A 70992-nucleotide genomic window follows, 5' to 3' on the forward strand; every position below is an offset into this window, starting at 1 on the left:
AGCAATCAAGCATCGAATGATTATTTGAACAATAAATACTATTAATATTACAAAAAGTGCTCAATGCAAAGCAAAAAGTCAAGCAGAACGAATTAAATCAACTGTAGTTATTACTCTCTAAACCCTTGACAGCCTGTTTCACCCTAAAAGGTGGATCATCAGAAGGTCCTTATTCAAATAGAAATTGGGTTTAGAGAGTAATAACTATATTTGATGGAATGGTTATTTTATATTTTCTCAGGTTTTTCTTTGTAGCAATCAAAATATTGTGCAATAAAACTGTTATTAATCAACAAGCTATTAAATCACAATGGGTGGCGGTCATTCGACCTATGTTGCAAATGCGTACAGTGAAGACATTGAAGCTAAAGTGGATGACCTCAAAGAAAATCAAACTTGCCGACAATGTGCAAAAGACGTGGAAGTTAAAATTCCTCATTTAGGTGAAACAGTAACTTTAGGCTCAAACGGTTTTTGTTGTCTTGTTAAATTTAGTGGATTTGCAAAGTTATAAGTACAGTAAAGAACGATTCCTTACTCAGTTATTGAGCTTTAGGGTATGAGAAGATACTGTTCTCATCACACTAGGTCTTCGGCACTAACGAAAGGAGGGTGGCCGGTTTCTTCTTTGCGGTTGCCTTTCCTTCAGCAACTATGCCCACCCCATTTATTACTCCAGACTTAAATGGTGTTTATCAACCACCAGCTTAAGCCGGTTGTTGAACCAGGTTCGCATTATTGGAAAGCCAGCGCCTTATCCGCCGTGTCTTTCCCCACCCAATAGTAACGTAAGTAAAGTAAAATACTTTTCAAACCGTCTTAATGCCAATCAGAAGATAATTCTTCCCTTTTCTTGATTTAATAAAAAGGAAAACGTTGTTAAAATTAAAGGGGTGTGGGGATTTGTAAAGTCATTAAGACTCCGGTCGAACAAAAATGAAAGACATCATATGCGAGTTTCACTCTTATTTAGAATCATCAGTGATGCGTATCCATGTGTCTTAAACGGGAGCGAGAAAGTTGGAAGTTCGATTTCCGCTCAAGACCCATGGATATGCATCACTGATGATCCCAAACAAAGATGAAACTAGAGCATGGCGTCTTCCATTTTTATTCGATCGGATCTTGATGTTTTTACAATTTTTTGTTTCAATGTAGGTTTAAAAGAAGATGCTAGCGAGAATGACGTATATATAGTGGAACGAAAAGAGGGATACACCACAATAAAACCTGGAGATTATCTTTTGTTTGATGTTTCTGGCTCCAATGGACGCGTTTACGTTTCAATAAAGTCAGGAAGAAAGAAGATTGCTAATGGTTATCCTTTGCGGAATGATCATAGCGTCATAGTGGATGCGGATGGATATGTACAACGTACCGAGTTCAAGAAAATCTGGGTCGATGAAAAAGGAACAACACATTTCGCGCGATAGATTGTGATGTAATGGACAAAAATGGCAGCAAGACCAAACTTCACTTCTGAAAACCTTCATTTACACGACTAGTTTTTTGGTTATACGTTGCATTATACTTTGCGTAAATTTGTGGAGCATTTCTACCAAAAATTATGGCCAATCTACTAATTCAAACTACTGTACACTTTCCTCCAGTAACAAATGTCCAGATGCGTTATTGACATTAGCCTATAAGTCGCCATATAATAATAATGTGTGCTGTTGTATAGCGTTCCCAAACCGAAAACCAGTCGCTTTTTACACTGATTCAACGTCTGCAGATGCAGTGTAAAAAACGGCTGATTTGCTGTCTGGGTTGTAGCCGTCGCAGATGTGCGTATAGCTTCTCAGCGCTTGACTAACCAAACAGACGATGTCAATGTCACCGCATAGAGGCTCAGCCGAGTACATTATTATTAATCTATTTCTTTTGTTCAGTAGGCCTGCCAATTAAAAATAAGATTCAGTGCTATTAAGAAAAGATTTGGTATGACCTGGCAAGGCATCGAACCCATGCCTATCGATTCAGAGGCGGACACAATATAACCACGAAGCCATCAAGACGGTATAATGCAGATTATGATATTAATGTAAATGTGTTTTTCATGAATGTACTTTGTGTTTTTTCCCCATGTCATCAATAAAATCTTTTACAGTATAAACTATTATTAAACTATTATTATGAACCGTGTTGAGAACCACTACAGCGTGCTGTAGTGCTTCTCAACCAGTGGGCCTCGGATTACCATAAAGGATCATGAAGCTTTGGAAAGAGAACCGCAAAACATTATTAAATATTCGTCATAGCACATGACTAGGGAACCGTGTTCCGAAAGCTAGAGTGCAAACCGCTATTACCACAGCGAACTCGCAGCATCAGGCTAAAACACGTCGTTAAAATCTTCATTGTGAAGTAAGCAACGATCATGTTGCTAAAAGCGAAACTTGATCTTACTGAAATATCTGAAACTAAATTGGATCCTTCCCTTACTGTTATCTTCATTTTTTGCTTTCTACTAATTTCGGCCCGATTAGTGGTAGATATGTTTCATTTGTGAGCTTCGCTGAACGGAAGTAAAGCGGAAGGCACAAGCGGGTGTCGTAATTCCAAACAACAGGACTGCTTGTTTGAAGAAAATTACACTTTAGACTAGAGTGAAAGATATATTTGACTTTATTGCTTGTGTAGCAAGAGACAGAGTAGAGATTTAAAAATAAGCCTGGTATGACGTGGATTCATTGAAGGATGAGGAAAATAAAACTTACTGTGGTTGTAAAAAAAACATTTTTATCTTAGACTTTTAAAGTGAATGTGTAAGCTTATTACTACAGTATTATCATGCTAGTTAATCAAAGGGAATGACTATTGGCCATATGGAGAAGGTTATCAATTTCAGTTCAAAACGAAAAAACAACAAAAAATGAAGCTGACTCGGTCGAACCGCACCTAAAGCTTTTTTTTAAATAGAAGCTGACTGAAGCTTTCTAAAAAAAAGTAGACATCCAGAAAACTGGCTACGCTGCTCAACTGATTTTTATAGTTACGTGATGCAAACGACAGACGTGTTTGCTGGAGACTAACTTTGTCCAGAGTGAAACTTTCGAGCTTTTTGTAACCAACTTATCGGTTGAGGAACTTGAAGTCGGTAAAATGAAATCATCCTTTTGTATGTTCACACAATTATTTTGTAACAATCAAACAACTATACTCTACTAACTATACAACAAACTATTACTTCACAATGGGTGGCAAACATTCGACTCAAGTTGCAAATGCGTACAGTGAAGACATTGAAGCCAGAGTGGATGACGTCAAAGAAAACCAAACCCTCAGTGGAAGTGACGAAAGTATTGCAATTAAAAGTGCTTATTTAGGTGAAACAACAAGTACAGGCTACAGTTTTCTGTTCATTCAGATTAATGTGTCTTTTTGAATCCACAACATTTGCAATGATGTAATAATAAGCATATTTCCATTAAAAAGAGTAAAAACTTAACTCGTATTCTTTAAATACAGTGCATTTACATTTAATCTATTTTATATTTGGAGAAAGCTTTTTTGGTGTATTGATTTGGAAGTCAGAGTTTTTATTGATACCAGGCCGAAATTATGCGCTCAACGGCCCCGCCTGCCAGAAGATACTTCTTCCTTTCTTGATTTCAAAAAGTGTAAACGTTTCTACATTTCACATTTCATTGCAGGTGTGGAAGGAAATGTTAGCGAGAAAGACTCATACCTAATGCGGATAAAGGAAGGATACACCACAATAAAACCTGGAGATTATCTTACATTTGATGTTTCTGGCTCCAATGGACGCGTCTACGTTTCAATAAAGTCAGGAAGAAAAAGGATTGCTAATGATTATCTTTGCGGAATGATCATAGTGTCATAGTGGATGCCGATGGATATGTACAGCGTACCGAATACAAGAAAATCTGGGTCGATGAAAAAGGAACAACGCATTTCGAGCCATGATGCATTGTGGTGTACAAGTGACGGAACTGGCAAAAGCGGCAACGAAACTGAACTGCACTCCTGAATAGCTTAATTTACAAAACGAGTTTCTTTTTACTTACACTTTGCTTAAAATTTCAAAACATTTTTACACATTTATCCAAATCTACAACTTTTCGTTTGTCAGGAGCGTCGTTATGCCACGAATATAACTTGTTGGTATATTGCAAGTATAGGGGCAATGTACTGGGGCAATGTAGTGGGGCAATGATGTGAGATTATTTCTCATGTATTTACTTAGTGCATGGCCACCTAAAGATACGGCCTGATTTGTCACATTTGGCAGAAATTTCCAGGTTTTTCTAACTTTGGGTGAACGTTTAAATAAATTTTTCTAAAAATTAGATTTTTACGCTTTCTTTACTCTTTTCCCCAGATGACACAATAGGTTTTAACATCCTCACATGTTGAAAAACAAAGAAAATTTGATTTCGAAGATTTTAGTCAGACTGTTAATTTTTTAATAACAGTCTGATTTAGCGTTTTTCAACTTACTTTTTCTCATTTGCTACTGCTTCTCCAAGGCAACAAAAAAGTTTTATGTCATTAGGAAACCGCAAAAAATAAAAACATCTCAAAAAATGTCAGTCAATCACTAGCAGTAGCTGTAATCAAAATCTGCAAAATGTGACAAATCAGGCCGCATCTCCAAGTGGCCATGCTTAGTGTTGTTTACTTTCTACCAGAAATTATGACAAGTGTACAACTTCAGAATACACTTTTCTCCTGTGACCAGTGTCTAGTCACAATATTGAGGTTACGTGTTGCTCATTGCAGATAAGTTATGATATTGATGTGAATTTGTTATCCATGAATTTACTACGTTTTGTGTGTTTCGTTTTTTAATAAAATCAACAAACAGCACTGCGCTACGTTTTAAACAGGGGCTGCTAGCACTCCTTATAGGTGCTGGAATCAACCGGTGCCCGCCTTGTCTCAAAACTACTGATAGCCTCGATAGCTCAACTGGTTAGTGCGTGACTTCACGAACGAAGAAGCTTTAAGACCAAGCGGCGCTGGTTCGACTCTCGGGGTGTGCGCTTGAGCAACGCATTTTAAGGACTGCTCTCCATTCAGCGTCACCTAATGGATGAAATAATTCCCAGGCAACAGCACTACAACAACTACGGAAACTTCACTTTGTCAAACTTGGTAACCGGCCTTGTGTCAAAAGCCTCTACAAGTATGCGAAACTCCAGGTGGCCATGATCAAGGCTTTGTCAGTCCAAGGATAAAGATTCATAAATCAAACCATCCAACCAAAAAATTTTTCCGGAACAGTTCTATCCATTCATCCCGGCATTTGACTGTATTAAAAATTGTTCTGGTTGTACCATGAAGATGATTTTTGAGGCTGTTGAGAAAAGTGAGGCGCTGTTTTTCACGTGCTTGTTTTTGTATGATCTTTCCACAAAAAGCGGTGTGCTTTAACTTTTCCTTCCATATGACATTGCTAAAAAAGCTGCTGTTGTTTAATTACGTATATTCTTCAAGCAAACATGCTTTCTTTTGCAACAATTGAAGAGTTTTTGTGAGTCTCCGACACAAGGTATAGTTGAGTTCAAGAAAAAATTTTCAGCTGAAAATATCAAAACGTTTTATATACCGGATGATACACATTAAAAAAAATATATTTTTGTAGCTACATCAAATATAGTTACAACAATCTAAAACCTTTACAGCCTGTTTCACTGTAACAGGGGATCATCAGAAGATCCTTATTCAAATTGATTTTTGTAGTTATACTAATGTACCTCTTTTCGGGAAAAGATTCAATAAGATTTCCAAATATGTAACTAAACTTATGACAAGAAATTTTGGGAAGCGTTCATCCGGTAACATCCATTTAAGTTCCTTCCTCTCGTCGAGGGTTGGAAGCAATGAAGCGCCAAGTTTCTCTGTTGTGAGATTTTTCTATTGTAGTTTTGCAGAATTGCAACTTTAAGATTGTCTTGTCCCCAACATCAACTTTGGTTTTGTTTGAGTGCATGGTTTTGAGGTAATCAACATATGGCAACACTGCTTCAGGTAACATGGTAACACCACACTACACATGGTAAAATGGCAACAACCTTTGTTGTTTTTCAGTGTCAGTGGCTAAACTCTTTTTATTTACTGAAGTAGTGTGCCTGCCTCTGCACATCCTGTGTGTATGAATATGTTAGCTATATTTATTGTTATAGGGTGGTGGCTGACTTATGGTGTTTTGCTACCATCCTGATTGTACCATAATCTAACCAGCAGTTGTAACTTATCGCTAGAAACAATAACTGTCCTGGTAAACACCAAACTTTTCAGTATTCAGCTGTAACTTACAATGCATTGTTTTTAGTTTTCTTTCACTCGGCTTGTTTGTTTATATGTGGCGCTATTGAAACAAAATGAATTGACTTGGCTTCTTTTGCTAAAAAGTTTACATGGACGTTACGAACCACGTGGTTGCATGGAGAGAACGCCTGTACGAAGCTCGAAAAGTCGCCGATTCGATATCGCGCCAGAGCATACGGCTACGTTTTGGCTAGACACTTTGTAATGTGTGAGAATTTGTGGGACTCCCTCGTTCTATGATCAAATGTTCCTTGGCTGCTTAAGCAGTGTTTTATAATGTAATTAGCAGTGTACAATATCACAATGGGCTTCAATTAAAGCCATTGTCGATTAATGTTAAGGGCTTTTGAAGAATGACAGTTTTTAAAAGATTGAAAAAAAACTCAAGAAGAAAAAAGTCCCTGCTATGCTGCATGAATAAGCCGGAAACTACAATGCTTCTGGTAAAAATTTATAACTTGGTCATGTACGGATTTCCGCGTGCTTTCTGATGGAAAATTATTCTGCAGCTAAGTGATCTTCTCCCAGTTTTACTGTATATGGCCGGTTATATAAATTTTGTAGCGAATGAAAGTAAAATCAAAATGTTTTCTTAGACACGTTTTGTTGGGTAGCCCTTTGTTTTATGCAAACCATCGTGCTCGGGTGCCTCTTTGCTGCCAGCTAATAATGAAGTGAGATAGAGTATGAACGGTGTTTATGTTGCTAAACGCAATCAGCACCGTTGACAGGGGTCCAGGGAATACTTTTGAACCCGGGATCGGGATGATATTGGGGGCCCTTAACTCTTTTCTAGGGGCCAGGAACTTTAAGAAACCACCGCGTATGCTTTGTATATACAATAAGACATTTTTCTTTGAAGCGTCTTGATTTGGGGCCCAAGTATCATTGTTACAGGGCCTAAGTCACCCTCTCAACGGCCCTGAACACGACCCATTGAGTAACAAAATTGCATGATCTTTGCAGTTTAGTAATTTACAGTGATGTACGCGCATACAAAAAATATTGACGCCGTCAGCGCAAACGCAAACGTTCGAAAAACTATACGCCGCATGCGTCAACGCAACTTGTAAAAAAAGTTGGCGGCGTCAGCGTTAGCGCATACTCATTTTGTTTGCTAGGTGCCAAACATTCACACGGTATAAACCACTCGAAACAACACACTTTTCAAGCCACTTCGCGATTTCTCGTTACAAGAAATTATCTTTTTGGCCGGAAGGCACATCTGGCATTGAAAATATAAGTTTTTGCCTTTCGAAGAAGAGCTTAAAATACTTTTCCATGTAGGGCCATGGATTTGTATTATCATGCTCCATTTCACTTGGAGATTAGTATTACCGTAAGTTATTCCCTGAATACAATAGTGTAGTGTAAGAAACTGTAGCATATGCCCATCAAGAAAATTCTAGTATTATACTAACTGTCGCTCCTAGTAATATGCTAACTGTCGCTCCTTAAAAATCCATTATAAAAAACACTCTTTTTAAAATAATTCCGTTTGAATAAGACTAATATTGCTTTTAATGCCATAATTCTCTCAGTAAGCTCTATGCTTTTTTCTGATAAGATTTTTAAAAGGTGGGTTAATGGAAGACAAAACTGCCAGACACAAGCAAGTTTAGATTCTGAACTGCACAACTCTTTGTTATTAGCATTCAGAGATAGTTAGCATTACTAGTATTATTAGCAGTAGGCTACTCAAAAGCCTCTCACAATTGGCCCCTGGATGCATGTTTTGCTAAACTGCTCATCAAGTTACAAAACATATATAATTACATACTTACGCAACAGAATGTATAAATTGTCAAGTAAAAATTACCTTAGCTTGATAGCCTACTGTATGTAGGCCTACACATTACTACGCAGTCTACGCTACATAGCCTAGCCTACAACAAGAATAATCGGCAAAGTAATGTACTACATATAACATACAGAGTACAACATCATGCAAGCAATCACGGTCGGAGACCAAATATTTGAGTTTGTTTAGATACATAGGCTGCACTGCTCATTGCCTGAGAAGTTTCTGATTTGCCCCAAAATGCAAGACTTAACTAATATAAATTAAAGTGCTCACAATTGCTTACAAACGCCTTCAACACTGCTTGCCTAAATAACTTCACACTACGAAGCCAAGTCATTGTTTACATTTTACATGGAGCGACATTACCAACCTACCTACTTGCTTGCTTACATTACATTCCTGTTTTGACCCGTAATTTCTCAGTAGGCCTAAGTTGTTTTAACTAATTCTTTCTTTTTTTCTGCAAGACTTCAGTCTCCACGTGGGACTCTAGCGTCAAAGGCAGTAGTGCGATATACAAACAAACTCCAGCTGACTGAACAATAGATGACACTGTGACACAACACTAGAACAATGGGCAATTGCAAGACGTTAACATTTTGCAGTTTGACAAAAAAAAATTGCAAACAACAACTAAGACATTAAAAAGTATGCGTTGACGCTATGCGCTAAAAAACCGCGAAAACTTTACGGCGCATCCTCAAGCGCAAACTATCCAAAAAAATGTGGCCGCATGTATGCGGCGTAGAATTTGCGGCGCATACGTACATCTCTGGTAATTTATGAGTGCACCGTGAATCAGTCATATTGCACCACTGCTGATGTAAATCTTGTAGGCTACTGATACTGTCTTTGTTTCGCTGCCGAGCACATCCTAATATTCGCGTTTCTTGTCGCTTCTACTTTTTTCCAGACATTGAAATGTTATAGCAAGTACTATTGTTGCTTTGATAATAATTAATCAAAATCAAACTGAGCTGAAAAACTGCCCATACTTACGTTTTGATAAAGATTACAAAATTTTAGGAATAAAAAGAATAAATTAAAACGCCATAATGAACATGGAAAGCATATGGAATGCAAAGTTATTATTAAAGATAAATTTTGAAATGTTTTTATAACAATTTGCCGCGACTACTCTGAATCTGCTAAAAGTGAAGAGTGACGTACAATATACAGAGTGAGGTACAATACACATAGTGACGTACAATACACAGAGTGACGTACAATAATTAGACGAAAAATTTCTTTCCGTCAGCCAATCAGCTTACTACGTATGCTGTACCTTACCAGAATATTACGCAAGCGATGTTACCAGGTAGTTTATTCAAGATATAAAGATTACAATTTAGCCGAATAAGATTTATTCAAGCATTTTTTTAGTACAGAAATAAAAACAATCGTGCTACGTTATCAAGTCATTTATTGATTAGTTTAATAAAACATTTGCTTTCATGGAAAACCTCTCGTAATTTGGCCCAATCATTGTCTTCTATATTGTATTGTAATTAGTTCATTGCGAATATTTTACTTTACTGTAAAATATGTTGCTAATTAAAACATTTAACAAGGGAATCATTCCATATCAAGGTTACATTACATCAAAAATATATACAGCAGCTACATGGAGAATCAATGGTGGAATTGAGGGTTTGTACAAAAGGGAGTCTATCAATAAATACTAATGATTTCATTGGGTTACATTATCTTCATACAGGTCACTGGTTATCTTTTTGGTACGAGAAAACGCACTCTTAGGCAAATTAATCAAAGGGGGGGAGTTAATTTTTACATTTCGCTTTCTCGTTCCTACTCCTCATTCTTTATGAGCAGGGCCGGATTTACCAATAGGCTAGGCAGGCTGAAGCCTAGGGCCTCAACGTCCAGGGGCCTCGAAATTCGGCTTCGAAGTTTGTAATTCTTTCAATTCTTTTAAAAACTTGACAAGTTTAAACCCTACCTAAAGTATATATATATCAAGCTTTTCAGAGTAGAAAATACTTTACACAACTGGTTGCAACCACGTAGTAAACAATCATTATTACGTCGTTTGCATCGATCATAATAAAGGCAATTATTACGCGCATTCTGCTGGAAGCTTCTATGTTAAAGTACTGTAGTCTTCTCTGCAAAAAAACAGTAGCCTATCGGTAGTTGACATCAGGGCTGCCACTCCTAGTCAGTGGACTAGCCAGGAATTTTGAAAGGGGGGGCTTTGACGGCGATTTCTCCGAAGACGACACCCAGCGGTGGGGAGTCTGGGGGGCCTCCCTCAGAAATTTTTGAAAAATTAATTTGAATTTGGTGCATTCTGAGAGCATTTTCAATAAAAATGTGGGTATAAATATTCCTGCAAAATGGTGCTATCCGGTCGCCCAGCAAAAGGATAAGATTATGTTTTCTTCTGCATTTTTCGGAAGTAAAGCTCAGTTTCTATGTTTTCTTGTTGCTAATTCCTGGCTGTGATATTTGAATATTAGGTATTGGCAAAAGTCGCTCTTTTAATGCAGTTTCATTTGAATTTAGGCAACCTTTGTTTTAGAAATATAAAGAGACTGAAAGCATCATTCTCAATATCGTGACGTCACACGCGTGCTAAAGTGGGGGGGTTAAAACCCCCCCTTTGGCCATGCCATTGCTCCTAGTGGTTTTCCACTAGATCTAGTGGTTTTTGAAATAATCTAGTAGTCTAGTGGTTTTCTTGGAGAATCTAGTGTTTATTTTTTTAATTTTGAGAGCGGTAGCATCAACTTTTCTTCTGTTGTTGTTAATGATTTGCAAGAAGAACAGAGAGCATTGCACGCTTGATACAAAGCTCCCTGCACACTCGATGTAAAGAACTTGTGCCGAATTGTACAAGTTCACTTGTAGACTTTCAAGCAAAATTAGAGATGAGTTTGACGAGCTTGATCAGCAAGCAAAAGCAACCTTGCCGAATATTAACTACAGAGCTGTCACTATAGGAGACAAAGAAATGCACCTGACGCTTTAAGTGAACTCTCTTCAAAGGAAAGGTGTAAAATAAATTCCTTTATCCTTATGCTCGACGCACTTGAAGCCAATTTAAGAAGAAGAGCTAATGTGTACAGTGACATTGCAGAAATGTTCCTCTTTCTTGCTAATCTGAAGGCAACTATTGTAGGCTACGAGGCGTAGAACTTTTAAAGGAAGCGTATCCAGAAGATGTTGACCCGAAACTTAACCCGAAACTAACTGAAACTAACTGATGAACTTCTGCATTTTCATTTGTACGTGAGACAAACACAAAACCAAGGGCTTACCGGTACAGAAAAACAATCTATTTTCTTGTCTCATGGAGACCTTTATGAAATTATGTGCAAGAAAAAAATTAACACTGCCTTTCCTAGTGTGGAAGCAATATTAAGACTGTTTCTAAGCTTAATGGTCACTAACTGCTCAGGAGAAAGATCTTTCTCAAGGCTCAAAAGCACCAAAAATAAACTGAGATTGACAATGTGTCAAGAAAGGTTGTCCGCACTGAGCATTCTGTGCATTGAGAGTGACAAACTTAAACAGATAAATTTTGATGAACCTTTGCATGATTTAGCTTTGACAAAAGCTAGAAAAAAAAATTGGTAACCTAGTCTTACTTTATTTAATGACTGTAACTATTTCTTATGTCCTCGTAAATAAACTTTACAATTATTGTAACGGTTGTTTGATCAAAGAAATTAAAATTAAAAGCAAAACTGCCTTAACTAAATTTTTATTCTTTTAATTAAAAATTTGCACCCATGAATGTGGAAAATGAAAAGAACGAAGAGTTTAATGCACTTATATTTTTAACATTAAGCAATGACATGTGATGTTGTTTAGAGAGAAATTCTGAGCTCAAAAATTGGGAGGGGCCTCACAAATGGATTAGCCTAAGGCCTCTCATGGTCTAAATCCGGCCCTGTTTATGAGTCACCTCTTTTACTGATAAGCAGAGATTGCATAGTAAGAATGGTCTATACCATTCTCATCCATCCAAATCTTTCCGTATTTCGCAATCCGTACATATCCATTCCTATCCACAATGAGGCTATACTTATTGCACAGAGGAAAATCATTGGCAAGTATCTTGTTCCTGGACCTCACAGAGACATAAACGTGCCCGCGATCACCCGTGACATCGAAACGAAGATAACCACCAGGCCTTATTGCGGTGAAGCCTTCGTTTTGCGTCATCACGTACGTATCATTCTCATGGAGTCTGGCATTGAAGTCTGTAATAAAACAAAGAATTATGCGCATTTTTTCCTTTTTAAATTAAGGAGTTTCATCTAATCATCATCATTATCATTACTAAAAGGCACGGCACTGTAAGGCCTGGGGTGATTTTTGGACCTGGAAACCTTTTTAGGAACGCCAGGAAGTTGAAAATAAAGACACTGCAAATTCTTTCGCTATATAGGACCTTTGCCCTTTCCTCATGGAAACTTTCCTTATATACCACATGTATTATCTTTGCTTGAGATAGATTTTACTTTTTTTTAAACGGTAGCTTGTTTCTTTACAGCTGTTTTGTTTTGGTTTTACTGGGCCAGGAGGTCTCATTAGTACAAGACCCAAATTATTGTCTGAGCGGCCCTGATATCAAAAACAATTAAAGTGGAACATTACCAAGATTTCTGCTAAAATTCCTCCCATTCTTTCCACCTACACCAGCAGCAACTTGATCGATCATTTGAAATTCTCTACCACGTTCATGCCCTATCTGGTTTTGTTTGATACGATCCACTCTGACTTCAATGTCTTCCTTGTAAGCGTTGGCAACATGGGTGGTCGAGACACCACCCATGGTTGATGTAAATTAACAGCTGTTATGAAATATCTTGATTGATGCAAGACACGATCTGAAAATAATAAAAGATGAAAATGTTTACAGACAAGTAAGTTATTTGTTTTGGGGTCATTTTCTTTGCGTGACCATATTATTAATTTTTTTAAATAAACAAACTTAAAAAAAACTTGAAAATTCCAAAACCTATACAACAAGTATGAGGGCTGGGGAAAGACAATAGTTCTGATTAATAATAGTCGGGCAGCAATTCTTATCAACATAACAGGAAGTAGGCTCGTTTCTAGCACTATAGTCGCAACGTTCGTCTGATGAAAGTGAAAGTAAAAGCAACGATAAACAGGTTGATTTATTGTTTCACTGACGTTTTGCGCACTATGACAATGCGCATCCTCAGAGCGAATAGCATACAAAAATAAAATTTACAAAGTTATATACTGCATTATCTTATTTATTGGCCTACAGTCTGATAGTTATGTATAATATTTGATCTTTTCTATGATTTGTTTGCACAGTATTACCTACTTTGAAATATTAAACACTGTCATTAAATTTTGTAATCATCTCGATAGTACTGCATTCTTTTTAATTGTTGCAGACTATACAGTAGCATACTGAAAAAGCCACACTTGCGTGGCAAAAGCTCTATATATTAATAAATTGATTTTTCTGATTTGGTGTGATATTGTTTAAATGTTTACTTCATTTATATACTGCAGTGTGGTTAAAAGCAAGAAAAAATGAGACACACTTTATTTTAAAGGTTGGCCAAAGATGTGCGAGCGGTTACTTTCCACGCTAAATTACGTCACACATCTTTCATCCAACTCTTAAAATCATGTGTCTCACTTTTGCTGGCCTTCAACCGTGTTGAAGAAGTGATGTTTTGTTTGAACAACTGATGAACAATCGGAATTGACAAGATATGATCAAATTAAAAAAGTGAGGATTGTTGTGATTTTGCTGATGGGATGTCAATCAATCAAGTTTATTTCGACATAGCTCCACATTCATTTTCAATGTACACATCAGGAGATACAACAAATAGCTTTTTTTGATATGGAAACTACACCATGGAGGCACCGAAAAAACCATGCGGTTATCTAAAGAACAAGTATTGTCATAATGAATAATAATTTATTGCAGAAAAATGAGAAGTCTATAAGCCAAAGAAACACCCTAACAACAGCAGAAAGGGATTTGCGTTGTGCCCTCTCTTACTCTTTTGCGCGTCGCGTTTTTTTCACAGTTTGATCAAAAAAAACGAGCAGCTTTGCTGGGCTTCTCAGCAGGGCTCGATTTCTGATCTAATTTCTTACAACCGAAATTTTTTTGTAATTCTAAACTTTTGTCTCCAACGGCCTTGATATTTCCTATCCGGAGACATGCACTTTGAAAAGGTTAGCGTGACTTCGTGAACGAAGAACTTCAAGATCACGCAGTGCCAATTCAGCTCTCGGAGTGTGCGCTTAAGCAATGCATTGTGGGACTGCTCTCCATTCAGCGGCACTTAGTGGATGGAATAATTCGCTGGCAACAACATTTCAACAATCGGAAAACTTCACTCTGCCAGTCTTGGTAAGCGGCCCTGCGTCAAAAGCGTCAAAATGCGAAACTACCAGGAATAACCAATCAAGGCTTTGTCAGTCCGAGGATAAAGATTCAAAAACTAACCAACCAATGACTTTATAAAGTTTTGTTACAAAACAAAGCTTTATAATAATAATCGTGTTTTTATTTGCGCCCATTGCGATAACATACAGTACACTGCGATCACAGATGCGATACAACAGACGACAGGAAGTAGCAAAGTGACATACAGGGTAGGCACTTTTACGTATTACACTGCCCGAAGAGGCAACCGCAACTATGCGTATCGTATATGACATTACTGGTGTTTTAGTCACAACTTTTCTCATAAACTCCATTGTTTGCAGTCACTACGATTCTTCTTGCACTCAGTTCAGTTGAAGAAGAAAAAATAGTATTAGCAGAGGGTGGGAATCGAACCCATGCAATCGAAATTATTACTCCTCTGCCCTAACCATTAGGCAACGTTGGTTGTGGCGATGCATGCAGTTAAATTTCTTTGTATCAAAATCTTTCGATAAAGACGACCAGTTAATCACGTGTTGAGTCATGTCACGCATGATAGCGCTACCAACGTCAGCGATGTCGTATGTCACGCATGGTTGCGGTTACCTTTTCGGGCAGTGCAATACGTAAAAGTGTCTACCGACATACAGTATAGTCTTCGAGTCAGCTTCCCCCCTTATTTTGGCTTGCCATTAAGTGTCTTTGCCGAGACAGCCGCGTGCTCTGGAGCGGTGTCGAACCCACGCCCTTTCGAACGTCGCGCAGACGTTCTCACCACTCGGCTACTCAGCCGAACATATGTGATGCAAGAACGAGCATCAACAATGCTGTGCGTGAAAGAGCGAATACCATTTAAAATTTCGAACAGCTGCTTGTCAACAATAGACGGATTCAACAGTCTGGAAGCAGATCTCCAACGGTACACGACAACTGGGCGAGTTGCTTCCAATGCTTCGTGAAACTCAGCGTGAGAACTCTCATTGCCTCCCTTCCACAAATCAATCATTGTATTTTAAAGTAAAAATTAAAAGTCATATTTTTTTTCCGAACGGCTAAACTTTCGCTTCCGTCGCCCACTTTGGCCGTCGCCCACTTGGCTCGTCGCCCACTTGGTCCGTCGCCCACTTGGTCCGTCGCCCACTTGTCTCGTCGCCCACCTGGTCTCGCCCAAGTGGGTATCGCCCACTTTGTCTCGCCCAGTTGTCGTGTACCGGATGTCCAAAGTAGTTGTAGAAGTAGCAGATACAGGAGGTCGATGAGCGAAACTGCCTCCATATGCTCTCAACTGTTAACATTGATTATTATTTTAAAATGCTAAAGTTTTGTCTTCGATAGCACTTCACTCGGTGACGTGGTCACATGGTTAAAACTGCGCAAAATTCATTCAAGCTAAACTCAGTGCCGTATCATTAAAAAGTAACCGGAACTTCATTGACGCATACTTGGCTGAATTTTCTACTTTTTACTTCACTGCATCCACAAACCTAAATGCTGAATCCTTCCCTGTCTGGTGAAGCTTTGCACTTGTGGATATATAAATTTTGTGTTTTTTAAATTGGTTTTGGCATTTAAGAGTCCAAAAATATTAAACATTTGCTTGAGAAATCTTGCACCACAAGAAAGATACGGTGAGTAGTACATGGCTGGAACCAGTGGCGCCGGCAGAGGGGGGGCAGGCGGGGCAGCTGCCCCCCCAATGTTTTGGGTACCATCTTTTTAATTTTTTTATATTATTACATATTGTTATTTTTTTAAATATTTGGATCCCAACCTAAAGTAAACTCAAGTCGCAAGGGGGGGGGGGGGGGGGGGGGGGGGGGTGGTAAATGCTATCTCTTTTATTTTAAACTTGCTCTTCTTGCTGCTGTTATTATTACGATTTTGTGATTCTATTCACGTACTTCGCCTGCTGCCTGTCACGCATTGTTACCGGCTGTTCAGTGTTCAGCAGATTGGCTCTTGCTTGGTTCTTGAGTGGTGGCAGTGCATACAGCAGTGGGTCATTCAATGTTTCAAGGATATAATATACATTTAACTCAACGAAGTCTACTAAAGTAATATAGTAGCCTAAGTAACCAGTGGTTTGATGACTATCTCTGGCTGGAGTATTCAGAAGCTAAGGATGCCACATTTTGCTTTCCCTGTCGAGTTTTCAACAACTTGGTGTGTTATAGCCCTGTTAATATTAGTTAAAGTTTATTCTATTAAACTGCAATTATGCTCCACCGGTGTTAAATGATTTTTTATTCTTAATGTTTCTTTATCCTATCCACGAAGATTTCATGCGTAATATAAGGACGATAAAGTTTAAAACACAAAATGAGCGAACAATTACATTGTATACCTATTAAGATGCAAAAAATGCAGTATGACGAAATAATGAAACTAAAGTCAACATGTTCCTACGTTTATTAGACGTTAAAATACGTTTTACTTGCAGTAAAATTCTTTTCTCATTCTTTTATTTCTGAAGATATTGCGTTGCTTATTGCCTTTAAATTGGAACACTTGCATCCCCACGAGCAAGATTGTGCATTTTTTACATCGATTCAACGCCCTACAACGTTGAATCGATGTAAAATCAGCAGATTTAGCTGGCTGGGGTTGGCGTTTTAATTGATTATTTTTACTTTCAGTGAAGCTTGTTTTTACGTCTAATAAATGTAGAAGCATGTTGACTTTAATTGTATTGTTCAGTCATACTGCATTTTTGGCATTTTAATAAGAAATGTAAAGATTGTTCTCTAATGCTGTATTTTAAACTTATCATTTGATATTGTGCATTTTCCTGATGAAATCTTCGTGGATAGGAAGAAGAAATATTAAGAATAAAAAATCATTTAACACCGGCTGAGTATTTATTGCAGTTGAACTATACGCCCGGTGGCCGTCACAGTAGCCTATATTTATTCCATTAACTTTTATTAGCCTCAATTCTCACAATGTCATTGGCCCCGCATGTGTGCACCTCTGCGTTTGATATATCTATACTATGTTTTGTCATCTGTATTTTCCAAGCATGGAAAAACGTTTTCACAGCGTTTCAGTGCAGTATTTGATAATTTCTCTGGCAACTAACAGACTAGTCAAAATCATGAGGCATATTTAACTAACAGACTGTTGGATATCAGAAAGTGCATTTGTAAAAAATGGTTTTTCAATCTGGAAAAAGCTACGCAGAATTTCGCTAGCCATGGCAGTTGCAAGTCCCATACGGAATCAAACTGTCATTTATTTTTAATTTTATTTTGTTTCATCAGATCAGACATGTCAAAAATGTGGGACTTTTGGTACGCTATATTGTAGTAGACAATAGCAAAAGAGAACAAAATAAATTAAATAATATATCACTGTCTTGCACCAGTGGCGTAGCCAATGGAGGGGGGGGTTTCAACTTTTCAAATTGAATTCAAGGATGTTAATACATTGTCTCCAAGAAAAGCTTTAGCCTATGATGTAATTTCACGTCAAACTGTGCAAGGATGCAAGCCATCTGTAACTGCTGAGATCGCTTGTTCGATCTAGTTTAACGTCTAAACAGCTATTCGTTATACAAAACTTGAATATATAAGAAATAAAGTAACTTCATTGTCTCAAAGCTTTTTGTTTGACACTCATCAAGATGTATGACGTCTATGACGTTACATTTTCTAAACTTTGGGTTGACTTTAAAGCATAAAAGTTAGTGACTTACCGGAATAAGATCGCTTTTTGGATCAACCAAGGAGAAAATTGATAAATACTAAAACTATAATAATCTCGCAAAAAAAAGCAATCAACCTAGGCTATGTCTCTAAAACAAAGTTTGCCTAATTTTAAACGAAACTGCATTAAAAGAGCGAGTTTTGCCAATACCAAACATTCAAATATCTCAGCCAAGAATTAGCAACAAGAAAACATAGAGACTCAGCTTTATTTCCGAAAAATGCCGAAGAAAACATGATCTTATCCTTTTGCTATGCCACCGAACAGCACCATTTTACAGGAATATTCATACCCACAATTTTGTTGAAAATGCTCTCAGAATGCACCAAACTAAAAGTAATTTTTTAAAATTTTCTGGGGGAGGTTTTCTTGTTTCATTAATACAGTAATACTGTACTCAACACCCACACCCCCTTTCAAAATTCCAAACTACGTTACTGTCTTGGTGTCTTGCACTGTCAATATTTTGCCCCCCCAATGTTGAAGGTCTGGCGGCGCCACTGGCTGGAACTCCACTTACTTTAATAGAAATCGAAAATGACATGTAGTTGCAAATAAAACAGCGTAGCCTATTTAATATCCCTTAGTTCAAAAGCTTTGGCTTCTCCCACTTCGTCCAGCAGTTCATCTTAGTCCATAACTTCTGCTTGTCATTGATGCTTTGTAATATTATATCAGAGATTAAGTACATTTTGGACTCTTTATTTTTTTATCAGATTAATCAGGGGCTCCAACCATTTTGTTCCGAAGTACTACTGTAAAGTAAGTTGTTTCCGTAAAAACTTTTACTTCAACCCTGCCGAAAGGGAAGAACTACGTCACCTAATCTATTAATTAACTAATTCAACAAAATTTTACAGCAATAACGCCTAACAACACAGAAACTCAATAGCCAGCAGCCTCAAGCCAAACAAAAGAGCCGCATTAAAGAACGACACACTGATTTCAACACCATTCGTCATAGCACATGACTAGAGTAATATGATCCGAAAGCTAGTGCAAACCGCTACCACAGCGAACTCTCAGCATCAGGCTAAAACAAGTCGTTGAAATTTACATTGTGAAGTAGTAAAGTAAGCTGTTCCCACAAAACTTTTACTCAGGCCTATTACTTTTAAACTTTCTGTTAGCTGTTGAAGTTTGAACTAACTGGAAATTTCAGCTTGAAATACTGAAATAAGTGAGATTTTAATGTTTTCTGTGTAAAGTGGATGATCTGTTTTCAGGACCACAAGTTTTTCAAAAAGGCTTTACATGCATAAACTATGACTATGTCGATAGTGGAAATGCTTTGTTAACCTTATTTTCGAATTCGGAGGCTAAAAGTAATTGTAGGCCCGTTATCAGCTTCGTGGTAGCAAGTAGACTAGGACTACTATATTTGATGACACACAACCTCTGACAATTTCGTCTCCGTCGCGCTGACAAATGTTTTGCGTGCCAAACACGTTTATTATCGTACAAATTCAGAATAGTACCAAAACACATTCCCGCCATCGATTCTTGTGAAAAGAAGAAAAATAAGAACCAATACAAAAGCCAAAAGAGTCGTTTTATTTTACTACACCAAATGTTAGTTGTCAGCTAAACAATAACATTTATGAAAAGAAAAAATACCACAAAATTACTTTGTCACACGCTCCAACGAAACTGTTCAGTTTATAAACAATAAGCATAATCTCTCTCTACGTATATTTTTTCGAAGATCTGATGTTATAACGAGATGTTCTTTGACTTCAAAAACACATCAACGATTTTAAGCGAAGAAGCAAAACAATTTGTGGTTAACAAACTGTAAACTATTGTATTGGTCTGCATCTTAATCATTCTTTACAAGAGGGAGAGAGTGTATTCTTCTCTAGACTAAATAGACCGAGTTGAAATGTTTATTCGCTTCTGTAATCAAACGTTGTAAGAAGAAAGCAATTGTCAAAAAGGTTCAGCAAAAAACTGATGCTCGGCGGAAATGCATTAAAATGAATACTTGAAATGCGTCAATTGACGCGCTTGGTAGTTCGAGTGTCAAAATTCCGGACATTTAAGCAAGTTTTAACACCTCTCCTTGACGCATATTTAAACACTAAATTCCCTGACATGTCAGAGAAAGTCCTGACGTATGGCAACCCTGAAGTAGACCTACGACAATGATGACTTATAAACAGCCACCAGTTTCATAAAACGTTGCTTATAGGTCGGGCAATATGTGAGTTTGCCTTTATCACTTTAACCAAAAACCTCATTTATGAGGCTTTCTATTCCCTACTTTTCTCTATCACTCACAGTTTTCTAACCTCTGCTTTCGATATAAGCTTTTACTCTGTTTGGATATACGACGGCTTTTCGTTTTGCTATACTCACGGTTTCATACTTCGTTGAAGAACAATAACATTTCAATAACGTGGCGCAACAATGTGATGTGACAATTCGTTGATCGCAACATTTTTTCTTAGTGTGGGTAAAAACATCATCACATGATCTTCTTTGCCGATCAGATTACGTTGCGTCGAACTAGGACAATTCAACAAACTTATCGCATGACCAATTTTCAACTACTAGAAACAAAGACCGTTGTTTGGATATTGCAAAATCTTTTCTTGATGTGTTAATTGGTATATCGATATAAATTTTTAATTGATGTATTTTACAGTAGCAGGAGTGTAACTACAGGACGTTTGCCAGGGGTACAAGGTCGTAACCAAAGAAGGGAAATTGCCCACTCTTGCCCCCTACCAAAAATACAGCTAATGAGGCGTTAATTAGGATTAGAGTGAACTGTTTTCGATTAGAATTCCGTATCTCATAGTGCAGTACAGCAACTCACCTAATTTAACCAGATTTGGGTCTGTTTTCTTTGCTCCAGCTGTAAACAATACGTCAAAATTGATTCATTCAACTTCAAATATGTTTCAAGGGGCCAGTCTTGACCTCCGGAGGGCAGCTGACATGGTTGAAGTTTTAAAACACGATCTGAAGGAATAGCCAAGAAAAACAATCCCGCCCCGTTAGCTCAGTGGTTACGCGCCCGGCTCAAGATCACGCGGCGCTGGTACGACTCTCGGGGTGTGCGCTTGAGCAACGCATTTCAGGACTGCTCTCTATTCAGCGGCACCTACACTCCTACAGTGAATGGAATAATTCCGCCTTCAAGACTTCAACAATCAGAAAAACTTCACTTTGTCAATCTCCGTAACCGGCCCTGCGTCAAGAGCCTCTACAAGTATGCGAAACTACCAAGAATAACTAATCAAGGCTTTGTCAGTCCGAGGATAAAGATTCAAAATCAACCAACAATCAGATCCACTGCGGCAGGCTATTGACCTATCTGAATGCTGCAACATTGAACTTTTTTAAAAAGCAGCAGTGATTACCAGCAAACGAAGATCTCAAGCATCCTACAAATTGTAAGATTGTACCAACATTGGAAAGAGTACAGCACTGTAGACAAAGCACAAAAGATGCATTTAAAGTGGACTTTTTCTACCCTATGTTGGATAAGATTAACGCAGAATTACAAAAAAGTTTGCTGGCCCCGAGCGCACACCCCGAGAGTCGAACCAGCGTCGCGTGATCTTGAGCCGGGCGTGGACAATAACGGGATGAATTTGGTGGCCCGAAAACTTGAGAAATTACCGCGTATTCTTTGGATATTATGCGTTTTTCTTAGAAGTGTCTTGATGTTGGGGCCCGAAGATCTTATCGGTACCGGCCCAAAATATCCTCTTAACGGCCCTGAGCACATGCTAATGTTTGTTGCTTTTACTTTTTCTAGACTTTGCAATGTTATAAACAGACATAACTCAGCAACAACACTACATTTAACATTATAAAAACAAAAAACGAATTCTGAACAATTAATTAATTTTTACTTCTCAAATACTTGACCCGTTGTGCTGTGCAATTTTCAGTTATCATTTTGAATGAGCGAGGCAGTTTCTCAAATGTTTAGATTTGACCATATTTTTGCTGTGATACTATATGATTCTTTAGAATTTCTTTTAATATGTATTTTTCTTATAGGCTTGAAAAGGGCTGTATAACTTGCCGAAAACGTTCGCTTTTTGTTTTTACTAATGTTAAATGTAGTGTTATTGCTGAGTCATGTCTGTTTATGGTTAAAAAGAGTTACCTCTCTACCCAAATTGTATTGTAATGTTATAGCAAGTAAACTGTTTCGTTTTGTTTTAATGGTCAGAATCAAAATCAGACTAAAAGGAATTAAAAGACTACCGGTAGGCCTACTGATATTTACGTTTTTTTTTCAAATTTCAAGATTTAAAAAAATAAGTAAAGATCCTATAGGCTGCATGGAAAACATGTGGATTGTAAAGTCATAACCAAAATTGAAATTTGAAAAGTGTTGTTATAATTTCACGCGACACTTCTTTATTTTGTAAATTTCTCTGACGTATAATTAGATACACTACCTCTTTTCGTCAGCCAATCAGATTACTGAGTAGACCTACCCTGTACCTCACAATAGCCTAATACCAAACAAGCGCTGTTAACAAGTAATTTATTCACAATTTAATGATGATAGTTTGACTTAATGTGATTTATTAAAACATTCTTTCAGTAAAGAAATAAAAACCATCGTGTGTTCAGCTCAATAAAACATTTTTTGTTCTTCTTGAAAACCTCGAGGGTTTAACCCAAACATGGTGTATTCTTCTGTGTTTAAATTACTTCATTGTGAACATTTTGTTCATTAAAACAACATTTAACAAACAAATAATTTCATATCAATGTCACATTAAGTTACATCAATAGTACATACAATAGCGCGCTACATGGAGAATCAATGGTATATAACAAAATGTTTATGCAAATAAGAGGGAAGGTTATAATGAAAAACTAATAATTTCATTTGGTTACATTATCTTTATACACAGATCACTGATTAATTATCTTTTAGGTAAAAGAAGCCGAACTCTTTGGTAAATTAAACAAAAAGAGAGTCAATTTTTTATTGAGTTTGCCAAAGGAACATGTGTGTTTTCCTATACCTCTCATTTCTTGTCAGTTAATTACGCTTCTTCCACCCATGTAGAATACTGGGATTGAAGGAATGCTTGTTCCCATTCTTATCAATCCAAATGCGATCCTTTCGTGTCATCTGCATGTATCCACATTCATCCACAAGAATGTTATGATTATTACGGAGAGGATAGTCATTAGCAATCCACTTGGTTTTGGTTTTTATTGAGACATAGACGAGCCCTTGGTCACCGATAACACCGAAAGAAAGATAATCACCAGACCTTATTGTGGTGAAGCCTTCGTTGCGTTCCATTACGAATTTATCTATTTTGGCTGTTTTATCTATTTCGGAATCTGTAATAAAATAATGGTTTATGCAGTTTTGCTTTCAAATTAAAAAGTTGCAACTAAACATTTCAACAAATATACAACCCTGTTCCTGTTGCCCAAAAGTCCAGGAGCACCTTTGGGCCCGGAATAATTTTCGATCCTCTAAACTTTTCCAAAAACGCTACAAACTTGAAAACAGGAACATGGTGTATTTTTTCGTTATAATGCTTTTGCATTTTTTCTCAGGGATTCATAGAATAAGAACTTCTATGAATCTTTACTTTTTCTACCATGACTTTGCTAATGTGTGTGTACATTGCGTATCCTTGTGGTAGTTTTTACTGTTTTAAAAGGGATCTTTGTCTTGAATGCCTTGTTTTGTGTTTTTTAGGCAGCACATGGCCATTCTCTTAGAGGTCCTATTTTCAAAAACAATTAAAATATTACCTTTTTTCACTTTGCCTTTTGCCCCATCAACACCACCAGAAATCCCAATACCACCTGACGCTTTGATGAGACGTTCATAATCTAGCTGGTTTTCTTTGATATTGTCCACTCTGACTTTAATGTCTTCATGGTACGCGTTGGCAACATGAGCCGTCGGAAAATTTCCCATCGTTGATGCAGATTAACTACAACTGTTATGAAATATTTTAATTGATGTAAGAAACAATCTGAGAACAACAAAAGATGAAGGTGTTAATGACGAATGTGCTCTATATTTTGTATCGTTTTTATTACGTGATTATGTCATTCACTTATCCACACTGCTTTCACAAAAATGAATTATTGTCAAAATTTGAGAAATTTTAAAAACAATGAGAAAAAATTAACACTGGAAAAATATGGTAGTTCTGCTTGAACAGGGTCAAACAACAAGCCTCCCCAACAACACAGGAAGTATTGGCTAACAAAAGATTTTTTGGATATCGTTTTGAAGTTAGCGGATAAATACCGTCAATAATCGTCAGAAATATTGTTTATAGACATGTTTCATTGAGTTAACTGCTGGAATAATTCATCGGATAATATAAAACTTTCAAGCAGTTTTTGGAAAACTTACTTGTCTTGCTTGGAAACTAGAAATGGTAGAAGTAGGGGATTGCTCACTCAAAAAGAAGGTGGACAACTGGAGGGTCATAGTGTTATGACAAAATTTGGTGTAACTACAGCTTGAGGTCTACCACCATATGTCATAGGTCTACCGCCATAAAGGCATACCCAGGTGCAACGTGTTTGACCTGTCTACGAGTGTACAAAGTGTGTATTGCCAAAATAAATGTATGAAAATATGTGATATCATGCTTATGTAATGCTTTACTAGTCATAATAATGCAGCAATAGATTTCACGCTACAGTGGTAACAGTAGCACTGCACACTGCTGTAGCAAGGTTCCGTCGATGTTCTAGCATTCTAAACCTCGCGTAAAATAATAGTATTTCATTTGTTAAAAATAAATTTGCGTAAAAGCAAACAAAACTTTTTGCAGTTCTGCCAATTTTTAAATTTTGCAGTGACCCTCCAGCTGTCCTTATCGCAAGAAAAATCAATAAAGCGAGTCGTCCCGTTTTTCTACTGTCCCTATTGGAAACATTATTCGATGTGACCCATTCTTGAGTCAAACCAAAGTCTAAAAAAGCCTTACAGGAAAGTTGCAATCATTATAGTTCCATCTTACTGTATCATTAACTAGTTTATATATTTCAGTATGATTGTGCATCGCTTGTTGCTTATAGCAACTCCAAGAACACAATCTTAACAAATTGCGTACAGTGTCTCTAGCGGACTCAAATCTTGTTTTGTGTAACATAGCCTACCAGTGGCGGCTCGTGGTCTCAAAACATGGGGGGGGGGGCTGCATCAACCAGTAGGCTAACCTAATATAAATAATTATAAACCTGTACCGGACTGAGTTATAAATGCACTGTTAGGGTTAGTAACACAGTAACATGTTCTTTTAATTGGCTGTCGTTTAATGTTTTTATCATTTAAAGTAAACTTTTGATAATTGCTTGAATTTGGTCAAGTTTAGGTGGTCACCAGATGGAGCTAGTACTATTTTGGGACTTGGTATTAACATAGTTGGTTAGATTTATGCTTATGATTTCCATTTTCCAACGATAGCAAATTTGTTGAAATTGAATAACAAATGAATAAATGGGAGACAATTTCCTTCAGGTGTTTTTCAGTGCATTTCCACCCCGTACTTCCTCCTTTATAATATTCCATTCCAACCGGTGTGACTTTTCATTACGTCATCATCCCAAAAGGACGAATTGTGAAAGAGCACCAATAATTATAGTAATTGGCTTTACTTCACATCAAAACTAGTCTGTCTCAGTGACTTCTCAAAATACAGATCAAGTAAAGTAACCTACGATCCCTTCACCTAATCACCGATAGCTTCCACACGCTTACCCTAAAGATTTACGAGAACCAAAGTTGGAATCCCTGACCAGGGTCTGTTCTATTTGCAGTCCCTACAGCGCTTGTTCACTGTTCAGTGACGCTAGAAAACTTTTTTCTGAAAAACTTACGTCATAAAAAAAAGAACAAGCAACACCTGACCTGCAAAATTTGCAGACCCAGAGTTGCCAATTAATTTTTGTAACACAAATTTTTTTTTATTACAAAAAAAAAATAATGTTAAGAGTTTTTTTAATTCTTCAAGCGAAATAAATTAAAAAGACATGGCAGAACTATCTATATGTAATATAATTCACATATGCACAAAAATGTTGGGGGGCTGCAGTCCCACAGTCCCTTATGACGAGCCGCCACTGTAACATACAAACCACAGTAACAAGATTCCAACTGTGTCTTGTCACATTTCACTAACCACCATTGTGCCTGTTGCTAATATAATCAGAACATTGATTTAAACTTTAAATTCATGTTAAATACAACTAAATAAAAACAAGCATGACTATGTGTTTCTAGCTTTTTTTCTTAAATGATTGAGAAATACAAAAAATCGTGAAATTTTTGTGTTAATTAATGATATTCTTGTTGCTTTGACTCATGATCTTTTATGAGTCAAAGCGTAAAAATGATAGTATGGCATGTTTCTCCCACTTAATCCATTTCATATTTGTCAACAACTTCTGTTTGTGATTTGTGTTCACCATTATTACGTAACAGATGTAAACTTGTTGAATATTTAAAACAAATCAAGGCCACAAAAACTTTTACACATTTATACATTGTTGTTTTAATCTGGCTCTTAGTTATCCGACTTCAATTTAATTACACATGTCGGCTTGGAAACACGGAAAGAGATGAAGTTCAGCGTTTACCAGAAATGAACATGCAGGACCGTTGAGAAGAAAATTTAGGCTCGGCACCAGTGAGCTTCTCGGGCCTTACATCAATAAATTCTTTAAGAAAAACTCACTATATCTGTTAATTTTATAATCGCCTTGAATATCATGCCAAGTATCAGACGACCAAGCGATGCTTGTTGTTTCAAGAAAACCTCTAAAGTGCCAACCGTGTCTTTGTGTTAATAGATTATTACGTTACTTTACAGATATAAAACTTGCGTTTACTTGAATTCATATCCCTCTTTCGAGGTCCATCGGATTGTACATAAACAATTGCATTTCAGCAATCCTTTATTCCTTCCAAAAAAAAAGGTTTAATAATGAATTGTTGTCAGTTTTTAGACTAGAACTGGGTCTGCAAAGGAATAACTCATAAAAGGACGCCAGGAATCTGTGTTTTCTTGGCTTCAGAAACGTTATTTTTAACTTTTACCCCTTTAAAAAACAATTTTATGTCATCCTGTGGGCTGAAAATTAATCGGCGTCCTTCATCATCCATTTAAAGGTTGGCATAGCATGGCCAACGTTAATTCGGTGGCCGGTCGATTGGTCGAAAGACATTTGGTCGACCGTCAATTGGTCGACAGACATTTGGTCGACAGGACGTTTGGTCGACAGACAATTGGTCGACAGACATTTGGTCGACAAGACATTTGGTCGACAAGACATTTGGTCGACAGACATTTGGTCGACAAAACATTTGGTCGACAGACATTTGGTCGACAAGACATTCGGTCGACAGGACATTTGAGTTAGAGTTAGGGTTAGGTTAGGGTTAGGGTTAAGGTTAGGGTTAGGGTTAGAGTTAGGTTAGGGTTAGGGTTAGGGTTAGGTTAGGTTAGGGTTAGGGTTAGGGTTAGGGTTAGGGTTAGGTTAGGGTTAGGTTAGGGTTAGGGTTTGGTTAGAGTTAGTTAACCCTAAAATGAATCGTTCTGTCGACCAAATGTCTGTCGACCAAATGTCTGTCGACCAAATGTCCTGTCGACCAAATGTCTGTCGACCAAATGTCTGTCGACCAAATGTCCTGTCGACCAAATGTCTGTCGACCAAACGTCCTGTCGACCAAATGTCTGTCGACCAAATGTCCTGTCGACCAAATGTCTTGTCGACCAAATGTCTGTCGACCAAATATCTGTCGACCAAACGTCCTGTCGACCAAATGTCTGTCGACCAAATGACTGTCGACCAAATGTCTTTCGACCAATTGACCGGGTACCGTTAATTCAACGTCTAAATGACATTTGTCTGTATGTGACTGTAAATACTGACCTAGCACTTTATCTCTTCGAAGCCTTTGCCGCATCTTGAAAGATGCAGCATTTACGTTAGCGAACAATTGTTATTCGCTTGCTTGCTTCGATGAAAGCATATTATTTGAAGTTATTTTTTCTTCACTTTGTCTTTAAATAACGCACCTTCTCTGTGCTTGCCACATCAGCACAATAGTTCAGCGAAGTGAACATTTATTTACTCATAAAAGTATAGACGAGATTCACTTGAGTTAAATTAACTGCATTTTGTAAGTGAGCTGTTCAATGTTAATCCTTAAGCATAAATTGAGAAACGTTATGTTAAATATTTCTTGACCATTTGCTAATTGTAAATTTTGTATTCTATTTGAATAAGATGCATTAGTAGAATCATTTGCTGTATGACTGTTACGAATTTATTCATTTGGATTATTGTTAGTATTGATTTATCACTTCAAGCCCTGCTGACTTTGGTGAGTCGACTGAACTGTCTACACCAGGGCTTCCCGATTCGTTTATCTCCCCACAGTCACACCCCATGGGATTAATGAAGCCAATCTCGCAGCCCCTGTTTTGAAGCGGAGTGTTCTGAGAAAATTGTTCTGAGAAAAAAATCAAAATACGTACGAAAACGCAGAAAAGCAGCTCACCGGCCTTTATATGGCTAACGAATAGGAAAAAGGGCGCAGCTTTCAACAACGCAATCACACAAAATGCAAAAGCGAAGAAATAAAGAAATAACCCAAACTGAGGACATAATGGCGTTAATCAAGATCTATGACTTTTCTCCTGCCTCTTCTTTGCAATTATCTGTTCGAAACGTGGAAGCTTGTGGGATTATGCAATGCGCAGATCATTTTCGGGTCCAGGACGTTGCGGTATTTATTCTTCATGTAAAGTAGAGATGAAAATCCCGATTCACACAGCCAAGTGGTAGCAAATGGAATCAAAACTTGCAATGCTTTCTTAGCCGTAGTTGGATACCCAGTTTGAACGCTGCACTAGAAAGTTTCGAGTGAGCTGGACTCATAAAGCAGCTTTGTCGATTGGCATATTTGCATATCTATCAGATCTTCCTTATCTTCATCCTTATCTCCCATCTTCTCTAATTTGAAGGCAAAGAGGTTGATGATCCAAGTTTCCGGTTCTTCCAGATCTCCTGGAGAGAAATATCCGTCTAATGACTCTCTCAGGTTTTCCAAGTGCTAACTGATTTCTGCCTTGACATATTGCATTGTCCCGCCACCAATCACGTGACGTTCGGACCACAGCCTTTTTGTTACCACCAACTTGTCGGGTGGTATTTTCTTGTTGTTGTGCATTGTGCTGTATAGGCCAACATAGAATGCTCTGAGAGATAATCACCACTTCCCTCGTTAAGCAAAATCCATCTCTATATACGGTATAGCTCTTCTTCCTCGGTAGATTCTCGCACCACCAGCAACAGCTATTCGCACCCCCAGGGGGTGCGAGCACCCCCAATTGGGAAGCCCTGGTCTAAATTTGTTAAACAAATTTGTGACCTCGTGGCCAGACCTTATAAACTTGAGACATTGTGACCTTGTGACCTTGTGACCTTCTGACCTTGTGACTTTCTGACCTTGTGACCTTCGGACCTCGTGATCTTGCAATCTTTCTGTCACAATAAACTAACAGAACTCAAGACCGTTTTTAGTTTAATCTACTTGGCTTGTGTCTCTGTCTTAATTGTTGGAGGTCTCAAAACCGTATAACTAAGCGACGCATACAATAATCCGATCCACTGTTTGGGCGCCAGTGAGAAAGATATTTTATCTACGGTAGAATTTGCACCAAAATTCTACAATATCTAAGGAATATACGGTAAACTGTTCGAACTCTCGAGCCTCTTGGATAGGTTTCAAGCCCTTAAAATCATCTCGGGCCCGGATCCAAAAGTACTCTCTGGACCCCCCTGTCAACGCCACTGCAAACATAGATATGGATTTAAATCCTTCCGGATTTGATGACCGATACCAGATTGGGATTTAAGCTATGTTAACATTCAAGTTTGAATTAGGATTTTTGCTAACTCGGATTGTACTTTATTATATTATCTTATATACTTTATTAATAATTATCTTTCTAAAAACTATCAAAAAATGTTTGTTATTCATTTTGTATTTACGTATAAACTCGTTATACTAAAAACCTCAGATACACGTCAAGTAAAATTACACCAGAAAAGTTAAAGCTTATCTAACGTGATATCAATATTTTTGTTATTCGCAATCAATTAATCTGCATGGTTGATCAACCTTTTAAAGGTCGGGGAAACCCAAATTAACTTTTTGCGAGTTATTTGTTTCAGCGTGATGTCATTGTGTACAACATGCGTTTTAGCAAAAAAAATCCAAATTTTGTTCCTCTCGTCTCGCTAAGGCCGCTTTTGTTTGATACCCGTTTGCGAGGTCTCGCGCGCATCCAGCCGTGACGCTGTACGCTGTGACGTCACAAGGTGCATACAGCCGTAGCCAAAAGTTTAAGACCAAACTTGATTTATGACGACTTTTGCATTACTTCAAAATACTGCATCAGATATTGTTTCAGTTGCATCATCTTATATCTGATGCAGTATTTTGAAGTAATGCAAAAATCGTCATAAATCAAGTCTGGTCTTAAACTTTTAGCCACGACTATATTATGTACCTTGTGGCGTCAAAGCGTACAGCGTCACGGCTAGATGAGCGCGAGACCTCGCAAACGCGTATCAAACAAAAGCGGCCTTAGCGAGACGAGGGCAACAAAATTTCGATTTTTTTTTTTGCTAAAACGCATGTTGTACACAATGACATCACGCTGAAACAAAAAACTCGAAACGAGTAAATTATACGACGGGAAACAGATTGCATAAGGTGTAAAGTACAGGCATGTACAGGCATGTGACAAACAATTAGAACACACACAAAAAGAACGATGAGCCACAAGCGAATAACTGCCACATGCCTGTACTTTACAGTACACTTCATGTGATCTGTTTCCCGCGGTATAATTTACTCGTAATCATTCTTGTATCACTTGTTCAGTTTGTGCTTTTCAGTCTGGAATGTGGTTACATCTTATAATTATCAGTTTATGTATATTGCAAATTTAAGTAATTCCTGATGAGGACACACGTACTTGTCGAAAACGTTTGAGTTGATTTGTTTGATTATGTTATATCACTTTGTAATAAAACATGTTAACCCGCTAAAGTTACTTTGTTTTGTTTGTCTACTCTACTATAAGTTCAATAAACTTGTTACTCTCAAACTAATGCATACTTTTTCAGAACCAATCCACACAGGCCAGTGGTTCCCAAACTTTTTCTATTCGCGTACCATTTAACAGTTTCATATAGTGCTCGCGTACCACCTACGTTACCACCAGAAAATCTCAAAAGTATACAATAAAAGGCAAGAAAGTTTAACGCATTTTAGCACAGCGCTTCCAGACAAAAATATTTTTTGAATAAGGACCTTCTGATGATCCTCCTTAGGTGAAACAGGCTGTCAAGGGTTTAGATAGGAATAACTATATTTGATTTAATCCGCTCTGCTTTGCTTTTTGCTTGGCATTGAGCACTTTTTGTAGTATTAATAGTTTTCATTGTTATACTACTTATACCCTGACATATGCATGAGAATTCATTATTGCGAAACTGTAGCATTTGCTTATGGTTTAACGATCACATAGCTAGCGCATTTCTAAATTGGCTTCCTGAAAGTTTGCGCAAATTGTAGTATTTTATTTTAACTACTGTCAACCATGGACGTCCACGTGTCAACTGAAGTAAGTTTCTGGCGTACCATCTGAAAGACCTTCGTGGTACGCGTACCACAGTTTGAGAACCACTGACCTAAGCAAACGGCAATGGCCGCCACGCGTTTCCTTGACTTGCGTTGGCAAGCGGATGCAGCAGCAAATTATTGTTGCTTTACGTCGGAAAAATGTTTATGGTCGCATACAGCTTGTATTGCTTTGGTGAACTCCCTAGGGCCTAAAGCTTCTGTTGTCTATCAGAAATAGTTTGGCATCAATGAATCGTCATCATGATGCTGCTTTGTCAGCGAAACGTCAGTCTGGTTACAAGCAGTTTTGAGAAAAGTCTGTTTAAACTGGCTATTCAATGAGCTTTTTTTACATTGACTCAAGACCTGAACACGTTAAATCCATGTCAAAAAAAGCTGATTTGCTGGATGCCAGCTGAATTTCCTAGCTGAATTGGTTTCACATGTCGTGAGGAGGTAAAAAAGCGTGCAGAAATTTGTTTGTTTACACTAGCTTTTGAAGTAGTCTTTTTACATTGATTGAAGACCTGAATACGTTGAAATTAAATAAAAGAGGCTGATTTAATGTCTGAAATGTAAGATCTGCTGTTTGAAGTAGTTTCATATGAATTCACAAGCCCACAATTGAGCCCAAACGCTAGCAAAACTTTTCGCATTTTCGCAACTGTTTTGATTGAATGTAAACAAGTTAATTTTTCGGTGAGTATTCTATGCTACAAATAATAGTTTAGGCCCAAATTGTAAGGTCTACTCCCAAACATGCTAATACTTAGATATGAGTTGTGATACAGATCATTTTTTTGTTTAAATTGTTTTCGAAAAACATAATTTTTAACTGCGGTCGTCGGTTTTAGGCTTCTTTAGTGCAGTAGGTATGCGCATGGCAACAAATATTTACACCCTCTTGTGGCTATTTTTCATTTCCGTAAAAAACAAACCACTTTAAGTAGCCTAATAGATCGAAATAACAATTTTGTAATGAGTAAATGGGATAAAGAATACACTTTTTATATTAACCAAACTTCGAAGTAGAGGTGTTGTTGTCAAACATTGCATGTTCGAAATTTATTAGCAAAGCCAACCTTGACAAAGTGTTGTAAAACATAGCCTATGTTTTTCTCTGGATGTTTTTAGCTTATGCCTGCTTGTAATCGAAAATACATTTACAAAAAACGGTATTACTTTTTTAATACGGATCACACATAGCATTGCACAATAGGGTGGATCGTTTTTTAACTTTTTTTCTTAATCGCTTATTAATAGTGCGGAAAAGTTGTGCACTGACATTGTAAAAACAACAGAAAAAAAAATTCAAAAATTTTAATATCTTGGGTTGCCCCAAAGAAGTTGAAATATTAGAAAAAGAGGAAAATTTCCAAAAATTTTATCTTTTGTTTTTAGTTTTTAACCGCTTCAGAAAATTTCCGAAAATCAACATTTACTTCGCATTGCTGATGTCATGGTTGTCTGTATCCTGTTTAATAACATGAACATTCACCAACGTTTGCTGTAACACAGCACACACTTGACTTAGGCTACTGCAGGTTTCAAGCTGTATCTCTCTCACGCAACTACTGCAGGTTTCAAGCTGTATCTCTCTTACGCAGCTACACGAATCGCAAATCGATCTCATGACGATGACCATTACTCTAATTTCGTCCCACCATACTAGACCACCAGACCTGTAGCGTTTGCTGCATTGCACGACGTAGGTATGGTAATGGTTAGTGCTTAATAAAACTGGTATTATTGATAGAAACAAAGTTCGGAGATCATGAAGTAGAAATCGAGAAGAATTGCAAGAGTCCAGGTTGGACGTTTTACACGGTTTGTATTTTGATGGCAGAAAAGACAAGACACTAAAGATTGAAGTAGATGATCATGGGGTGTCTCACAGAAGATCTGTTTTTGAAGAACATGTGTGTATTATCGCCGAACCTGGATCTCAGTATTTAAGTCCAATCGCAGGAACAGCCAGAAGCATTGCCGACTCCATAATATCAGCAGTTCATGATAGAGGAACAGACACCAGCTTAATAACAGCCTTGGGATGTGATGGTACTGTGGCAAATACGGGTCATGCAGGCGGTGTTATCCGACTGTTGGAAATAGAGTTTCGAAAACTGCTGCAATGGTTGGTAGGCTATATCAACTCCACGGAAACAAATTACCCCTGCGGCATCTTTTTGAGTTTTTGGATGGCAGTACAACTGGTCCTCGTGGGTATTCCGGACAGATTGGAAAGGCTTTACTTACATGTGATAAAATGCCTATCCGACGATTTGAATCAATATCAAGTAATTTTCCTCATATGGGTGTGACCGATTTAAGCACGGACCAAAGATACTTCCGGGACCTTTGTCATTGCGTTTGTACAGGAGAAATTTCCAGTTCACTCACCACAAGAAGTCCAGGTAAGCTTAATCACTCACGCTGGCTAACTGCAGGAAATCGCATTCTGGGGTTGTATATATAGGAACCACAGAACCCTCTGATAATTAAAAAACGTTGGCTACTTTTGTCATGAAGGTATATGCTCCTATGTGGTTCGAAATAAAGTGCAATCCACTCTGTATCAACGGTGCTGTTCATCTATGGCAAATCATCAGCAAATCTCGCTACCTGTCGGATAACTAAAGGCCATTGTCGACCCTGTTATTCAAAGAAATAGATTTTTTGGCCACAGCAAAAACATACTTTTATCAATGCTGTTTGACAGAATCACAGGGGCGTGATCTGGGAATACGCCGTATACAGTTTGCACGAGAAACTCCCGTTTGCACTGAAATCCGGCGCTTCAAACTGCCAAAATTAAATTTTACTACTGTCAGTTATGTTGATATGATATGCTGGCAAACCGATAAAGACAAAACCGAACCTCCAATAACTATGAAATTGACAACAAAGTACTTTGGTCGTTCAAAAACATCAACACAAGCCAACATTCTCTCAATTTCCCCTGCCACAGGCAAGCAGTCGAGCGAGGTGTCAAGGTTGTCACGGAGGCCTCTGTTGCAGTATGTGGTGCCGCTAACCGCGATGGATTCATCAGAAGTCGGCTACAGTCCAGGAAAGACATGCTGCGTCTCAATACAAAACAAGATTTTAGATTATGTTCTTAAAAGGTTTGCGTATCCTACATGTACTTGTAATTCTACTTGTAAATATTGATTTTCTGCGTAATTCACAATGATTCGCGGGAGGCAGTGCAGATACAAATGTGCAAAAAAGGAATTTTTAAAAATTTGCAATTCTTTTTTGAATTTTAAACTTTGTTGGGGCACCCCAAGAAATTTATTTTTGCGTTGTGCTTAAAATGTCAGTGCACAACTTTTCCGCGTTCTTAATAAGCGATTAAAAATTAAAACAAAAAATAAAAATTTTGGATTTTTCCACTTTTTCCAATATTTCAACTTCTTTGGGGCAACCCAAAATATTAAAATTTTTGAATTTTTTTTTTCTGTTGTGCTTACAATGTCAGTGCACAACTTTTCCGCACTATTAATAAGCGATTAAGAAAAAAAGTTAAAAAACGATCCACCCTATTGCACAAGCTTTCATCTTTTTGAAATACATTATAAAAATAATTTAGATCAAATGTTTAGATAACATGTGAAGAGAAAAATCTGACAAGATTTTGCAAAATAATGAAAATTTTGTACTGTTTTGTGTTTTCTTTATTTTACTTTTTCCCAGACCCAAGTTTTTGATTTTTTTTCACATTAGGGTCACTCTGTCAATTTCTGAGGGCCTTACGCCCTTGTCAATACCTTGTAATTAGTAAGTCACTTCAGTCTCAAGCTTTAGTGCTTGCATTTTGTCTCTTCTACTCTTTTTCTAGACCCTTGCTATGTTATGGAAAGTAATAATTTTTGCTTTGAAGGACGGAAATAACACGTGAAACGCAACTGAATATCAACCTCACAATATTATCACAGCAGGAGTGATAATCTAGTTTCAATCATTGATTTACCTCGCTTAAATAGGGCATATCAAAGTAAATTCTATTTTTTTTATTCGAAATTGTGGCATTCGTCGTAAACAGTAAACCTGCTCCTAAGGTTAATGTTTGATAAAAACTTTTGTGTTTTCCTCATGTCGTTAATATTCAAAACGAGTATTGACTGTTCTTGTAAATCGATACTCAGAACCTGCATAATAGGGTGGATCGATTTAGGTAGGTAAAACACTTTTTCCTCATTTTGCTTAGCTTGGGGTTGGAAAACTTGCCAATTACTACTAAAAACAGTTGTGCAAAATTAGAATGTAATCTGACGACATCTTGATCTGCCACCAGCCACTTGAAAATTTACTATTTCCTTCTACATTAGGGTGGATCAATTTAGGGGGGTGTAAAACTTTTTCTCTCATTTTGCTTAGCTTGGGTAACCAAAAATTACCATAGGGTATATAGAACACTGTGCTAAAAGTATATTTCGATCGAACAAATTTTTGATCTGCAACCAGGCTATTATACTTATCGACTAAAAACGCAAAAATACAAAAATACATGCAAATGTATTTGAATTTGACGTTAGCATAGAGATTTATTACAATGCAATGAATTGGTAATATGTATCAAACTTCATCACTTTCGATGAAATAGTCACGTTTCTATTCGAACTTGGGCATTTCTTGTCGTGATTCAATGCGTGAGCGTAGAAATCCATCTCGCGAATTAACCCCGCACACCGCCGTTGAAGCTTCTGTCACCAACTTGACGCAGCTTTCCACCACCTGTGTGTGACATGGAAATCGAGGGAATAAAAGTTCTGGAGTGTCCTTAGCTGCAATCATGTCTTGTAATTTTTGGTCCCTCATATTTCTTGTCACAGTAGGCTCGGTGAGATTGAGAATCTGCCAGTGAACCATATCGTAGGCTAGTATTCGTTGGCGTCAAACTTTAAGGGTGGAGTGCAGAATCGTCGCATTGCTTTCTGTTCGCGATGTCTTGATCGGGTTTTCTGAATTCACTTAAGTCCAAGCTTACGGATTATTTGCCTCTCATCTGTGATCATGGCCAACGTAATGTTTTTTGAGTGCGCGAAATATCCATTTCTGGAGAACACGTTTCTCATGAGACATGTATTTGCACATCTAGATGGACTAACAACCGGACCGCGTGAATTTTCCGGTCCTTTTGGAAAATCTCTTGCTTCGTGTATGGAGCATCTTCCCAAAAGGTTCGAGAAAATTCTTCTTGCGTTTGAGACCGCCGCAGATCACGTTGTTACATCCAGGCACAGCAGCCAATGGATTGTGTGTTCATCGGGCGTTGTGAGGTCCACATTCAATATAATATATTATCTGTCGTGGGGTCGATATACAGGACATTGTTAGATAATGCGTTTTGCAGAATTGCAGTCTAAGATTCTGAGGCACATGCACAAGATGGTGAGTCGTTGAGGCCCCATTGAAACATGTTGCTGTTGAAACGGCCCACCCCAGTCAGCAAGCGATTGAGCTTCACCCATTCCTTCCGAGGTAGTTCTGCTCCAGGTAGTGTGTTAGTATTGGGAGGGCCTGTGAATTGGGTTGGTCTCGCAACTTCTCTCCATTCACTGTTCCAAACTTCTGTAAAGTGGAAGTTAGACTTGCAGATATCTGCAGCATGTCGGGAAAAGGGGCGTCGAGATTTCAAACGCTGGGGCTTTTGGGAGTGTGAGTTTATAACAATCTGGTTGAGGAGGCGGTCAATGGTCATCCCTTGACATAGCTTGTTAAACTAGACTGTGTACGTGATTTTCCCCACTCAGTCTACCTAGGGCGATGCCGGATAGCACCGGCAAAAAGTCGGTGGGAGTTGGAAGCAGGCTACCAGTGATTATTCTCATGGTGATGTTGAGGGCAGTGTCAATTTTGCTAGTGTGTGCGCTGCGTCACCAAGTAGGGGAAGCATATTCCGAGGTGCTGCAAGCAAGTGCAAAAGCACTTGTACCGAGTGCAGATGTACTAGAACCCCAAGATGTTCCAGCTAAGCATCTCAGCAAGTTGTTGCGTGCTGATAGCTTAGCGTGGAGGGCTTCAGCATGGTGTTTGTAGATTAATTGTCGGTCGAGATTCACTCCTTGGTCGGTGTGGCATGGGTTGTGTGGAAGTGGGTTTCCGTTGAGAGAGACTGACAATTGGCGAGTAGATTCCATGTTGCAAAGGTGAAAAGGTGTGACAATGATCTTTGCCAGGCTCAGTTTTAGCATCCAAAGCTTCAAGTAGTCTGCGATTTGGGCCATGTCATCTGTAAGTGCTTCCTCTACCACATGCCAGTATACTTGTCAGAATGGAGTAGTGCCAGATCATCAGCATAGCCGTACTGGCGTGACGTAGTCTCTGGCATGTCACTGATGTAGATGTTAAATAGTAGAAGTGATAAGCATGATCCTTGCGGAACACCATTTCTTAAGCGGCTGAGCCGGTTGCACTTCCCATCACTCGTCTTCACCAAAAAAGTCCAATTTTCCAGAATGTTGGCGAGAAATCGCACTACCTTTTTGTCTGGGATCATGCGGAGAAGCGTTAGGGTTAGCCCTTGATGCCACACAGTATCATAGGCAGCAGTGAGGTCTACCAAGATTACTCCTGCTTCGTTGCCCTTCTCGAAACTTTCCTCAATATCCTCGGTCAGCTTGACTGCTTGATGAGTCGTGCAGTGTCCGTGCCGAAATCCAGCTTGTTCTTTTGGTAGCTGGGAATCAACAACTGGCTCGAGTCTAGTTAGCAGGAGCCGTACCAGGATCTTATATGGAACGCAGAGTAGTGATATTGGACGATAGCTCTTAGGATCATCAGCTGGCTTGTTTGGTTTAAGTAGGCTAGTGCTACTACAGTTGCTTTTCGCCAGATTTTAAGTATGGCCTGGAGGGTCAGCCAAGCAGAATAGAAGCTTTTCAACCATGCCGAATATTTGAGATCACAGTGCCTTAAGAATTCTGGAGGGGTATTATAGGGCCCTTGTGCTTTCCCACTTTTAACTTGTTTAATGACAATTGCAAGTTCTCTGTTGCTGAAGGGGGCTAACAAATGACTATCTACGCTTGGGGCGTTCCAGAGCCACCTGGATTCCTGCTTCACCGCATGGGCATGCTTCTTATTTACCACTTTAAATTTGCCATTGGTAGTGATATCCGTGAGCTTGGACTTAAGCGAATTCAAAAAGCTCGATCAAGCCATCGCGAACAGAAAGCAATGCAACGATTCTGTATTCCGCTCTTAAAGTTTGACGCCAACGAATACTAGCCTACGATATGGTTGACTGGCAGGCTCTCAATCTCACCGAGCCTACTGTGACAAGAAACATGGGGGACAAAGAATCGCGAGACATGATTGCAGCTAAGGACACTCCAGAACTTTTATTCCCTCGCTTTCCATGTCACACACAAGTGGTGGAAAGGTGCGTCAAGTTGGTGACGGAAGCTTCAGCGGCGGTGTGCGGGGTTAATTTGCGAGATGGATTTCTACGCTCACGCATTGAATCACGACAAGACATGCCCAAGTTCGAATAGAAACGTGACTATTTCATCGAAAGTGATAAAGTTTGATACATATTACCAATTCCATTGCATTGTAATAAATCTCTATGCTAACGTCAAATTCAAATACATTTGCATGTATTTTTGTATTTTTGCGTTTTTAGTCGATAAGTATAATAGCCTGGTTGCAGATCAAAAATTTGCTCGATCGAAATATACTTTTAGCACAGTGTTCTATATGCCCAATGGCATGTTTTGGCTACCCAAGCTAAGCAAAATGAGGAAAAAAGTTTTACACCCCCCTAAATTGATCCACCCTAATGTAGAAGGAAATAGTAAATTTTTAAGTGGCTGGTGGCAGATCAAGATGTCGTCAGATTACATTCTAATTTTGCACAACTGTTTTTAGTAGTAATTCGCAAGTTTTCCAACCCCAAGCTAAGCAAAATGAGGAAAAAAGTGTTTTCACTCCACCCTACAGTGCATAACTGTATGTTTTGCCAATAAATTTCGAACGTGCAATGTTTGACAACAACGCCTGTAGTTCAGTTCAGTTTATTTTTTTGTTTTGTTGGCGAAAAAGAAAGACACAAAAAGCAAAAACACAATAAACACAAATAATTCACACAACAAGGATGGCAGCGAAAGACCAAAAGGTCACCAAAGTCAGCTGCCACCCAAACATTTAAACAAAAGACCCAAAATTAAGAACATTAACACATATAGCACTATAACAGCACTTTTCATAATACATTAACAGTGGAATAACACAGGGCAACATAAAAAAAACTGTGTAGAGAAATAAGCGGATGATACATTTCAGGAGTGATCATTGTACAACTTCTTTAATAAACATTTATATTTAAATTTAAAAACAATATAAGACTTTTCTTTTATTTCTTTTGGTACGTGATTTCATAGTTTCACTCCATTAAAACATAGCATCTTCTTACCAGAGTTTGATGTTGTAGAAGGCAAATATAAATCATTCTTTTGGTTCTGACGGGTTTATGAAGGTGAATTTTGTTTACAAAAATAAAGCAGCCAGCAAAAGCCCGGGGCAGCATTTTGTGCACATATTTGTACATAAATTTTGCAGTCTCTAGTTTAATAATATCGTCAATTCTGAGCACGTTAAATTGGTGATAAAGAACAGTTGTATTTGTTGACCTCGGCAAAAATAAGCAGGATCGAATGAACTTGTTTTGTAACACTTGTAGTGGAGCAAGCAATGTAGAGTTTGCTCTTCCCCAACTTCTGCTGTTCTTCGAAGCTTGGTTGGTATAAAAAGTGTATTCTTGTGATGAATCCCTTTTACCCATTACTAATTGCCATTTCGATCTATTAGTTAGGCTACTTAAAATAGATGGAATGTCTAAAGGAGTTAAAACATCGTTTTTGCTGTTGGATTGAACATTGCATATGGAACTATATTTCTTTGTAGATTTTTTTGTCACATGGGAATAAAACATTATAGCCTACGTATAGTCAAGACCGGCGTGTCCATGGAGGCAAACTAAACAGTGGCTTATGGCATAGCTTTCAAGGGGACACATAACTTGCATTTTCATGTAGGCTACTAGCTTGGTAACTTGTTTGAAATAATTTTTGTTTGAATAAAAATATTTTGTGTTTCGAATGCCACAAACTGTAACCATCTGACTTGTAAATATAAAGATGATTTTAAGTAATTTTAATCTTTTCCTTCTTGGGTTGTGCAAACGTTTTAAGTAGGCTAATATGCTCCGAAACTGTTTTATGTTGTTGTTCAATTGAAGACCTGATTACGAAAAATAATTAAGTCACACTTTGGCCAAAACTTAGTAATCCCTTATTTTGGAGTTCCTTTGCAGTCCCAAGTCTCTCATCAAAGTTTCTTAACATTAACAACCCATCAGATGGCCGGTGTTTCCTGCTGATGGTTGCGCCTGCGAGTGTGAAGTTGGGTAATACTAACTTATCCACAGATGTGCAGTGGGTCTCCTGGAGGAGAATGACGAGGGCCTGATGTTTTGTGGCCAGATACTCGATGATGCTGAGCTTGCTGGCCGTAATGCCCTCGGTGTTCAGCTGCAGTACGGTGGGTCGTCGGTACTTTTCGACAGAGGAGCTGCCGCGCCCTGAGAAGGGCGTTTCCCTATCCACCCTGCGCTGAACCTGAGGCTGGTTTGCTCGAGTATGACAAGCTTCGCTTCGCATATCTTTTTTCCTTTAAGATATGGTACTGACGGGAGGGACCACGAGAAGGTGCTTGTTCTTCCCCCCTAGGAAGATCATCACCCCGGAAGAATTTTCCGCCGCCCTCCAGCACATAAAGCCAGGTAAAGCCCCGGTCCCTGACCACCTTTGCCCGGAGCTGATACTCCATGCTGCTGCCTCCTTAAAGTCCTGGTTAAAAGACTTCCTTTCCTGCTGTTTGCGCCACCTGAGAATTCCCAGAATCTGGAGAAGAGCCCTTGTGGTTGCAGTTCCTAAGCCGAATAAGCCCCCAGGGGACCCGAAGAGCTACCGTCCAATCTCACTGCTCAGCATCTCCTTCAAGATCCTCGAGAGACTCATCTACGCCCGTGTCGAACCAATAACAGATCCACAGCTCCCCCGTGAACAAGCTGGTTTCCGACACGGACGATCAACCGTAGATCAGGTCACACTTACGACCCAAGACATTGAGGACAGCTTCTCGGCTAAGAAGAAGGCTGGCGCCGTGTTTGTTGATCTCACGGCTGCCTATGATACCGTATGGCATAGCGGCCTTACCTGCAAGTTACTCCGTCTGCTCCCTGACAGACACATGGTCCATATGATGATGGAACTTGTGCAAAACCGCAGTTTTACCCTTATAACCGGTAGCGGTCGTCAAAGCAGACTACGTCGACTTAAAAACGGCGTCCCACAGGGCTCAGTCTTGGCTCCTCTCCTGTTCAACATATACACCTATGACTTGCCCCCCACCATCTCCAGGAAATATGCTTACGCAGACGACCTGGCACTCCTGCACTCAGCAGGAAACTGGCAGTCAGTGGAGAGGAACCTCAGCCAAGACATGCAAACACTATCAGCATACCTCCAGAAATGGAAGCTACAGCTCAGCAAGTCAAAGACAGTGTCGGCGGCCTTCCACCTTAACAATCGAGAGGCACAGCGTGAGATAAACATTTAACATTGATGGGGAACGCCTGCCCTACTGTGCCGAACCTACATACCTCGGCATAACCCTGGACAGGTCACTCACGTACCGCCGGCACTTGAAGTCACTGCGCAAAAAACTATCTACACGCGTCGCACTTTTGAGGCGATTGGCGGGTTCCGGCTGGGGAGCTGGTGCTAAAACTCTTCGTACAGCTACCCTAGCCCTTGTTCATTCCACCGCTGAGTACTGCGCGCCGGTCTGGTGTCGTAGTTCTCACACCCACCAGATTGATACCGCCATCAACGACGCACTGCGTACTGTGACTGGATGCCTGCGTCCCACTCTAACGGACTGCCTACCCATCCTAGCAGGCATCCAACCCGCTAAGCTACGCCGTAAAGGAGCCACGATTTCTCTCGCTCGCCGCGCTTTGGACCCCGACCATCTCCTCCATGCAGCATTCAAGAGACCACCACCTATAAAGCAGCGGCTGAAATCAAGACGCCCCTTTGTGCCTGCCGCACAACAACTACTTAAGAACGCAGAAGAACTTGGTTTAAGTGCGGCACACTGGACGAACCATATGTGGAACACGGAGTGGCAAAATCACACCTCCACGCTCCGTGACTTCATACCCGACGCCGATCCTCGTCCACCAGGGATGTCCCTCGCAAGGCTTGCGTGGGTCAGGCTTAACCGCCTGCGAACTGGCGTCGGCCGCTTTCGTTCGGACATGCACAAGTGGGGCCTGGCTCCTTCATCAGAATGCGAGTGTGGTGCCACTGAACAGACCGCAGACCATGTCATCCACCACTGCCTAATCCACCGGCCTCCACACGGTGCGCATGGTCTGAGGGTCCTGGACGACGAGACTGCTGAGTGGCTGAAGATTTCCTGCCCTCCAATCTAGCCTGGAAAGATCGCTCATACGCCATCATCATCATCAGATGGCCGGTTAATCTCGCGATAAATGCAATGCAGGTTTGTATCAGTGTTGCCAGATAAATAATTATTTCTCTAAACTGGGACAACTGCAAGGTCGTTTTAGACAATAACATGATCGAGAAAATTTAACGTGCCGCCAAGAAATGGTGGAGAGACAAGCCTGGAGTTGAAAACTCGTAACACCGACCTTTGTGAGACCACAAAGATTATTGTAGCCTATCTATTAGAGATCATTTATGAATTGCAGTCTGATTGGTTTTGTTTTATTTCAAACCCGTTAGCTCAGTGGTTAAGTGCCGGACTCAAGTCCAAACGGTTTTCAGTGTGTGTGTTTGAGCAACGCATTTCAGGACTGCTCGCCATTCAGCGGCACCTAGCGAATGGAGGAGTTCACAGACAATAACACTTCAACATCAATCGAATACTTCACTCTGTAACTGGACCTGCGTCAGTGGTTCAAAACCTCTGTAAAGCGAAACTGCCAGAAACAACCTATCAAAAGGCTTTGACTGTCCGAGGATACTAATTAAAAACCAAACCACTTATCTTTTATAAAATTGTGGCGCCCGAGAGCTAATTTTCTCTGACGCAACGCGCGTCACTGTTACGTCATGTCGAATTCCAGAATCTTCCTTTCCAATCAACAAATACCGCGTACTTTCGGAATGCAGTCTTGTAATCAATCTTTGCATTGTGCCTGAATCGCAGTACCACTGTATTTCATCGACTAGTGAATCCACCGTTGCATTACGTTAGACCAGGGGTCACCAACTGGCGGCCCGCCACGCTCTATCGCTGCGGCCCGCGGAAGGTATCAGCGTACAAGTATAACTAAAAATACTTTTCTTGAGGAGTTAAAGAGCACAAAGGCAAAAAATACTTTCCAGGAAGCATATTTTCGCTTTGCATACGATTCCACCGACCCAGTGGCGTAGCTAGGGAATGTGCCGCCCGGGGCGGATTCAGATTTTGCCGCCCCTTCAAGAAAAAGCATGTGAAAATGAAATGCGTTTTTTTATCAGCATGTCAATACGCAACGTGCTATTTTCAGTTTGCGGTGCAAAGTCAGACGAACGTACCATTATCAGTAGGGTAGCCAGGAATTGTGAAAGGGAGAGGTTTTGACGGCCGGCGGGCGAAGCCCAACGGTATACTCGCCGAAGACGACACTTATCGGCGGGGGGTCTGGGGAGCCTCTCCCAGAAATTTTTGAAAAATTATTTTGAATTTGGTGCATTCTGAGAGCATTTTCAACAAAAATGTGGGTATAAATATTCCTGTAAAATAGTGCTGTCCGGTGGCATAGCAAAAGAATAAGATCATGTTTTCTTCGGCATTTTTCGAAAATAAAGCTGAAGTCTTTATGTTTTCTTGTTGCTAATTCCTGACTGAGATATTTGAATGTTTGGTATTGGAAAAACTAGCTCTTTTAATGCAGTTTCATTTAAAATTAGGCAAACTTTTTTTTTAGAGACATAGGTTGATTGCTTTTTTTTGCGAGATTATTATAGTTTTATTATTTATCAATTTTCTCCTTAGTTGATCCAAAAAACGATCTTACTCCGGTAAGTCACTAACTTTTATATTTTAAAGTTAACCCGAAGTTTAAAAAATGTAACGTCATACACGTCATACATCTTAATGAGTGTCAGACAAAAAGCTTTGAGACAAAGAAGTTACTTTATTTCTGATATATTCAAGTTTTGTATAACAAATCACTGGAATCGGGTATAGGCTATAAAAGGTTAGTGCAATTTTTCACAGCTGTAGATATTGCGGTGTTTCCATCGACTGCACGAGTTAGCTGGATACCATGGATACTGAACAGTTGTAGAGCGGTCACACCCTGCTATATGAATTATGAAAGGTCATTCGAATTATAAAGCATAATATGACACACAAGTTCTTACTCATTTTAAAAGATAAAGCACCAGAATTGCTTTAACATGTCGAATTAGTAGAATCATGCTTACAGCTAACAGCTATGAAAAATTCATCAACACAAGCAATAAGAATGCAAAAAATCATTGATACTGATGAAACTAAAGGGAAAAAGGAAGTCGACGAACCTTTTCACACATCTTGTTAATGACATCCTCAACAGTTGGGACCAATTTTCTATACAGATTAACCAAAGCCAAACCATTTAATCGGTTTTCAGAGGTTGAATTTCTTAAATAAGTTTAAGTCTTCGAAGAGCAGAAAAAGATCTTTCATTGGTGCAAGTGGTAGGCTAACTGGAAGAGTAACCAAAATGCGGAGTAAAATATTAATGTTTGGAAACGTTGACTGCGGGCAAAATGGCAATGCACTTACAGCACTTTTTGGCAAACTGGTTCGGAAAGAATTGAAAAGACATCGATACCACATATACGCAGTTCAGATATAATAGCAAGGGCGTTTATACACGGCAGATCTGCTTCGTAAAATTCAAAGAGTGATTCAGTTTTCTCCATTTAGTTTTTCTCAAAAGGGGGGGGGGGGGTTGAAACCCCTAACCTTCCCCACCCTTTGGCTACGCCACTGACCACTATAATTTAGTAATATACTGAATGCAAAAGCACAAACACTGCTGCAGAATTAAAATAATCAATTTGTAACCTTTTACAAGGCTACCCAAATTTGAAGAGCATGTTTCCGCCTCTGCTTAATAAAGGCTAGTAGGAATTTTGTAACGTATTAAAACCATAACGGCAGAAAACTTCATGAAAATTTGAAACGTTTTTAGATATTTAAGATGTTTTGACAGAGCCGGATTTAGCAGTAGGCAGAGTAGGCAGTTGCCTAGGGCGGCAAATTATTGGGGGCGGCAAAATATACGAATATATTACATTGATAAATGATAATACTGTACGTGAATATAATAATTCACAACAGATATATAGGAATTAATAAATATGTTATCACATCACACACATTTATAAACAGTGCGGCAAGTCATGTATGGCAAGTCATCGCCCCTAGAGTACTTCACGTTTGGTTGGTTTTCAACAATATGTGCTGCTTAGCGCTTGTTTTATTTTTCTGTCTCGCTTAGTATGGAGGACTAGGGTTTGTCTGTGCAATTTTTATTAATCTTTGTTCGGTTTGTTTCACTGTTAGTAAATTTAAAGGAGCCTAGAAAAAATGTTTTTAGTCAATGTTAGGTTGATGGAAAAGTTGCAGGCTATTTTGTGTACTTGCCTTGATGCTTAAAGTATGTAAACCATGAATGATCTCACATTTTTGAGGATTAACTCATCTTTACTTGTTTCTACAGACTTTGAAAAAATTATTGATTTGTTTGCAAGAGAAAAAGCCCGCCGCAAGCGATTTTAAACAATTAGTTCATTATACAATGACATTGATTGATGTATTCAAATACACAGTGCAAATAACTTTTTTGTAAGGAATTGAAAATATAAATCGTAGCGCACCATCGAAAAATTTTTTTTGGGGGGCGGCACTTTTCGTATCTGCCTAGGGCAGCGCTTAGGCTAAATCCGGCCCTGTGTTTTGAACGTTGCCATTCTGTTTGCTTTTATTTTTCGTGTACTTTTGCATTATAAAAAAAAACGTCCTGTCTGAAAGTGCCGCCCCCCAGACGTGCCGCCCGGGGCGGTCCGCCCCCCCGCCCCCCCCTAGCTACGCCACTGCACCGACCGACCAATCAGATTATAGTTCTAGGTGGGGGTTGCTTAAAGTTATTCCAATGCGATGTACAGCCACACAGATCCAGTGGTTGATTAAAACGTCTGTTTTCGAATTTCGAAATTGTCTGTGAGCATGGGGTTGCTTATTTTAAGTTTGCAAATGTCATGTAAACATTAGTGTGCGTTTCAACGTTATTGTGTTTCACGAGCAGTGTTCTCTTTATGCAAGTTTTGGTTGGCAAAGTGGGTCGGTGTGCCAACTGAATTGATAATAAATTGGCAAAATATTACATATAAATTTAAAGACTTTTTCTGATTGTATTTTGAAAATATTTAGCTTAGTACTGCAAAAATTTTTTTTTTAAGAAATATGGAATGCTTCACGATTTCCCGTGTCATCCTTGCGCAGGGACCATGCTAATCTTCTCTGTATCGTTCCAATTTTAGTGTATGTACTGCTGAAGCAAGTACCGCAAAATGTTGTGAATCAACAAATTCTTGCCACGCTGATAAGCACCGCAAGTGACAGTTGTTTATAATCAATGAAAGACGGTTTTATAGACTCTCACAAAAAGGATGAAAAACCAAGTCATTGCTTTTTTAGAGGGAAGACTGTTCATGAATTACGAATAGAAATTACGATTTTTGGGTGATTTCCACAAGCGTTTGTTTCATGGTACCTGGTTTCTTTTTCCCAGTTATTGGAGCCTATTTTTCGCTGATATGTTTGCAGGGCACTATACTGTTGTCTGCATTGCGATGTGTCAAACATTTCCTTGTTTACTGAAACTGTTAATTGCAAGATATCTTTTGTGAAGCGAAGTGACAACACCACTCTTGCTTGGCGATGAATATTCTGGTGAAACCACTCGCCTCGCTATAAGTGCGCAGCAATGGCCGAGTGGTTAGCGCGTTGGGCTCGCAGTCGAGAGCCTGCTTGTTCGACTCCAGCCACCCGCACTTGCTGTTGTTTCTCTGGGCAAGAAACTTTACGATAATTGCCTCTACCCAGTGATCGATTTCGAGTAATGGGTAGTACCAAAATTTAAGTCATAAGTAGAGTAGACAACCGGAAACAGACATTGCCGTCGGCTGCAGCGTGGGTCAGGTGTATGTCGAAAGGCGTACACCGATGCATAGCGCTCAAGTCCGCTTTCCCGCAATGCAGGATAAAGATAAACAAAAAAACAAAAAAACAAAAAAAAAACAAGTGGCCTCGTTTATTAGGCATTGTTAAAAAAGTCAAAAGTGTTGTAAAAGGAGTTTGGCCTGGCAGTAGCGTTGTTCGATTTATTTTGTTGCTGCGGTTTTCTAACATAAATATGAAGAACATGTAACGCTGGCTACTGGGTACGAAATACGTTTTTTTCTAGCATAAGAGTCAACCTACCTAAAATTTTATTCTTGCGGCCCGCCACAGCTCTCCTTAGTGCCAAAGTGGCCTGCATGCAAAAAAGGTTGGTGACCCCTGAGATAGAGAGTTGATATTTATGTTCTCCAGGAGCATTTTTTCATTTAGTTTGGCATTTGCAGATTAAAATTTATCACGCCTTTTATCACAGCTGAGTGCTAAATTTAAACTATTAGAGAAACAATGGTTTAATGCAGACTCACAGCTGGACTTTTTTCGCAGCTATTTCTTACTCAAACACGGGAAATTTTCCGGCTGGTAATTTTCTCGACGGCAATGTTCCCGCACGGGCAAGTTTCCGGCAGGCAATATTCCCACACGGGCAATTTTCCGGCGGGCAACTTTCCGGCGGGCAATTATCCGACGGGCAATTTTCCTAGTGCCTACTTGTAGATGATGTTGACGCAGGGCTAAAGTCATCAGTGAAGATGAATTTTGAAAAGTTTTTATTATGGTCTGCCATTGTGTTATGGCCAACTGCATGCCACTTTTCATTCTCATTCAGGTAGGCGAAGCTTTAGCCACCTACTGCTCATCCTGTTTGAGGTAATTAACATGAAAAAACATTTTTTAGGATACAAGGTTTACATGGACATTATGAAACACGGTACCCAGACATTTTGCCGAAAGGACATTTTGCCAAAACTCATTTTGCCTAAAGGACTAACTGCCGAAATTATACAAACATACTATACGTATTAACATAACCTAATAACGCATAAATATCATTCACAAACAATTAATCCTTTCGGCAATTTGTCCTTTTGGCAAAATGAGCTTCGGAAAAATGTCCTTTCGGCAAAATGTCTTTCGGCAATATGTCTTTCGGCAAAATGTCCTTTCGGCAAAATGTCCGCGCACGATGAAACACATGGCTGAATGGCGGAGTGGTGAGAGCGCTTGCACGATGCTCGAAAAGCATCGGTTCGATTCCGCACCAGAGCAAATGTCTATATCTTAGCCAGTCACGGCTTGAGAAAATGTTTGGGACCAACTAATTTCATGAATAAATGCTCTTTGGCTGCATCAAGTGTGTGTTGTGTGTTGGATCGGTAATTCCCAATGTATGTTGTTATAATTGAATACGTGAATTTAAAAAGGGCCTAACTCCGATGTTTTTTTTAATTTAACTTTTTGTGCTTTCCCAGTCCTTTTTGTGTCTTCTAAAGGATTTCCTAAAAAACGGCCAATTTTTCAAGCCTAAACATAAAAAATATCCTCTTCAATATTCCCATCGATTTTAAGAAAGGCCCAACTTCAGTAATTAGGCTTCAGCTTTTCCATAGTTTTTCAATAGCTTTTCCATAGTTTTTCTTCAGAATCTTCACCGAGTGACATTTTCAGGAATATGATAGTTCTTACCGGTATACCTAAGCATATCATCATTATCGAAATTCCACCACAAAAGTAAATGACCAAAATAATTAAAACGCATTTATGTCAAAAACACCTTTATGGGAATGGGGCCCTTTTTGAATTCGCGTATACAATTAGTCATCGTTAAATAATGCTACATGTTCATTACAAAATGGCTGCTTTAAAAACATTGAAGCAAAGAAAAGTCACTGCTGCACTGCATGAATAAACCGGAAACAACAATGCTTCTGGTAAAAGCCTTTTCATCCAATACATCCTTTTAATGAGAAGCAATAAAACGTATTTGGTATTATGTTGGTATGGCTTATGTTTTTATTAATGCTGCAAATTAAACATTATTTTATGTCTAACTACATGCCACTTTTCATTTTCATTAAGGTAGGTGAAGCTCTAGCCACCTACTGCTCATCCAACTTTTCCTTTTAAGAAGAAGCAATAAAACGAAATTAGTATTATGTTGGTATGGATTAATGCTGCAAATTAAACATTATTTTATGTCTAACCACATGCCAATTTTCATTCTTCTCAAGGTAGGTGAAGCACTGCCATCTACTGCACATCTTGCCTTTCCTTTAAGTGAATCAACGTTCTGATTATATTCGCATTGTGCACAGTGGAATTCAGTGAAATATGACAAGATATAGTCAAGATCATGTTGGTATGGTTAAGGTTCTTCCAAAACGCTTAACGCCAAGGTTAACTCCGCTTCACGAAAATGTACGCAGCATAGCCGAGTGGTGAGAGCCCTGGAACGGCAATCGAAAGGATGCCGTTTCGACACCGCGCAAGAGCATGCGGCTGTGTCTTTGGCAAGACACTTAAAAGCATGCCTGAAGGTGGACACGAAGATTGGCTTCCTTGCCTTCCCGTCCACTTAATCTAAATCTTCAACTATTGGGTGAAAGCCTGGATACGACTAACAAAAACAACGAAAATGTGATTTACGTATTTCAGATGAAAGAGGTACACTTGTACATAAAAAGCTATTGATGTTGTTGCTAATGATATTGATATTGTTGTTGATGTTCTCAGATTTTTTTCATTATATACAAAATAGTATCAACTTTATTAATCCATATCAACAATGAATGATAATCCAAAGACTCATATTGCAAATGCCTACAAAGATGACATTGAGGCACGAGTGGATGATGTAAAGGAAAACCACACGGCAAACGAACCTAGCGAAGGCAGTGGAAATAAGGTTTCTGGTTCGGTCGGAGTAGCAGGCATTAAAGCTTCAGCGGAAGCAGGTGAGGTTTGAATTGTTCTTGTAGCCATATTTTACAACATGGTTAGAACATATTTACAACATGATTAGTTAAATTGTCTTGACTAAAAAAATTAAATTTTCCAAGAATCAACTGCTTTATTTCAGAGGCTCACGAAAATTCTAGCGCAAAAAAGGGCTATCAACTTCAAGCAGGGGCGGGATATACTACAATATGATCCGGTGATTATCTCTACTTTGATGTGTCTGGTGGCGACGGGAGAGTCTATGTCTCAATAAAGTCAGGCGAAAGGCAAATTGCCAGTGATTGTCCAACAACCAATGATTTTAGTATCATTGTTGATGAAAATGGATACATTCAGCGCATTAAACACGGAGAGATTTGAATCGATGAAAAAGGAAATGATCATTCTAAGCATTAGACACTTCAAGAATGTAACAAATAAAGGGTTAAAGGGGGAAAATCCCCATTTTCCACCTCAGTAGCCTATACAATACATATAAGTCTAATATGGTGACTAATGGTTCCCTTTATTTGTATTTACTTTCTGACACAAATCTGTGCTGTATCAGTGGAACAATATGCAAATATTATGTCATATATTCTGTACTTATGTTGGCATTGCTTAGAAATCACATCTTTAATAACAATTATTGCAAGAATTAAGTTCTTGGAGAATGGCAGTGATAGATCCAAATTTCAAGGCAGATGGTTGATTGCAAAGTATTTTCCTTCGGGTTTAGAAAATCTTTTTTGAAGTTTAATCTTAGGTGCCAGTAAATAAACACTAAAGCAGTCTCTTAATGAGTTGGTCAAGCGCATACCTCAAGAGTTGAACCACCGTTGCTTGGTCTTGCATTTCTTTGTTTTTTTTAACGTTGTTAAAGTCATCTAGCTGAGCATTCAGAACGGATAGTTATAATCTATGAATTACTTTAACTAAACTAATCAATAAAAAATTTGACAACACAGAGCATGCAAACTGGCTTCATTTTTAAAGTAGTCTAGAAGAGCTGCAAGGATAAATCCAGAGTCGTTAAGAAGGTGATTTGGGCCCGGTACAAACGAGAGGCCGGGCTCCCAAACAAGAAGCTTCTAACGAAAACAATTGGACCCTAAAGAATATGCTGTGCATTTTTCGTTTTCAGGCCCCTGGAAAAATCATGGGTCCCTAAAATGATCCCGGGTCTATAAATAACCCTTAGACTTCCCTGTCAAAACTACTGGATAAGTCAATCAATGTTGATAAGCCTTCTCAAGTTAACTTAAATGCTTAGTTACCCGAGTTTGTAAAAGCGATCTGATTCACTGACCGGGAAAATCGGATTGTAGGCTTAGACATAATTCTAAAAAGAAGAAAAGCAGTTTCTTGATAGGACAAAATTATTGCATCACATGTCAGTCAAGACTTGTTTGATATCTTGTTTCAATACTTGCTTCCTGATTATTTCTCTGTGACTTGACCGTGATCGAAACGAGAGTTGAACAACAGTTGATAGAAGCGAGAATTGGTTGAACAACAATTGATAAGAGTGAGAAGTAGTTGAACAACGTCAGAGCGCGGAAAGTGCTTTGAAATTTATTTGTGTTAATATTTTGCAATATTCTTAGTAAGTGTATCAACTAGTTACTCTGGCGAATGAAAAACATTTTTTGCAAAGAGACGGGGTGTGTGAGTCGTTTTAAGGTATTTTGAGACCCCTAATTCCAAAAATGCAGTTGTTCTTTTTCGAATTAAATCTAGTTTTTGAGATACACCATTTTTTTTTGCAGTTTCGAGTACCCAAATATTTAATGCCGTTGTTTATTGCATAAACATAACTGAAAATAATCCCAGACATATTTCTGAGTTATATAAACGCTATTGGGAACGTTGATTACAACCAAACAAACAGCTATTTAACGTTTATGGCCTAGTAACCCAACACTTGAAATACAACATGGAGTAGCCTAAACCTAAGATTACAAAAGGAAAAATACTGATTGTGGGTTTATATCCTTGTTGGTTTTAATTATATCGGACTGGGTAAGTAACTATAGGCTGCTCACTACCTATAGAATACATAAATTATGTTGCTTATTGACAAATACAAGCAAAATACTTTGGCTTCAAATACTGAAAAAAATTCATAACATTTTGGTTGTTCACTTAAAGTCAGGGCCGTGTGAGCACCATCTCGGACCCCAGAAATCCACTAGTGGGCTCATATGTTTAGTAATTGCTCTTAAAAATAGGACTCGAAAGCGTTTCGGGAGGAAAACTATTTTAATGTGGGGAAGAGATTTACTACAAGTGACTCAGCACTAAACAATTTACGAAAAAATATTGACTGAACCACACTTCTACCAGAATGAAAGTTGAGCACGGTACAGTAAACATTTTGTTACCGAAACATAAAGTATGTTATTAGTGGGCCCCTTGGTATGGTGCCCCGTGCCTCGACGCAATCTGTGTCCCCACGTGCCTTCCCGTACGCCATAGACGCTGCTTCTTTCTCACTGGGAAATATTTTTAGTTCCTTTTACAAACAATACCATTGCGTTCTTTAAGTAAATACACACATAGCAAAATGACTTTCACCATTGTCTGACAACACTTCGCCATGAGCTGCTATTAATAGTTTGTTTACTTCAACTGGACTGCTAGCTTTTCTAGCATTGCTCATTTGGTCGCAGTGCAAGGTGACTTATTAATTATTATTGCCATTATATAAAAAAAGTTGTTCCTGACGCTTCATAAAATGTACAACAAGTGAAGACAGTAGCGTAGACAAAGAGGTTCGGGGGATGCTTTCGAAACCAGATCCGGAATGATTTTACGAACCCGAAACTTTTTTAAAGAGAAGAAAAATTGAACAAGACATGGTATATTTTGTTTCCATTCTGCATTCATATAAAATCCATTCTATTTAAAAGACAACTTTTGATTTTTAAAAGATACCTTCTTCTTTCCAGGGATGATTTCACTAGTAGCTTATGATGTAGTTTGTAAATTTTTGAATAGTATCAAATCCCTTTGCTTAGAGCACAATTACATCAAAACGCTTCGATGCAAAAATTTTCCAACTAAGTTTTATTTCGTTTGAAAACCTAAACCATTCCGTTTTGCTATCCGCTTCAAATGAATTTGAAACGCATAAGCACAATCTCAGAATGTAGGTTACAAAGTCACAAATTTCCAAAAACTGAAGTATTGCTATAATTATAATCATGTTGATTTATGAAGGTGTTGTATTAATTGCTTTTCCCAATGGCACGCACAACAAGCGAATTTGTCTACTTTTTTCCACACTGCATCAGAGCAGACATTCAAGCAAAGCATAAATGAAAGCCATTTTTAAAGTCTTTGGTAAGAAACGGTTCAGATTTGTTCCAACAACTTGCTGCACACAAGGTTCAAGGATCGTTGGTCTGGCAATGGGCTGCCACAAAACATTTTTCTTTTCTGAAGGGTTTCCAGAGCCAAAAGGTTGAGAACCACTGGCCTACCATGTTCTGGCGACTTTCTCACCGTTCTGGTCACGTGCCCCCTGTGTTCTTACGTGCCTCCTCGTTGCCCGTGCCCCCACAAGCCTTCCCGTATCCCTTAGAAGCTGCCACTTTTTCACTGGGAAATGTTTTAGTTCCTTTTAAAAGCAATACCATCACGTTCTTTAAGTAAATACACACATAGCAAAATGACTTTCACCATTGTTTGACTACATTTCGCCATGAGCCACTGTACTGTTAATAGTTTGTTTACTTCAACGAGACTGCTAGCTTTTCTAGCATTGCTCATTTGGTCGCAGTGCAAGGTGATTTATTAATTATTATTGCCATCATATAAAAAAAGTTGTTCCTGACGCTTCATGAAATGCACAACAAGTGGAGATAGTAGCGCAGACAAAGAGGTTCTGGGGAGGCTTTTGGAACCAGGTCCGGAATGATTTTACAAACCCGAAACTTTTCTAAGAATCCGAAAGGTTGAAGAAGACATCGCATATTTTGTTTTCCGCTCTGCATTCACATAAAATCCATTTTATTTTAGAGACAACTTCTGATTTTTAAAGAAAATTTCCTCTTTCCAAGATGATTTCACTAGTAGCCTATGATGCAGTTTATAAATCTACAAAGATAGTATCAAATAAGTTTGCTTGTGAAAATTATCATAAACGTATCAAAACGCTTCCATGTAAAAGTTTTTCAACTAAGATTTATTTCGCTTGAAAACTTAAACCATATCGTTTTGTTATCCGCTTCAAATGAATTTGAAACGATTGAAACAAAAATTAACATTTCCAGTAAAACAAGGTTGCTTTTGTAAGGACTGTAAACTGAACTATGACTTCTCTGAATCTTGTAGGAAGCACAATACAATTTTCCGGGTCATTTTCGAAATGGCATATCCAAACAGCAGAGTTTGTACACCTACAGTATGTTCTAGTTGGAAGTTACAGTTACCCGCACAAGCTATTTTTCAAGTTCATAGGGGAAAAACGCTCGAGTTCTTTGAGTTTCAGATAACAACCCCTATATTTTGTAGGATACAAGCAAACAAGGAAAGATTGATATAACAAGTATAACATAATTTGCACGTGCAGTTCGCCTACAAAATCCGACAAGTTACATTTTGTTTGGAATGATGAATGTCCTCAAAGTTTAATAATTAAATTATAATTGACGTATTTGTTTTAACAGGTGTTGATATCGTTTTTGTATGGCGCAATGCTATTTCAAACAGCAGAACGAGAAAATTGCAACATGCTGAAAATTCGTTTTTTATTTCGAAAGTGTTTGTGTTTATGAAAGGTCACTCACTGAAGTTCTATATATTTGAGTTGTCCTTGCTTTATCTTCATAAATCCGTATAAAAAGAGCTGTTTTCGCCACTCTGCCACCCAGTCTATGTGCAATAAATACAAGTTAGGCAGTGGGGATCCAGGCGGGGAGCGATTGGGGTAATCGCTCTCCTAAACCACACTAAGTAATAGACATCGTGATTATATTAGTCATTAATAGTCATAAAGACGATAATGATGTCATAAATGCGTTTGTTAATACTTGCTTGGTAATCTTATTCACGGTGTATTTGCAAGGTCGGATTAATTGTCAGAGGTGTCTGGCCGCGGCAGTGCCGGTCTTTGGGGTGTGCAAACCGTGCGATCGCACAGCAAATTAGAGGGCCCGCAATTTACTCAGAAAATGCAGTAATTTTTGTCATTTCCAATGTAAAAATTTCAATTCGATTCACAAGCAAGTCCTTGAAGTCAGTTGCGGCTTTAGCAATTAGCAACAAGAAAACATAGAGACTCAGCTTTATTTCCGAAAAATGCCAAAGAAACCTTGATCTTATCCTTTTGCTATGCCACCGGACAGCACCATTTTACAGTAATATTCATACCCAAATATTTGTTGAACCTGCGCTCAGAATGCACAAAACTCAAAGTAATTTTTTAGAATTTTCTGGAGAAGGCCCCCCAGACCCCACTCTACTGGGTACCACGCCGTCAGGCTTCGCTCGCCGGCCGTCAAGCCCCCTCCCCTTTCAAAATACTTAGCTACGCTACTGAATTGGATCATTGTCATTGGGGCCGCAAAGCACATTCCGCACAGGGCCCAAAATACCCTAAGACCGGCACTGCCCGCGGGCACTTCTGCACTTTCAAATCTAGCCCGCCTGGAAAAAAGCATGAACACCCCTGGAGAAGACAGTTGGCAAACTTTAAATACGAGTAAAAGGCTGAAAACCTTTGATTTACAGTTTACAAAAGTCTTGTTGACGTCATCGCTCAAGCAACCTACGATTTGTTTAGTAAACATTGTGGTTGGTCAATTAGTTTGTATGCAAACTGCAGGTAATTTATTTTCTTTGCCGTAATTTGTCACAACGCTACATTTGCAGGCTTTGCTCATCGCTCTTTCATCATTTCTAGTTTATAATTTATATTTGATACGTAATTTACTTTACTGCCGGCTTGGTTTAGTTTTCATTCAGCATTTTTTCAATATTTACGCTTTTGCTTTTTCAATTTTTTACGCTCAGGTTTTGGCATTATTGCGTCACTGTAATGTTGTTTAAAACATTACTTGTAGGTTTTAACTGCCCTTTATCAGAACTGACGATGCACTGAATAAGTGCGAAATATATTTTCTGTAACATCTACTGACAACTGATCCCTGTTACCTTAGCAATTGAGGTTTTAGCAAACTGCAGGTAGGTTTATTAATTGTCGGAAAGCACCTTACAAGGAAGGCCAAGGTGGTAACCCACGAAACTTTCGTTCCACTACGGGAAAATCCCTAATGGTAAAAACCCCTAAGGTGAAGATCTATTCCATGGTAAAAACATTCCATAAAAACTGCACCCATCCCTTCAAACGTTTCATTAACTGATCGAATAGATTACGGTGGGCAGTGTAGGCATATGCGACGAAACTCCAGCGATTGAAAGAAGCAGCGAGAAATAGCCTAACGTGATTCTTTTTCAGAGAGTTTTTGACCTGTAGGGAGGATATGCAGAAAGCTGAGCACTGAGCTATGTCTTTCAACAACTATTTCTGATAATGAAATAAATGTTTTGAAGTCTTCAAGTTCATGGCCATGGCCTAACAACTTGCCATAAATGATGTGGGGTCAGGTCTTTATTCCTGTGTTATCGTTTATTAAGGCCACATTGTTTATTTGTTTCATTGATATAGATGTGACAGCAGTGGTTTAGGAGTGCTGTCAGTTTCAAGGGAATAAAACATCGTCGATGCATCCCGTAATAATTCCAACAAAGTGCGTTATTTCACAGTTTTAAGGGCAAAGATCACAACGGAGTAGACAACAATCCCTCAGGCAGACAAAATGCTAAAACTGGGTCTCAGGTTAGCTTGCAATTGATGTCAGAAACAGACTACGACAGCTGTAAAACAAATATTGTTTGAAATAATAGAAGTTTATTTCGTCATAGCCAACATTTTTTCTCACATTCGTAAACCCTGATAATAATCACGAGATTTCCATTAAACAAATGTTGCCTTTGAAATGCTTTATTGACAAGTGAAACCAACTGTGTTGACATTCTTTTAGATGTTGTGTTTATTTATGCACAATCGCTCACACGCAATCCATTTAAATTTAACGATAGCTGCTAAAATCCCCTCAGAAAGAAAAGTATCAAAATTAAAGCCAACAAGGGCTACATTGCGTCTCTTCATTCAATGACAATATGTATTGTTTTTTGCGTCCAACTGACTTCAAATTTCATATTGTTGTTCTGCTCTGACGCTAAGGTTTCGATTTTTAAAGCAGCTTTACAACATTGAAGAAGTGAGAACAAAAGGTACTGTCACAAAATGTGGGTTTTGAGACATTGGCAGTTGAAGACTTTTTTATGTTTCCTAAAATCAGCAGAGAAAGCAACTTTCGCTTTTGGGGCATATTTCTGTGTGTTGTCTCATGATGATTAAGGTCTCTGGCTAATTGCTGTTTTTGAGAAATTTAACAAAAATGATATGGACTTTGTCTATCGAAGCGAAAACGAATTGAAAAAACGCCTTTTTACTAATAATAACCAGTAAGTTATATTGTATAAGATTAGCCTACCATACTCAGCTTGCATTAATGATACTTTTTTAGTTTGCAGTAACTAGTTTACTCAATTGGATAGATTTTGTATTGAAAACAAAGCAAATGTGATATAACACTCTTGACATCGCATATAATGTTTTACGTAGACGACGTAGTCAGCTTACTCCACCCAATGAACCACTCGTATTGAGGGCATGTAGGCTATAATGACGTACGCAGGACTTTGTTACATGGGGGAGGGAAGCGTTCGATACACTGTAATTTGACATTTTTTTTAATCAAGAGTAGTCTAATGCTACTGTATAGTCTGACCAAGATTTAAGGTAGCCGAGGCGATATGTTGGTTAAATATAAACACTCACGGTCTTTGCGTATCTCACTGTGATTTTGGATTGAATTATTAGATATGTTAATATGAAAAGCATGATAGTAAGCCTAAACATAAAAGTAAAAACTATAATAGTTCGATTAACAGGCAATGTCTTCAGATTAAAGCATAAATCGAACCTCTATGAAAGTTTATATATCGAATACAGTTTATTACGGTGCTTTTAAGAAAAGGTATTACTTTTCTCTCAACATGTATAACGAAAAAGGCCCTACAAGGTCGTGTTAGCACTATTACGCTCCCTCCGAAATTTACTAGAGGGCCTCTACTTTTGAGTAAGAGTGTCTGAAATGTCTTTGAAACCAGAAGTTGTGAATTAGGATCAAAACCATCAGACCGACTCCACAATCTGTTGGGACTCCTTCTTTGACTACATAACAATGCAAAGGGCTATGGAGTTTAATTAAAATAACTAAAAGGTTTTTGGCCACAAGGAAGTTTTCTGAAGATAATTTGCGTTTGTAATCTTTTACAGAATTTTGTTTTTTACATATTGAGCTCTAACACTTTTCCATCAAATAGAAGTGTTTGTTTTATGAAAATCGCCTTTTCTACAGTAGCCTACTTCGATAACAACTCAAGTCAAACTAAATTTAAAAAAAAGGCAAAAATTGAAAAAAATCTGGCAACAGTGAAGTTGGAGTCAGCCAGTTTTAAAGAGTAGGCACTTAAACTTTTGTAAAACAAATGAATTATTGGACCAATCAGAGAAGTACAGGTAGAATAGCGTTTCAACCAATTGGAGGTAGAACAGAGAAAAAACAATAGGAAAAGCTGTATAACCCACATATGTCAATTTTGTTAAAGTTTGCTCAATGAATGCCTATGAGGAATCCTTTTCGTTGTTATTGTCGACAGTTAATTACCTTTAACCCTATTCGGACTAAGCTATTTTTGTGAGGTAATGGCCTGACGTGTGGACTTATTCCATCCACACTTTCATTTGCTAATAACTTTTGATATAAAAACGTTACGAGGTTGCTTTTTTCACAAAGTTAAAGCAAAATTATTGACAAACTGATTAAAATTTTAAGTGGACACACATACTTTACCAGTTATTTGCTATTACTTTTTTGCTAAAGTAGTCATTTTTTTTCTAATGTTTCCGTCATAATCTCCTTGAAATCGTTAATATCTTCGTTAAAGCTCTGGTTAAAGGCACACGGTCCAGTCATGCATGTAATCCGAAATGGTCAGCAGTCATGTAGGTCACGCAGTAAATCTTGGAAGGAACAAAACAATACAAATGTTTGCTAACTTGCTTGTACAAGATGATAAAGTTTTTCAGATGACCTGGCAATTTTAGGAGTAGGGTGTCAAAAACTGCTGATAACTAAAAAACTATACCACACAAAAATGTCATTTTATTACTAAAACAAAGATGAATAATTTTTAGGAAAAGTCATAAAACTTCAGCTAATTTGATCCAGTAACTTTTATGTAATCGATGAAAGTTTTAGGTATAGACGGAACCAGTCCACCCGTTAGTCCGAATAGGGTTGATATATTTTTGTAAAACAGTTTATTAGGATAGAGTTTTCCTTTTACGTATAGCAGGCCAATAAATTGTAATATTCTATTTTAGCTATAAGAACTTAGAAATTTGAAATGTCGTTTTCAGTTAGCGGAGAAACCAAAAGCATCCAAACGTTTCACAAGCAATCAGGGGATTCCAACATTTTTGAATTTGCGGCCAGGAAGAAAAACTCCAATGTTTTCAATGATGTTCTTTTGGAGGTTAAAACAAAGAAGGCTGAAACAGAGGAGGCTGAAACAGAGGAGGCTGAAACAGAGGAGGCTGAAACAGAGGAATTTCCAGCAAATAAATTGATTTTATCTTATCATTCACTTGAAATTGAGGAACGACTGTCGACTTATGACACCGAGAAAGGAGAATATCCCGTTATTCTACCAGTTTCTTGCGATGCAGCATCATTGAAGATTCTTATTGAATATTTTTACAGCAATTGTATCAACATTGACACAGATAACGTTTGCGACTTGCTTCTGGCTGCACATAAGTTACAGATCGATGCCGTTCGAGAATTTTGTTTTAAATTTTTGAAAGATATTATATCGCCCAGTAGTTGTATGGAGACTTATGGCATTGCAAGTCATTACAAAAACAAACCCCTTGAAGATCACGCAGTGAAGTTTATCGAGAAAAACTTCAAAGAAGTTACAAGCTGTTCAACATTTCTCCACGTAAAAATGGATAGTATGCGAACTTGTTTGCCTAAACTGAATCGTGATCACGTTTCGGAAGCTCAGATTTATGAAGCGATTGTGACGTGGACGAAACATGATAAAGAGAATCGTGCAGACGATTTTCTCGAGCTTTTTCAGCTTCTAGATTTTAATAAACTTCCTTCAGAGCATCTTCTTGACGTTGCACAAAAAGAGAACTTGTTTCAGAAAGACTCTAATTTGACAAAGTCCTTCAATAAAATTTATAAAATTTGTCTGAAAAGAAACAAAGCAAAAACAACCAGCACAAGGATCTTAAGTCTCGGAGGAAAAAAAACGGAAAAAGAAGTTGTAAACATCTTTGAGTATTTTACCAAACATACTGAAGATGAATATCCAGAATTACCAGAAGAAAGAAACGGAGGGTGTGCTGTTGAAGCTAACGGCAATGTGTGGTACATGGGAGGAAGAGATTTAGCTGGAAGAGCTAACAGAAATGTATGGGTCATGAAATTGCAACAAAGTGAGCTAAAATGGAAACCGACTGATTCAATGAAAGAAGAAAGAGCAGCAATGGCAGCTACAATCTTTGAAAGATCCTTAGTTGTAGTAGGAGGAATTTCTGGAAGAAATAAGATTTTTCGCTCTTGCGAACGTTACAGTGAAGTTGACAGATGGAAAGATATAGCACCGTTGAACAATCGACGAGTTGGACACGCACTTGTCGTTTGCCAAGATGCTTTGTACGCTTTCGGTGGATATGATGGGAGGTCAGCATTACAATCTGTAGAACGGTTGAAAGCAATTAACCAAGAGTGGGAAAATGTGTGTTCAATGAACATTCCACGAAGGGATCTGACTGCTGTATGCTGCGATGGCAAAATTTACGCCATCGGAGGCTGCAGCGAGATGGAGAAAGTAAGTCTCAAATGTGCCGAAATGTATGATGTGAAGAGAAACATGTGGAGCTACATCAGCGAAATGAACTTTGCACGGAGATGTTGCTCTTCCTGTGTTTTCCAAGGAAGGATTTTTGTTGTAGGAGGAATTGATGATGAAGGAAAGGTAGTGCAAAATGCTGAGTTCTACGACCCTCTAACTGACAAATGGATTATTGGGGAAAAAGTCGGAAAAGAGCTTATTTCAAGCACAATTATTGCGATTTAACAATGCAAATTATAGCCATGCAAATTATAAACAGTTTTACTACTGCGTAAAGAAAGGATGTTTTTATCTGTATGATTACAATTGTGCAATGGACAATTATAAAATTCATTCTTCGTCGGCGTTCATCATCACAGATGGTTCATCAGTGCCTTAACAATTTTGTTCAGCTATTATCTTCTGTATTCTTTTGTAAATAATGTATTAAGTATTATTGGTCTATAATTTACTATTTGCCTTGGTATATGTATTATTGGCCTGACTACTTGAGATTAATTATTATAGGCTAGAACTGTAAAACATCTTGTTCTTAATTCAATTAATACTGATTTGTGTTATTGTACAACGGAACGTCGCTCACGTGGCAAGTGGCTAAAGCACTGGGGCAATCTGCAACGAACTTTGATTCGACACCTATCGAGATCTTGCGGCTGTGTCTTTGGCAAGGCACTTAAAGTCATACTTAAAGGCGGACACGACGGGTGGCTTCTTTATCTTTCTGTCTGTGCAATTAAAATCTTTGTAGCGATCCATTATTGCGTCATATAAGTTTCTTTTTCTTTAACTTTAGTGAACTAGTTTAAGCTAATATTATTTCCTAAAAATTCTGTAATTTTCCATGCAACCTGCTTCCGAAGGAAAAAGGGAGCAGACAATAAAATGGTTTGTTCGCATTTGGCGAGAGCCCAGCTCAGCAGAGCTTAGAAAACAATAAATTGATTGTAAAGTTTTACGTAACAATTTGGACGACTGTTAAAATGTAATAATTTGTGGTATTGTTTCACTATCCTGTAATGTTTAAATTCATTCAACCTACAAAATTATGAATACTTTCTGTTATCCTCAAAATTATAGTTAGAACAACGATTATGTGGAAAGAGTTTATTGGAGTCAGATAGCTCAATTTAGACAGATAGAATATTCATCAGGTAGTTAGACAGTCTAAATATTAATCTAAGTATAAACACTCATTACACTATAATTATAAATATAATCACATTTTCACCTACTGGATATTAACCTGGATATGGCATCAAAAGAAGAAACATAGGCCTAAGTTGAAGTGGAGTTTCCATTGTCTCAAATGTGTTTTTCCAATCTTGTTCTGCGTAAAGTTACGATGTTATGCGCTTTGTAATATCATTTCAAGTCAAGGTTTATTACCCATTAAAATATATCGTCTAAACTTGTTGAATTTAATGAAGTCATTCAATCATTAACAATGAAGTTATTAGTAGGACAACTTGTTGTTGCAGTAAAATGAGAAATGTGCATTTTTGGAATTATATTGCAGCCTGCAGTACTTTGGTTGGTTTGGCTTGGCGATCGCCCCCCTGCCCTAAAATTTTCTATGGATGGGGGCAAGGGGGGCAATGGTGCCCTTTTAAGGTTATGTGAGCTGCTGCACATTTTTCAATAATAGCAGCTTCTGCTATTCGCTTTTAGCCTAATTACAATCTTTCTTTTTTGCCTCAAAGTAATATTCACACACAAAATTCTGTATCACAGTAGCATGATGCCCTTCCGTGCCATTGTTCTTTGTACACCGGTATGTAGTTCTTGTATCATTAGGCTACTCGATAATGAGCTATTGTGTAGGTCACAACTCACAAACATAATTTATTGCAATTCTACCCCTCCCAAGCTTTTTCAAAGACGGTTTTGTCACAACCATGTTTGGTGCTACCACCAGCCGTCAAAATCAAACGGTAATGATTCGAGGCACCACTAACGACCGTTTTGCATTGCATAGGACCAAAAGTAGGGCCGAATGGCCGGGTAATGTTGATGACTGACTTATGAGAAAAAATGTTCCTCGTGATCTGGGTTTTAGTAAGAAAAAAGATCTGAGTGATACAGAATTGTAGAAAAGTGAAGGAATAGTAACCTATAAACGTCTTGGCATGGCAAAGAGTGTGAGAACCTGGAAGTTAAAAATTTTTAGACGAAAAAGTAGGGATGGTAGGTGTAAGTAAGCCGTTATGATATAGCGTCAAATTAGGAAAAGTGAATGCTGAAGGCAGGTTTAGCGCCATGAGGTGTGTAAAAATGTGGCTTCGTACCACAATGACAGACAAAAGTTTAAACAACGGACTGTTTGCGACTATTCACAAACAGGGGACGGACACCATTGACTTAAATGCTGTTGCAAATGAGCTCATTCGAGCAACCGGTGCGCGTAAAATGTACTTTGGATTGGTTTGATATTTGTCTACACCAGAGGTGACGAACCTGCGGCCCGTCAAAGAATTTTGTGCGGCCCGCAAAACAACTGACAATCGCTTCGCATGCATTAAAGACAAAATACATCTCAAAGCTGTTTTATGCCTTCACTGGTGCACCTTTCCTTTGCTACAGGTCGAGGCTGACAGATGAAAATCTTAGTGTGCAGTCGAGAGTTGCCACAACGTTTGTTCGACCTAATATTGAACGCTTAGTCAAGCAAAATACTTTCTAAAAATCCCACTAAGCAAAAAAATTCAATGCTTCAATGTTATTTTTTAATATTTTATGCTTCAATGCTGCATTAGATAGCTTCAGCTGTATGATTGGCATGGGCTTTTGTTTGTTATTTGAAAAAGAAATTTCATTAACTGATTTGTTGTTTCGGAGCATATTGATCGAAACATTTCGTCAACTTGAGCAAAAAAGATAGAGCCAAAAAAGAAGAAATCATACTCATATGACAGCAAACGCTTAAACTGGAAAATTAAACTTAGAAAATTAAACTGTCTTCAGTGCAAGTACTGTTGTTGCTCTATCCTTTTTGCTCAAGTTGATTTGTTTTTATTTTTTACTGTTGTATGTTTCGATTCTGCGTAAGATAATTTCAACTGTGTGGGTTTTATTACTTTCATTTGCCGTTTGTTACTTTTCATGGCAGTGTCGTTATTATGGCAGTGAGCACTGCGGCACCAAACAGGTGCACATGCAGTACTCTGCTAAAGCCATAAACAGCGCCCTGCGCACAGTGACCGGATGCCTGCGTCCCAAACCATTGGACAATCTCCCCATTCTCGCTGGCATCCAACCCGCTGAGCTTCGTCGCGAAAAAGCCCTCTGTCCCTCGGTCGACGGGCACTGGAACGTAACCACCCTCTCCACCACAAGATCTCTGCTCTCCCAAACGAGCACCCCCGTCGACTGAAATCAAGACACCCATTTGTGCCAGCCGCTCAACTTCTTATCAACGAAGCTGATGTACAAGACATCTCTGCGGCTGCTTGGACGGACCATAAATGGAGTTCTGAATGGAAGTCAACCGCCACCAGACTCTATTCCTTCATCCCTGACGCCGAAACACGCCCCATCGGTTTAGCACTACCAAGACAGGCATAGGTGCGCCTCAACTGTCTCCGTACGGGCGTCAGGCTTTTCCACTCAACCATTCACCAATGGGGAATGGCCTCTTCCTCCTCCTGTGAATGTGGTGCCGAGGAACAGACCGCAGACCACATCATCAATGACTGTTCCATCTTCAAGCCACCTAACTGAGTGGAAGTTCTGCACGTCATGGATGATGAGACCAAAGACTGGCTGCTCTCTAGTAGCCTTTCATTGTAGTCCGGGAACATCATGAATCTAGAGTGGTAAAAGGATAGACCCTCGGCCCCAGACGCTCACACAACGAGGACGACTTTTCATGAATAATATCTTGAGTCGCTTCTAAAACATTTCATAGTTGGTAACGAGTAAAACGTTGTGTGGGCCGATATCTCATGTGTAATTGACAAAGTGGCCCGCGACCGCAAAAAGGTTCGTCACCCCTGGTCTACACTCTACTGTCGGCCTATATGCACTATACAGTATACAAATTATCCCGTGGACACATTTTATACTTTGCAGCAGATTGTGACGCTATGAACGTGACATTTATCTTTCGTTTATTCTTTTCAACCTATTTCAATATAGTCTATTTCATTCATTTATCTTCATCTGTCTCAACTGTCGAACTCAACAGTCGAACATATGTCGAACTGCCCAGCATTATCGCTATATCTTATCTTAAGACTTTAAAAAAGTGCCCTTTTTTCATAATCCTCCCCCCCCCCAGTCAAAAATCGTTCCGGCGCCCCTGGGTGCCGCTGAATGGAGAGCAGTCCTGAAATGCGTTGCTCTCAACTTTTATTTGAAAAATGCTAAAATGAAGTTACTATATGCAGTATGCACATCAACTTTTTTCTCCAGACACTCTTGATAAAACAACCTTTTAACTCTTGAGTTGGGAAAAAAATCGTCTTAAAAACTTTTTGCTTCAAATAATTTTTACACGCTCATGTGATGATGTGTACTGAGGATTCCTACGTGGGGTAATGGAAGTTAGGCTTTCCAGATGGAAGTCAGCACGGGTAGACTTTTATTAGGAATTAGAATTCCAGTCAGCATTGAAAGGTTTTAGATCCAAGATAATAAATCTAACTTGATTTTAAACTTTCTAAACTCGTCATGTTTCCTGTAATAGGCTTATTGCCGATGTATTCGGAAAGATTTTATTTTGTTGAATTGGAAAAAGCAATAAAATTCTTCAATGCATTTTTTTCTTTTGCAATTTTTGTTTTGATACTAGTGATACAGCACTTTGCTTGATTCTGCATATTCGAGGTCATGTAGCCTAACTGGAAGATTACACCCACTCTAGCATGTCATTCATCAACGTAAAGTTTTAAACGAAGGTGGATCACTGGATCAGCCTCCACGTTTACATCACTCAGTGAGGTAAACGCGTAGGCTGAGTTCACAACTGCTAAGTTGTAAAAGTCTCGCGATAACTCAGTGTTGGTCAAAATGTGACATAGTACTTTTCGTTCTCACCTCTTCAATTGAAATTGCTTTTTAATCAAGTGGATAGTCGGCTATAATTTCAATAGTAGTCTCTCCCGTTCAACCTGTTTTATTAAGCTATAATGAGATGACAATCGACATGACAATAATTGACCTAGAAACGAAGCAAAAAATCTGTTTAGATTTTAATAGGGTTTTATTTTATTTGGATTTATTATGTGTAAGAAACTGGTTTGTGGAGTCGGAGAGATTTTAGCGAGTCCGAGTCGTTGAAAAAAAAGCCGATTCCGGCTTGGTACAAAACGATGAACAATAAAATTTTTGTTTGTAATCTTTTTACAAATAACACTGTTCTACATATTGAGCTCTGAGACTTTTCATTAAATAGAAGTTTTTGTTTTAAGAAAATTGCCTTTTCCATTTCGATAGCAACTTAAGTCAAATTAAATTTAAAAAAATCAAAAGGCAAAAATTAAAAATAATCTGGTAACACTGAAGTTGGAGTCATCCAGTTCTAAACGGTAGGTACTTAAATTTTTGTAAGGCAAATGAATTATTGGACCAATCAGAGAAGTACAGGTAAATAGTGTTTCAACCAATCAGAAGTTAGAAGTAGAACAGAGAAAAAAATAATAGGAAAAGCTGTATAATCCCTAGGCCCATGGCCACCTAAAGATACGGCCTGATTTGTCACATTTTGCAGAAATTTCCAGGTTTTTCTAACTTTGGGCGAACGTTTAAATAAATTTTTCTAAAAATTAGATTTTTACGCTTTCTTTATTCTTTTCCCCAGATGACACAATAGGTTTTAACATCCTCACATGCTGAAAAACAAAGAAAATTTGATTTCGAAGATTTTAGTCAGACTGTTAATTTTAAATAACAGTCTGATTTTGCGTTTTTCAACTTACTTTTTCTCATTTGCTACTGTTTCCCCAAGGCAACAAAAAGTTTTATGTCATTAGGAAACCGCAAAAAGTAAAAACATCTCAAAAAATGTCAGTCAAGCACCAGCAGTAGCTGTAATCAAAATCTGCAAAATGTGACTAATCAGGCCGCATCTCCAGGTGGCCATGCTAGGCCTATATGTCAATTATGTTAAAGTTTGTTCAATGAATTTCTATGTTACGAAATTCTTTTCGTTGTTATTATCAACAGTGAATTACCTTTAATATATATTTGTAGAACAATTATTCAGAATAAAGTTTTCCTTTCACATATAGCAGGCCAATAAATTGCAATATTCTATTTTAGCTATAAGAACTTAGAAATTTGAAATGTTGTTTTCAATTAGCGGAGAATCCAAAAGCATCCAAACGTTTCACAAACAGCCAGGGGATTCCAACATTTTTGAATTTGCGGCCAGGAAGAAAAACTCCAATGTTTTCAATGATGTTCACTTGGAGGCTGAAACAGAGGTATTTGCAGCAAATAAATTGATATTATCTTACCATTCACTTGAAATTGAGGAAAGACTGTCAAGTTATTACACCGAGGAAGGAGAATATCCTGTTATTGTACGAGTTTCTTGTGATGCAGCATCATTGAAGATTCTTATTGAATATTTTTACAGTAATTGTATCACCATTGACACAGATAACGTTTGCGACTTGCTTCTGGCATCAGATAAGTTACAGATCGATGCCGTTCGAAAATTTTGTATCAAATTTTGAAAAATATTGTATCGGCCAGTAGTTGTATGGAGATTTATGGCATTGCATGTCATTACGAAAGCAAACTCCTTGAAGATCACGCAGTAAAGTTTATCGAGAAAAACTTCAAAGAAGTTACAAGCTGTTCATCATTTCTCTACGTAAAAATGGATAGTATGCGAACTTGTTTGCCTAAACTAAATTGTGATCGCGTTCCCGAAGCTCAGTTTTATGAAGCGATTGTGACATGGACGAAACATGACAAAGAGAATCGTGCTGACGATTTTCTCGAGCTTTTTCAGCTTCTAGATTTCAATAAACTTCCTTCAGAGCATCTTCTTGACGTTGCACAAAAAGAAAACTTGTTTCAAAAAGACTCCACGTTGACGAAGTCGTTCAATGAAATTTATAAAATTTGTTTGAAAAGAAACAAAGCAAAAGCAACCAGCACAAGGATATTAAGTATCGGAGGAAAAGAAACGGAAAAAGAAGTCGTAAACATCTTTGAGTATTTTACCAAACATACTGAAGATAAATATCCAGATTTACCAGAAGAAAGAAACGGAGGATGTGCTGTTGAGTCTAACGGCAATGTGTGGTACATGGGTGGAAGAGATTTAGCTGGAAGAGCTAACAGAAATGTATGGGTCATGAAATTGCAACAAAGTGACCTAAAATGGAAACCGACTGATTCAATGAAAGAAGAAAGAGCAGCAATGGCAGCTACGATCTTTGAAAGATCCTTAGTTGTAGTAGGAGGAATTTCTGGAAGAAATAAGATTTTTCGCTCTTGCGAACGTTACCATGAAGTTAAGAAATGGCAAGATATAGCATCGTTGAAGAACCGACGGGATGGACACGCACTTGTGGTTTGCCAAAATGCTTTGTACGCTTTCGGTGGATATGATGGGAAGTCAGCATTAAAATCTGTAGAACGGTTGAAAGCAATTAACCAAGAGTGGGAAAATGTGTGTTCAATGAACATTCCACGAAGGGATCTAACTGCTGTATGCTGTGATGGAAAAATTTACGCCATCGGAGGCTGCAGCGAGACGGAAGAAGTAAGTCTCAAATGTGCCGAAATGTATGATGTGAAGAAAAACATGTGGAGCTACATCAGTGAATTGAATTTTGCACGGAGATGTTGCTCTTCCTGTGTTTTCCAAGGAAGGATTTTTGTTGTAGGAGGAATTAATGATGAAAGAAAGGTAGTGCAAGATGCTGAGTTCTACGACCCTCTAACTGACAAATGGATTATTGGGAAAAAAGTCGGAAAAGAGCTTATTTCAAGCACAATTATTGCGATTTAACAATGCAAATTATAGCCATGCAAATTATAAACAGTTTTACTACTGTGTGAAGAAAAGATGTTTTTATATGTAACATGGATTACAATTGTGCAATGGACAATTATAACATTCAGTCTTTGGGTGTTCATTATCACAGACAGTTCATCAGTGCCCTAACAATTTTGTTCAGCAATTATCTTTTGTCTTCTTTTGTACATAGCCTAATCTATTATGTATTATTGGCCTATAATGTGTTATTACCGGTACCCTATTATTTACTAGTGGCTTTTGTATATGTATTACTGGCCTAACTACTCGAGATTAATTATTATAGGCTAGAACTGTAGAACATCTTGTTCTTAATTCAATTAATACTGATTTGTGTTTTTGTACAACGTAAAGTTGTTTACGTGGCAAGTGGCTAGAGCACTGGGGCAATCTGTAAACAAACTTCGATTCGACACCTATCGAGATCATGCGGCTGTCTTTGGCAAGGCACTGAAAGTGATACTCAAAGGTGAACACGAAGGTGACTTCTTTGTCTTCTTGTCTGTGCAATCTAAATCTTCACCAACTGGGTATTAACCTGGATACGGCATAAAAAGAAGAAACATAGGTCTAAATCAGGGGTTCTTAACCGGGGCTAAATTTACTCCCTGGGGGTAAATTTCACCTACCGAGGGGGTAAATTTACTGAATCATTAATTAAGGCTTTCAGACAAAATTAGATCTGTGGAGTAGAAGAGTTCAAAATAGAATTTAGACAAATTTTTCAACATTTGATGATTGGAAAGTCAGTAGAAGTCGCAACCAGATTTCTGACCTCGAAGTCGAAATATGCCAGCACCTTGGCGCCTTAAAAAAAAAACTTTGGCGGTTACTTCGAAGGTGAAAGTTTTAACAGTACT

General features: G+C 38.4%; 4 protein-coding genes and 1 non-coding gene across 6 annotated transcripts; 2 read left to right on the plus strand and 3 right to left on the minus strand.

Moving 5' to 3' along the window:
• The first annotated feature begins 249 nt into the window (after positions 1-249).
• On the plus strand, positions 250-2109 carry LOC145782552 (uncharacterized). Its single transcript, XM_082594357.1, has 2 exons — positions 250-443; positions 1159-2109. The coding sequence occupies exons 1-2, from the start codon at positions 311-313 to the stop codon at positions 1431-1433; spliced, it is 408 nt and encodes a 135-aa protein (XP_082450483.1). The 5' UTR covers positions 250-310; the 3' UTR covers positions 1434-2109.
• A 7298-nt stretch (positions 2110-9407) lies between these two features.
• On the minus strand, positions 9408-20532 carry LOC145782130 (uncharacterized). 2 transcript variants are annotated; one of them, XM_082593883.1, is made up of 3 exons: positions 20498-20532; positions 12728-12960; positions 9408-12330 (listed from the first exon to the last, which is right to left on the minus strand). In XM_082593883.1, exons 2-3 carry the CDS (start codon positions 12903-12905, stop codon positions 12038-12040), a joined length of 471 nt encoding a protein of 156 aa, XP_082450009.1. In that variant the 5' UTR covers positions 12906-12960; positions 20498-20532; the 3' UTR covers positions 9408-12037. The 2 variants fall into 2 exon arrangements, with proteins under 2 accessions (XP_082450009.1, XP_082450008.1); XM_082593882.1 differs by lacking the exon at positions 20498-20532 and adding an exon at positions 18196-18333.
• A 2172-nt stretch (positions 20533-22704) lies between these two features.
• Positions 22705-24265, minus strand: LOC145782547 (uncharacterized). Its single transcript, XM_082594354.1, has 2 exons — positions 23961-24265; positions 22705-23537 (listed from the first exon to the last, which is right to left on the minus strand). Exons 1-2 carry the CDS (start codon positions 24127-24129, stop codon positions 23227-23229), a joined length of 480 nt encoding a protein of 159 aa, XP_082450480.1. The 5' UTR covers positions 24130-24265; the 3' UTR covers positions 22705-23226.
• A 23147-nt stretch (positions 24266-47412) lies between these two features.
• LOC145782632 (U6 spliceosomal RNA) lies at positions 47413-47519 on the minus strand. Its single transcript, XR_014290860.1, has one exon. It is a non-coding gene; the product is annotated as a U6 spliceosomal RNA (small nuclear RNA).
• Positions 47520-50920: 3401 nt separating this feature from the next.
• LOC145781749 (kelch-like protein 25) lies at positions 50921-63527 on the plus strand. Its single transcript, XM_082593419.1, has 2 exons — positions 50921-51089; positions 60632-63527. Exons 1-2 carry the CDS (start codon positions 50921-50923, stop codon positions 62362-62364), a joined length of 1902 nt encoding a protein of 633 aa, XP_082449545.1. The 3' UTR covers positions 62365-63527.
• Positions 63528-70992: the final 7465 nt, after the last annotated feature.

Source organism: Aplidium turbinatum, chromosome 13 (assembly GCF_918807975.1).
Source record: "Aplidium turbinatum chromosome 13, kaAplTurb1.1, whole genome shotgun sequence".
NCBI lineage: Eukaryota > Metazoa > Chordata > Ascidiacea > Aplousobranchia > Polyclinidae > Aplidium > Aplidium turbinatum.

Excerpts from the sequence above, each read along its gene's own strand:
- LOC145782552 (XM_082594357.1), top strand. The coding sequence starts at position 311 with ATGGGTGGCGGTCATTCGACCTATGTTGCAAATGCGTACAGTGAAGAC. Across the intron at positions 444-1,158 it reads AGTTAAAATTCCTCATTTAG|GTTTAAAAGAAGATGCTAGC; the intron begins GTGAAACAGTAA and ends GTTTCAATGTAG.
- LOC145782130 (XM_082593883.1), bottom strand. The coding sequence starts at position 12,905 with ATGGGTGGTGTCTCGACCACCCATGTTGCCAACGCTTACAAGGAAGAC. Across the intron at positions 12,331-12,727 it reads GAATTTTAGCAGAAATCTTG|ACTTCAATGCCAGACTCCAT; the intron begins GTAATGTTCCAC and ends GTTTTATTACAG.
- LOC145782547 (XM_082594354.1), bottom strand. The coding sequence starts at position 24,129 with ATGGGAAATTTTCCGACGGCTCATGTTGCCAACGCGTACCATGAAGAC. Across the intron at positions 23,538-23,960 it reads AAAAGGCAAAGTGAAAAAAG|ATTCCGAAATAGATAAAACA; the intron begins GTAATATTTTAA and ends ATTTTATTACAG.
- LOC145781749 (XM_082593419.1), top strand. The coding sequence starts at position 50,921 with ATGAATGATAATCCAAAGACTCATATTGCAAATGCCTACAAAGATGAC. Across the intron at positions 51,090-60,631 it reads TAAAGCTTCAGCGGAAGCAG|TTAGCGGAGAAACCAAAAGC; the intron begins GTGAGGTTTGAA and ends TGTCGTTTTCAG.